Source organism: Vicia villosa, linkage group LG7, assembly GCF_029867415.1.
Source record: "Vicia villosa cultivar HV-30 ecotype Madison, WI linkage group LG7, Vvil1.0, whole genome shotgun sequence".
Classification (NCBI taxonomy): domain Eukaryota; kingdom Viridiplantae; phylum Streptophyta; class Magnoliopsida; order Fabales; family Fabaceae; genus Vicia; species Vicia villosa.
Window position 1 is genome coordinate 70,407,632 of NC_081186.1, and position 72,089 is coordinate 70,479,720.

A 72,089-nucleotide genomic window follows, 5' to 3' on the forward strand; every position below is an offset into this window, starting at 1 on the left:
TGCACACAAACTTCAAAGAAACAGGCACAATAAACAAAGGCGTTAAAAATAAAGTACTTGCAAATTAAAACGGACACTCCCTACCCTCTCTAGCCGACGCAGGCTTGGTCTCCCTTCCCTGTCTGATGCGTGCTGGTTGGTTGTCTGACATGTTCCTGTAAACAATTGAAATCGATTAATATGCGAGACAAAATAAAAAACAAAAAAATTTGAACTTCTGATACATTTCGGAAGTTCATTTCCGAAAACTGGGATGAAGGTGTTTTCGGAAATGAACTTCCGAAACACCCCTGCGATGCAGTTTTCTGCAACTTCCATGGCAGACCCCTAAACCAAACTTCAAACCAAATCAAAATGCTTCTAAACAACCTAAATACTACTAACAACCTAACCATATATCATTTATGCAATTAAAACCCTAAATAACATGCATTTGAATAATGAATCTAAAAATTTCAAAACTTACAAAGTGTTAGGATTGAGGGCTTTTGAATGTTGTTTAGCAGTGTGATTGGAGCCTTGATGCAGCCTTGGAATTCTGTTTGCACAAATTTTCGCCTTTGCTTGTTTTTGATTTGAGTTAGGGTAAATGAATAGGGGAGGGGGAGTGTTTTAATAAATCTGCAGAACGCGCAGTATTTCGGAAGTGAACTTCCGAAATGCTGTTTTCGGAAATGAACTTCCGAAATAAGACAATTTTTTCAAAAAAAAAGACGCTTTCGGAGATGCATCTCCGAAAACGCCTTTTTCTTGCATTTCGGAAATGAACTTCCGAAGTCAGGGGTAGTTTGGGTTTTTCACCAGAGGTGGACTAGAAGGTTGGGAGGTCTATAGAGAAATTTCTTAATTTATATCTTAAGCAATAACTACTCGGGTATGTATAGTGATATTTCAATTATTTAATTCAACCATCCTATATTTAATAGTTATTTTATAAATAAAATTTTTTGATGATAAATTATTTTTTAATTAATAGTATTGTAATTAATTTTTCTTATTTGCACATCTATTATGTGGTGAAGATTTTTAATGTATTTATTTGATTTATAAATAATATTTAGTGTTGATAATATATTAGTTATATTAATATATTAATAATTATACGAAACTATTAGTATTATAATGTCTATGTTTTAAATAAAAAATAATTTAATTATGAGTATGTTAGATAAACAAGTAAATGTGTATAATTATTGGACCATGTGTTAGAGATAAATTTTGGATGCAAAATAGTAAAAAGATGGCCTAACCTGTGTGTGAATTAGCAAAAAGGTCATTTCTTTATCCACTCTTATTGGGAACGGGTGAAAACCCTACTGGAAACTCCAAAATATTTTTCGGAGATTTATCTTTAAAAAATTAAAATTTTGATTAATTTGAAGATGTATCTCCGAAAATACCTAAAAGAATTTAGGATTTTGATTAATTCGGATGTAAAAAACCTCAAAAAATGGCCAGAGTTTCTTTTCAGATATGCATATCCGAAAAAATTCTAAAAAATTAAAAATTTTAGGATATTGATTAATTGAGATATCATAAATTTGATATAATTTATAAGTTATGAATAATAATAATAATTATACCGTTGATATTTCTATTCTAATTCCAATTATAAATTAAAAAATAAAACTCATTAAAAATTTAATTATTTTTTGATAAATTTCATATTAATAATTACTAAAATTATAACTAATACACAACAATTATGATTATACAAAAAATTAAATATATTAATAATTATTCAACAAAAATTTAAAATAAAAGTGATCAAATAAGAATAAAATTATTTACTATTTTATTTATATTTTAATATAAATTTCGAATTACATAGTTTTTCAAAATAATAAATAAAAATCATAAATATAAAAATTATTTAATAATTAATTATGATGAAAAAATAATTTTTCATTTAGTTTAAAAAAATTACATGAAGATTTTGTCTTAATTTTATTTAGTGAATAAATTATATATTTAGTTTTATATAATTCAAAATCTATTTATGAAATATAATAAGAATATTATTACTTATGAAATAATAATAATATATTTAATAGTATATTTTAATTAATACAATTAATTATACTATTAATTATATTGATTCACCTTGATTTTAATTTTTTAATAATTATTAAATTTTTTCGGATAAAAAAATTATCTTAGCAAAATAACAAAAATAGAAAAGATAAATTAATAAAAATAAGAACAATGCCCACTACATTTACAAGAATGGAGAAGTTATGAAGAGAAATAGAAAAAAAATGACACGCTCCTCGAAAACAAGGAAAATTCATTTCTAACCTAATAGTTGGTCAAAAAAATTTATTTCATCTCAAATTTTAGTATGTTATTATCATCTTATTATCATCAACAAATTAATTTTATTTGTATGTTTATTTAACTTTTCAGATATTTTTTTAAGATTAATTAGAATACACTATATATAAATCGTTCCAATTAATCAGATAACTTTTCAGATATTGTTCCAATTAATCACTATTCTTTTACCTCTGTATATAATTCGTTTTCTTCATTTAATTAACCTCACAATTTTTTATTATCTTCATCATCGTGTCTCCTATTTGTGCAAAACGAACTTCAAAATGATTGGTTGAATATTTCTTGTATTTTTAACTAATTTAGTTTTTGTGTAGGGGCGACTTTATTTAACTACTTTTGAATTTAACATTTTAAGTGTATTTTAATATTTATCCATAAAGTATCAAAATCGACAACACGAAGGACGTCAATTCAAGAGAGTTTAGTCACTTGCACGTGGATTCAAATTTTTATTAAAAATTATTTATTTATTTTATAAATAGCATATAGTCTTTTACTACTAAAATTTTCCGGATTTATTATTTAATCAATAACTTATAATTGTTGTATAATCTTTTTTTTAATTATTTATCATCATATTTTTATAATTTAAAAAAAATTATTTAGAGAATTAATAGTATTGTGATTAACTTTTCCTTATTTTTGCATTTGTCATATGTTGATGATTTGATAAATATTTATTTGAGTTAAAAATAATATTAAGTGTCAATACATAGTACATTAATTATATTATTATTCTAATAATTCTAAGAATATGAATTATTCTAATATGATATTTAAAATAAAAATCAATTTTGTTATGAGTAATTAAATTAATTAAATAAGTAGGTATTTTTGTTAATAGATCATGTCTTAGAAATAAATTGAGAGTGCAAAACAAGAAATCGGTAGCCCTTGTCCACGTGTGAATTAGCAAAACAACAAAAATAGAAAAGAAACATTTAGGAAAAGATGAGTGCTAGCAACGCTCTCTTTTCAACACTCACTTTATTATTGATCAAATCATGTGTGAGTCCTTCATTTTGGAAATAGATCCCACATAAAATGGTAGGACTCGCATATGTTTCGGCTAAGAAACATTTAGGAAAAGAACAACAAAGCTATAGTAACATGAAGAAGAAGTTATACGAGAGAAATTGAATAGATTTGACAAGCTTGTGAGAAAGGAGGAAAATTCAATTTTGATGCCAAAGTGTTATGAAAGAAAAAAAGTTTCTCTATTTTATCTTAAACTTCGATATTCTTTTTTCTTCATTAATTTAGTTTAATTTTTATGTTTATTTATTTTTCAGACATTCTTTTAGCTCCTTTTAAAAACCTTTTTTTTATCAACTCCACCATTTTTTTATCCTCATTATCGTAACTTTAATTTGCGTGAAGCCAACTTCAAAATGTTTGTGATAATGTGTCCATTTCCAGCTAATGTAATTATAGTTTATGAGTGGTTTTATTTTAATAAACTTTTAAATTAAAATTTTAAGTGTATTTTAAGATTTTATATTTAATATTTGTTCATTGAATATTAAAATTTATACAATTGGATGACGAGGATTCAAGATTGCGAAATCATTTGCATGAAGATTCAATTTTGTATAAAAATCATTGATTTATTTTATAAATTATATACATTCTTTTAGTAAAATTTTCATAATTATATCTTAAGCAATAACTACTCGTGTGTGTATAGTGATATTTCAATTGTTTAATTCAATCATCCTATATTTAATAATTATTTTATAAATAATTTTTTTTAATTTTGTTTTGATAATAAATTATTTTTTTAATTAATAGTATTGTGATTAATTTTTCTTATTTGCACATCCATTATGTGGTGAAGATTTGAAATATATTTATTTGATTTTTAAATAATATTAAGTGTTGATAATATATTAGTTATATTAATATACTAATAATTATACGAATCTACTAGTCAGGGCCGGCCCAAACAAGCCGGGGGCCCTGTTATAAATTTTAAAAAAGGCCCAAAAAAATAAAAATTTATACCTAAATTGTGAAAATAAAAATTATTTTACACCTACCTTTAAAAATTCGGTGTAAAATGTTTTCAAAAGAATAATTATTTAATACCTATATTAAAAAAAACAGGTGTAAAAGGTATTGTTTTAATAAAAAAATAAATAAATGGGGCCCCCAAAATTTTGGGGCCCAGCGCTGCAGCCCTTGCTGCTCCTGCTAAAGGCCGGCACTGCTACTAGTATTATAATGTCAATTTTTTAAATAAAAAAATAATTTTAGTATGAGTATGTTAGATAAACAAGTAAATGTGTATAAGCATTATTGGAACATGTGTTAGTAGGGGTTGCAAAACTAGCGGTGGCATGTCATGTCGGTCCGTACATCTGTCAAAAATTTGTGGATTGGGTTGAAACCATGTACAAAACAGACGGCCCAAAGCCAACAAAAAAACAATATTACAACCAATTACAACTACGACATAAAAGATAATGGGTCTTTGTAAAAATCGTAAAAACAACAATTGGAATGATATTCGTTAAGCTCGTTTCGCCATAAGCCCGTTATTTTTTTAGTTAATTTTAATAGTTCAAATTCTTGATGATTTTATTTTATACATTTATTTGTTAATATATGCAAAAAAAAATTAGGTAAAATTTGTTTAAAAGATACTTTATAAAAAATTATTCTAAAAAATAAGTGAAAAATTTAATTGAAAGGTAAAAAAAAGACTACTAATCTATTAAAAAAAGAAATAAAAATAAATAAAAAATAGGCATGCAAGCCCGCCGCCCGCTAATCCGCCACTTTGGCGGGGCGGACATAATTTTTATACTTATTTTACTTGGCGAGTTTGTCCGTCCTCGCTCGCTTTTTGACGGGCTTAAGGCGGGTAGGGCGCGAGATGGAAAACAAGCGTGAATTAGCAAAACAACAAAAATAGAAAGAAAAAAAATATTTAGGAAAAGAACAACAAAACTATAGTAACATGAAAGAAGTTGCACGAGAGAAATTGAAGAAATTTGACAAGCTTGTGAAAAATGAGGAAAAATCAATGTTGATGCCAAAGTGTTGTGAGAAATTTTTTTTCTTTTCTATTTCATCTTAAATTTCAGTATTCTATTTTCTCTATTGATTTAATTTAAATTTTATGCTTATTTATTTTTCACACATTCTTTTACCTCCCTTTTAAAATCTTTTTTTTTATTGATCCCCAATTTTTCATTATCTTCATCACCAAAATGTTGATTTGCATGAAACTAATGTCAAAACATGATATTGCATCTATTTTCGTTTGTTCCTAACTAATCGAAGGCCTAGTGTACACTTGCTTGCATCGACTATTCGTCTTCTACAAAGATAATCTTTCAATAAACTATTTTTGGATTAATGAAGGAATAGGAAAATGTACATGTGTTTGTACTTTGAGTACCAGAGGCTTAGTGTATACTTTGCACGCACCGATTATTCATCTTTCACCTTAAAATCAATCTCAACCAATCAAATCTATCTTTTTTCCGCCCCACGCATCGAAAAAATTTCACAAACGAAAGATGATATATCCCTTTTACCGCAAATCAAAGAAACGCTTAAGCCTCCCACACGCGAGCATACAAGTAACATTTAACCGCTAGAATGCGACCTAAACGTCGTTAACTAAATTCAACAAATGCACAATTACTTTCTATTAAGAACTACGTAGTCTTGAGTTCCTCCTCGTACCATAGGATATGTAGGAGTGAGTGATAAGTACCCATTGTAGTTATTATTAGTAGTATTTTGTGGCACTTATTGCTTGATTCTTTGTATTAATAAGTCAAAACCTCAACTTTATTGTAAATATTATCTTTATGGTTTTATCATGTAAATATTGTATAGATTAATGATTTTTGGTTCAATTTGTAGGATTTATCGCATTGTTGAAGCATTGGGCATCATAGGGCAAATAAAGCTTCAAGATGTAATTTTTGGATGGAAATAAAGAGTCCCAGGTTGGGCTAAGCGCAATGCAATGCACCAGGAGGTTGCCATGCAAGGGGAAGTGCGCTAAGCCCCAAATTGGGCGCTTAGTGCGGTTTATATCGGTTTAAGTGTTTTAAGTGAATTCGCGCTTAGCAGACTCTGACGAGGCTAAGTGTGGTCTGTAATTTTTCAATTGTATAAATAGGTTCTAATCATATTTTTTAGTGTGTGGCCCATTTTTTAGAGTAGGGTTTCACCAATTTTTAGTGGGGGTTCCAATTTTTGAGTGAACACCACAATTTTGAAGGTGAGAAGTTTAGAAATCAACAAGTGAGGGTGCATCTTGAATATTGAAAGTTGGATTCATGTCGATTGTTGAGACATCAATGTTGGGGCTGGTTCATCTTCACTTTTCTCTTTGTATTGAACAATTTCTTGTTGGGATTTGGGTGATTTCACCATAGTTGTATGTATTTTAAGCTTTGTATTGTGAACTTTATTTTGATTCAATATAGATGTTAATCTTCTTTCATAGCATGTTTGATTTGTGTTGTGAAATATATATATATATATATATCAAAATACTGATATAAGATTTTTCATCTCTATAAGATTTGGGAGTTGATATTCACTTTGTATCAGATCTTAATGTTTGTGTGTTGTTTAATATGTTGAGACATCTTCTATTAATCAACTGGTATAATCCCGCAACGCTGCTCTAGACATAGACGGTGTTGACGAGAGATACGTGATTATAAAGATGATTAACTTTGTTCACATGCTAAGATTAAGAGAATGCATATTGTTATAGGTTTTTATTGATTATGGTGTTATTTGTAATCTTTTCCCGATTAATATTAAGGACATCTTTACATCTGTTAGATTCTAAATGCTAGACATAGCTTTATGTTTAACATTCATAAGAGTATCGGTTCTTAATGATGTCGTATTGTTTGATAGGTCGAGACATCATCGATTAAACAAGAGTATGGATTCCATCACTTTGAGGTTATTTTAATTCCAAATTAATTTCCATTTTTGTTCAGTTCTTTCTATGAATTCGTTTGCTTAATTCAATTGCTTTTGTTTTCTTAATTCAATTGTTGCTCATAGGATATAGTTGATTAAATTCGATTGTATGCATGATCCTAATTTTAATCGCGTGTTAACCTAGCTTCTTCTAATATTTAAACTGTCATGCTTAATACGATAAACAGGAACATAATTCACATGATATTGATAGCGTTTGTCCAACTGGCTTCATAATCAAATAGGATTGAAGCGGCTTAGGATATTGGAGTTACAATAGCCAGTGATAAGCCGAAACCCCAATCAATAGGATCAGCCGTTTTAACTTATTTGTAATCACTTGTTTTAATCGCATTCTTAATCGAAACCGAAAACTCCCATTGTTATAATCAATTGGGTAAATCATTCAAGAGTCATTGCGATACAACTCGAGTGTCACTTCCTTAAACTACAATTTATTTGCTCGTTTTTGACCCATGTGCGACAACAAATCAAATTGGAGCTGTTGTTGGGGACTCTTGTTGTTATTAACTGGTATTAGAGTATTAGGTGTTGCATTCTTGAACTCAGGCCCCTTCGTTCCTTCAAATTCACAATTATACGTCAACTAGGTCAAAAACCCAATTTTCATGAAAATTATCCCGGAATCAAATTTTTTCCGTGCCATCTTAACAGAAAATTCATCATTTTTTATTTTTAATGATTTTTTCCGTCATACAAATACAGCTATCAGTTTTCTTTGTCAAGCTATTTTCAATGAATTTTTCTCATTGTCAAGCTACCACCACTATGAGTTTTCTTTTGAAGGTGATTGAATGCTTCAGAAGCCATATAAATACAACCCCTAATGCTCATACCCTTAATGAATCTTTTTCGCTCCTTTAAAGCTAGATTATGCATAATCATAGCTAGCCTCAAAGACAAAATTTTAGTAATAATATTGAATTTGAAATTAGTAAGAGCTATAGGTCCGGAGTTCTCAACGGTGTCTGCATCATTGAATTTTAGGATGAGAATGATTATGTTAGAGTTGTAGTTGGGCATTATCCAACCTATCTTGAAGAATTGAAGAATGACACTACAAACATCTTTCTATATGATTTCTCAATAAATTTGAAAGAAAACACCCCCAAAACCACCAGGGCCTAGAGCACTGTTATTATTGAGGCTAAAGACTTTTTTTCTCCCAATTTCCTCCTTGGAAGGAATCATAGTGAGAAGGTTATGCATGTTGGTTTCCACCGGCTCAAGGATAACTTCCTCTAGAACATTAGAGCTTTGACAATTATCTGTAAAATAGAAAATGTTAGTAAAGTAATTGACAACATGATTAACCATCTCAATGAAATCTTGGATGATGTATGTGTCATTCCTCAAGTAAGAGATCACATTCTGGAACCTTTAACTTTAGCCATTATATGTAAGAATGCAGTGTTTCTATCTCCCTCCAGATACCACTTCACTTTTAATTTTTGATGCCAAGAAGCCTCCTCTATTGCCAAAGATTTCTTTAAACCAAGTTGAGCCATTTTTTCTCGATTTTTGAAAGATTCAGTGATACACACATGAATTCATTTAGGCTATGTTTGGGAGTTTGGAGGGGAGGGGAGGGGAAGGCTTCCGAAAACAATTTTTTTTAAAAATATAGAAAAATATTTGACATTTTTTGAAAAAATGATTTTGTTTAGAATGATAAAAAAGTCATTATCATTACAAAATTCTTAATTTTCAAAATAGTATAACAACCTAAAAGATATTTGGATAATTTATATAAGCCCTCCAAAACCTTCCAAAACCCTCATTCAATACAATTTTTGAGTTCCCCCATTTTATGGGGTTTTTGGTGTTATGAATAAAACCAAACCCTCCAAAACCCTCCTACCCAAAATCCTTTTCTTATTTTCACTCAATTCTTCTTATTTTCCAAAGCCCTCCCCTCCCTTCCCCTCCAAACTCCCAAACATAGCCTTAAACTTCTATGACGAATTTGAATTTTTTTATTATTTATAATTTTTTGATTAATTGTCTCTAACCATTAATTGTTAGTGGATCTTGACTAAAAAATTTCTCTAAATTTCAAGTCAATAATGATGACTAAAAAATTTCTCTAATTTTCAAATCAAGAGTAATAGAGAACAAATGATATTTAAAGTTTGTTGAAACTCTTAGGGTGTGTTTGGTAGAGAGAAGAAGTTGAAAAGAGAAAAAGATGTGAGAAAGAATGTGAAAAGAGAGAAAAAAAAAGAGAAATAGAATAGATTTGATGTATTGTTTGATATAAAAGAAATAAAAGAGAAAGAGATGTATATAATTTTTGAAAAGACACAAATACCCTTAGATAAAAGATATACTATTATATATAAAATTTATTCACATAAATAATTAATTAAGTTAGTTTAATTTAATAAATGCATTAATTTTAACTTTATAAATTTTTAAACAAGTACAAATAAATTATTCAATTAATTTATGATATTACTAATTTTATTATTACAAAACAAAAGCAATGCTACAAATATATATCTCAATTAAGTGTAAAGTTTCTTATATAAAATAAATAAGATAATGCATTCAATGTAACAAGTGATGCAGGGACAAAAGTAGGAAAGAGAAATGTTTTGAGGCATTCTCTCCTCTTTCTTCGCATTATTGGTGAGAAGAGAAATTATGTGGACCCTACATAAATTTAGTCTCTCTTCTTAATTAATTTGCTGTGCCAAACAGATAAACTTTAGACTTTCTTTGTTTACTCTCTCCGCTATTTCTCTCGTCTATATTTCATTGATTCCAAGCAGACTCTTAGAATGAAATTTGTAATCATACTATTAGTTAATAAATAAAATTAGGGTATTTCCCAATAAAGCTAGTAGGGTAAATATGTCATTTGACATTTAATAACATACCGTGTGACGTGTACCATTCAAAGCCAAAAGAAAAATAAGCGGTGAAATCACACCCATTCATTCAGTTCCCCTGTTTGTCTTCACACTCCTCTTGTTCCAACTCCCAAGTTTCCAACCCTTTTTGTCTTCGTGCGCCTTTCAATTTTCCCGCAAAAGGGTTCGTTCGTTTTTCAACTTTATGGCACCGATCACTCGTAGAACCTCTTTCCCCAAAGTCCTCATTGAGAAAGACTCTGACTCGGAACAGAGTTCCTCTGATGAAGAACAAGATGAAGAAGAAGAAGAAATACTCGTAGAAGAAGATAATGGGGTTGCTGAAAATGCCAAGATTAAGAAACTGGAACTGGGTTTTGTCGGTAATAGTAAAGGGAAAACACCCATTACTCTATCTCTCCAAAAAGTTTGCAAGGTTACTCATTTTTTCTTTTTTTTTTGAAAAAATTTAATTTTTGCTGCGAAGTTGTTTCTTTTTTCCTAATGGGTATTGAGATTCTGTTTTAGTTTTGGTGGTTGATTTTGTGTATTGTTGTTGATGGTGTTGTTATAGGTGTGTAAGAAGCCTGGACATGAAGCGGGTTTTAAGGGTGCTACTTATATTGATTGCCCAATGAAACCTTGTTTTCTGTGTAAAACTCCCGGTAAGTGAAGAAAACTATTATCTTCTGCATGCTGTTTGTATTTAACATGCGTTGGATTGATTTCTCTCTATATATTTAATGTTTTATATGATACGTGTTTTTGATCGGTTGAGGGTATTTTATGGCTTGTTTGTGGAAGTGATGATGAGTTCTAATTCTAAACATGAATTAATATGGAGCAAAAAATGTTTTTGTTTTGGTTGTCTAGCTTAGTTTGTCATAGTTGATTAGAGAAAATGCCTCGAGGTAATGTACCTTCTCCGGGCCGTGAAGCACAGGCATAACGCAGACACTAATGTGATGGCATTGTTAATAGTTTAGGAAAAGGATATTGATTGAATGTTATTACATGTGTCAGTGTTGTGTCGGTGTCTGATATAATAGTCATGCTTTTAGTATGTGTGGAGTCAGTGGTTCATACGCACTGGGTCTAAGAGCCGACTAATCTGGGGGACCAGTCCTTATATCTACTTGTGGAGTCAGCTATATGGTTTTGTTATGTTTTGTTGCAAAGCTATACGTGACCAATCTGAAATTCAGATTAAATTGTTTTGTTTCGTCAAATAAACGTCACTATAGTGCTATACCATGATGGATCTTGATCCGCTTTGAAAACTGCGACATACCTTTAGATTTTCTTTTTGGGGAATAGTGGCATTCAGCCTCAATTGCAATTTCTGTTACCTGATGTACCAGCAATGGTGGGGAAAAAAATAGAATTTTAGGGTTTTAATAATAGTTACACTGAAGAATCTGCTTGTAGCCTAAACTTGACATATTTTTATAATAAAAAAGTGAAGATTCAATGAGTAATACTCCTATATTCACCATTATATGTAAACCTTTCAATATATAAACTATTGTTTGCATCGATTTCCTTTTTTATATGTATGCAGCATGTCTTTGAATACATATAATTGAGTTATTTCAAAAGCGGTGTTTTTGCTATTTGTCCAAAATGCTACCTGCTATTTTACATAGTGAATTTCTAGAGTTCCACTATTTTTCCTTAGTATGCTATTGATGATATAGAACCAGCATAAAGATCATATTTCATCATAAACGCTTACCTATACACACACTCTTTATTTCCTCAACTAGAACGGTTATCATTTGTGACACTGTCTCGAATACGTCTCTCTGGTTTGATAGTAACTTGTTCAGCTCTTGAATGTATTTTTGTTTTTATCTTTGCCATCTTTTGATATTCTCAATTGAAGGGCATACTACTTTGAATTGTCCGCATCGGGTCTCTACTGAGCACGGTGTTGTTCCGGCACCCCGCAAGAAAACAACTAAACCTTTGGAGTATGTGTTTGAACGCCAGCTAAGACATGCCATTCCTCTGGTTAGTTTAACTTTTTTTAAACTAATATTCTATCTTACTTTATTTGTGAAGAATTTGACGATCTCTCATTTCTACCGTGTCATTAATTTGCAGTTGTGATTCTGTTACTGTTTATTTATTTCAATGTGGTATCATTAGAATTTAGTTCAAACATTACTATATGTTTCTACTGCAAAACACAGTATAAACTTTTTTTAGCCTTTTTTTAGCCATATACTTATCTTGCAAGTTATATACTGAATGATGTATGCTTAAAGATCAGTGATAATATTGTAAATCTGCTTTTAAGTTTAAGGCATATGTAAATTTTTTGCATGTGCTTAGGGTTCTTTCTATCTCTTCATCGTGGAAAGAAATAACTGGATTTTTCTTAATTATTTTGCGCAGCAGAGTCTTGAATTTGAAACCATATTTTCCTCATATGATTACATAATGTTTATGTACTACCTTGTTCCTAGCTATTCATTATAGAACCTAATGTTATGTGATTCTTATTTTGAAATTCACGTTTTCCCGTTTTATGCTATAGATCAAGCCAAAATGTGTGATCCCAGACCAAGTGCACTGCGCTGTTATCAGATATCATAGTAGACGAGTAACAAGTTTGGAGTTCCACCCGACAAAGAATAACATCCTGTTATCAGGGGATAAGGTTACTCATTACAATGAAGTACAATAGTTGGGAATAATTTATAGGTTGCCATTTTTTAGCCACTGATTCTTTTTTTCCTCTGCTTTAATTGTACTAGAAAGGACAAATCGGAGTCTGGGATTTTGAAAAAGTATACGAGAAAGTAGTCTATGGGAGCATACATTCTTGTTTAGTGAATACCATGAAGTAAGTTGCTTAACAAAACCACGACCTTCGTGTAGTTGTCCTGTTGCTTTTATCATTTCGTTTACTTGCATGTTTTAGTTCAAATGTTATACTCTAAATGGCTAAATGGGAAACTTTTTAGGTTTAATCCTAGAAATGATTGCATGGTCTATTCCGCATCTTCAGATGGAACCATTAGTTGTACTGACTTGGAGACTGGAATATCATCCTCTCCAATGAACCTGAATCCGGACGGATGGCAGGTAACATTTTCTCTAAATGTTTGTTTCTTAACTTATTTCCTACTGATGTCAGTCTTGTCATTTTGCAACAAAAAGTTTATTTGTATGTGTTGTTTTTATTAGGGTCCGAACACTTGGAAAATGCTCTATGGCATGGATGTTAACTGTGAGAAAGGTCTCGTGCTTGTTGCCGATAACTTTGGTTTTCTTCACTTGTAAGTAAATTCCTTTGGCTCACCCGCACTTGGCTCTAGTTTTTACTTTCTCCACATGTCCATTTTCCAACATGTTAGCTTGGCAAAAGTATATAACCCCCTTTGCCATTGATAGGGTTGACATGCGGTCCAACAACAAAAATGGTGATGCAATTCTGATTCATAAAAAAGGTAGTAAAGTTGTTGGTATCCATTGCAATCCTCTTCAACCGGATATCCTTTTGACTTGTGGAAATGATCATTACGTGAGTTCTTCTCGTTTATTCATATATTGATTGATATTGAAGTTAGTTTAAAAAATTGTACATTTGTTTTATGTTAGAAATACCAGCCCGTGAAACAATGATTTCTGTTTTTTAGGCTCGTATATGGGATCTGCGTCGCTTAGAAGCTGGATCATCACTTTGTAACCTTGAGCACAAGCGTGTTGTTAACTCTGCGTATTTCTCTCCAATATCTGGAAACAAAATTCTTACTACATCACAAGACAATCGTCTTCGTATATGGGATTCTATCTTTGGTAACATGGAATCTCCTAGCCGAGAAATTGTGCATAGCCATGATTTCAATCGCCATTTGACACCCTTCAAAGCTGAATGGGATCCAAAGGTGGCCTTTTTTTTCGTAACTTTTACACCGTTCTTTATGATGTTTCTTTTATTCTTATTTTATGAACAGTATTGCTTATGTAATTGCAGGATTCATCTGAGTCACTTGCTGTTGTTGGCCGATATATAAGTGAAAATTTCAACGGTGCAGCCCTGCATCCTATTGATTTTATAGATACCGGTACAGGGCAGTTGGTAGCGGAAGTCATGGACCCAAACATCACGACCATCAGTCCAGTGAATAAGCTGCATCCACGCGATGATATCCTAGCTACCGGAAGTTCTAGGTATGATTCGCCACACATTAACTTACGAATAAGGAAATGACTTAATAGATTTATGAATTTGTTAGTTAGATATAGGGTTTTGCCTTTAACCATAAGTTATATTATTAATCTTAATGATCCTAAGTTACCTGTTATAATTTTTCAGATCTCTATTCATTTGGAAGCCCAGGGAAAGATCCGAGCCCGTCGAGGAGAAAGATGAAAGGAAAATTATTGTATATGGAAACACAGAGAAGAAGCGCGGTAAGAAAAAAGGTGATGATAGCGATGAATCCGATGATGATGGATTTTCCAAGCTCAAGAAGCCCAAGTCCAAGCAAACTGAGTGGAAATTGACTCGCTGCTCGAAAAAAGGATAACGCTAAAATGTTCAGTTTTTCAGTTTTTTTGGGTTTGAAGGTTTTTTAATCCAACTGCTAACCCTGTATAGGTTACATAACACCTTTCATAGTTTTGTTTTTTGGGGTTGGAACAGTAATTTTGTGTAAGAATGCAGGCCTGGCTGGCTTTAAAGTGTCTCTTTTTTGGTACTAAACTTTTGAATTCTTTAAGTATAGAAGCCAGTTCCTTGCAGAACTACTGCAGCTATATGACAGCCACCTAGAGAAAATATCTAGATATGTAATGTGATGTCTTGTTGAATATAATTAGATCGTTTTTTGTTTACTTTGTGAAAATATTTTATATTTTCATTTTCTAAAGTATGTCATTAAAAGCTTACTGGTAAAAGTTATCAACTATCTACCCAATACTAAAATGTAGCCCAAAATTACTAATTAGCCCTTACAACAAATATTTTTTACACTACCAAAAGGTCTTTCATGTAATTAACAAATTCAATATTCATCCATGCCATTTGTTCACCTTCAATTGGTCAACTTATTCAAATTTTTGTACTTTGCCAAAACACTTTTCAGAAAATATAGCTTCCTCCTCACTTTCCATTGGTCTATTAAAAATAATCACTTTTCCCTCCTCCCAATAAACTCATTTTTTTCTATCTCTCTCCGTTTTCTCTCTCTTTCTTTTCTCCAACCCTAATATTCACTCACTGTCTCTTTCTCTCTCAGATTTGATTTCATTTTCCTTCAAACCCTAACGCTTCCTCACAAACCCTGCAAAAAATCCACCAGCACTACTCCTCGATGCACCACGAACCGTCCCCATACTACTGCTACCCGAAATCGGACATTGAAAAAACGAATCTGATGAGTGATGTTCCCTATCCATCTTTCAAATCCACCAAACTTAATCTGATGAACTACCAAGCTCCTTTAATTCATCTTTATCAAAAGTCGACCCCAATGAACATGCTTCACCGCCACCGAAGACGAAAACAAACACGAAAACCCACCAATCATAGGCCTTGCCGACGTTGATTTTGTGGTCGTCGATGTCGGAGACGGAGATCTAGATCCAAAATTGAAATCATAGGATGTGTGAGGACTAATCTGATGTGGTGCGTCGGTGTAAGCTTTTTTCGTAGAACTGTTAATTCTGATTTTTTTTATTTTTCCAATTTAACCCCTTACACGATGTAAGCTTTTTTAGTTTGACATGAACGATGCGATCCCGGAAGTTACAATGGCTTCTCCTTTTTTCTTTTTTGTTTTCGATTTCTTTTTGTTTTCCAAAGGATGCTGTTTGGTTTTTCTGGTTTTGAATTTGATTAGATGTGTTTTGTGTGTGCAGTTGTTAGGGATGGTAGAAATGATTTGCAGGTTAAATGGTCTTGGTAATTATTTGTAATTTTTAACATATTTTGATGCATTTCATGTGTAGTTATTTTCAGATCTGGCAATATATGATGCATCAAAGATGGAACGCATTCGACAGGTAAGATTTTTCTTTCCATATTCGTAGAGAATTGCTGGTTGTTAACGAAATTAGAACTAAAATATACTCATAGATGATTTTGTTGTAGTGGATACCATAAGATGTTCTGCCTGCTCCCATATCATATGCGGCATATTCCTGCAACAGTCAGTTAAGATGGAACACATTCGGCAGGTAAGATGGCTCCCAGGATTCTTTGAATTATTCTGGAGCCCATTTGTATTCTTTTTGGATTAGTAATACATGTGACTTGTGCTTCTGTACTGATTCACAACCTTAAGCCATCTTTTTACTTCAATCTCATAATTGTAATCTTCATATATCAGGTTATACTTATCTAATATTGTGTGTGAAAAATATTAGTCTTGGGACAAGTTAGTTTCCTAGAATGTTACGACTGCAGCAATTGTTCTTATATGTATGTCAGCATGTAATTTTTTTTTTGCAAAGAGTTGTCGTGTGCCTATATTTGAACAGGTAGTCACTGAATGAACGACTGGTATTTTTTGCAATTGTGAAGGTTTGATTCTTTGTCATTGTTTCTGAGTATAAAAAACGTTTAGATATAACACCTCGAGACAGGTTTTATTTATGGGATTATGATATGGTCACTGGCTGTAGTTTTTATATTATAATAATATGTATTTAACTGCGTCTATACCATTGTTTCATTGGCTACTGTTTTCAGATTTCTTCAACTCATACCATTTTATGGATTCTAACTATTCAAGGGTTTCAAAAACTTTTATATTTTAGAGAACGAGCATGACTTATACTATATATGACTTGAAGTTGTTTACATTCATCCATCATCATGTACTAAATAGATGACTTCAACTATATATCAGTTGAAGTTGTTTACAAATAGTGTATGATTTCTATAACGTTTTAATGGTATTATCAAGCTATTGCATTCATTGATTTGTATAACATTTATGCTCCATTATGAAAAAATGAGAATCTCACTTCCAAGCACAAAAAGAACATTGTAAGCTTCAAATTTCAATATTGTTAATGTTTTTAATCCTGATAAATAGAAATTTAATGTGGCTTAATTTGTTTTTGTAGATTGTGAGTGAGACATGCAGTGAAAGTTATGTGTCTGCTTATCTTAATAGACCAGATGTTCGAGAGGCTATTCATGATAATATCATAAAACTCAAATATGAATGGAGTCCCTGCAGTGGTCTCATTAGAAAATGGGTTGATAGCGCTCCAACAACCCTTCCTCTTTTACATGAGTTTCTTAACAATGGCCTCAAAGTTTGGATTTTTAGGTTAAATATTCATTCTCACTTTTCTTTTCGTTATTGGATACAAAAATCGACGTCATCAAATTAACACCGATTACTTTTTGTTTATATTATCAACGGTCATACAGATGGAAGGGTTCCTGTTACTTCGACTAAGTATTCGATTAAGAAGATGTACCTTCCGGTTAATTCTGTTTGGCACCCTTGATTAGCCTATGGAGATGTTGGTGGCTATACTGAAGTATAGAAGGGAGGGCCTAACATTTGTTACAGTGAGAGATGCAGGACATCAAGTGCCAATAGTATGATTTCTTTCTCTATTTAACTTTGTCTACCTTCCATTTTCTATATATTTTATGTTTTTGTCTGTCTTATGCTATAATAATTTTTCATTGAAAATTTGAGTCAAGGGTTTTTAACTGTTCAAGGGTTTCAAAATCTTATATATTTCAGAGAACAAGCATGACTTTTACTATATATGACTTGAAGTTGTTTACATTCATCTACAGGAAGGGCAGCGCACGTTTGTCAATGCCAGCACCTTACCGGTGAAGACTTCGATAGATGTGTCGACTGAATCAAATAAGTAGCAAGCTACAAGGTGAATCCAACAATACCATGTTGCAAATGTCCATTATATTGTTCTAAATTTCTAATGGAATTTTATGTTGATTCATCAGATTATCCGACGGTGGAAATAGTGATGCCATGTATTTTGAAGATCCGAAGTGTGCATGGCTGATTGTTATAGGCATGGCTGATTGTTATAGCTTGATTAAGTGGAGCCAATTTGGTGCTTCACACTTTTTCTCAACGTTCTATTTAACATATATCACTCTCACTTGTGCTACTCCACCTAACAGGTAAAAGGAAGCCATACATCTACTTCTGAATCAAGGCCAGAAGCTGAAGATATAGCTTCTCCAAAAGTAAAGAAGGGTTATTCAATAAAGGACATGCTTTTAGTTGATTAAGAATAGAGAGTCAGCAGCAAGATCTAGATCTACTTATATCAAAGGGCTATTCAATAAAGAATAGAGAGTCAGCAGCAAGAATATTGTGATGTTGTTTCTGCTTCAGCTTCTAGATGAGCAAGATGGTACTGAGTAGGAGTACTTTTTAGTTGCTCTATAACTCTTTGAACTTTTTGAATATTTTTAAAAAGGTCCTTGAACTAAAAAATATATAATTTCTCTATTCAATGATTTGTTTGCTAGAATTTCTGGCCTTTTCCACCTAGAGCTACTACTTCCCATCACATGATCAAAATTTTCAAAGATAAAGTGTGGATATATAAGCAGAATTATATATTTTTAATTGCTCTATTTAATATATTTTTTAAAAGGGGACATAAGATTAAGGGCCAGTTTGTTTCAGCTTTAAAAAAATGGATTTTTTCTTTGTATTTTTGAAAATAGATTTTCTTAAACCGTTTTTCAAAATATTACAAATTTTTTTATATTCGTTTTTTCTAAAACGAAACATTAATTTTGACATCTTATAACATAAACATACATAATTGAAGACCAAAACTTTGTCAAAATCATAATTTTTTCAAAAAGTCGTATTTCAAAAATGATTTTTATGAAAATCTATTTGAAATAGCTTCAAAATTAAGTGATTTTTTAAAATTTTGATATCCAATTTTTTTTTCATAAATAGATGAAGTACCTAAAATCACATTTTAAGAATAACTTTTCAAACAAAATTTTCATTTGAAGCTTTTATAAAAAGTTTCTTTGTAAAATAAATTTTCGCAAAATTTGTTTACACTATAAAAATCATTTTTAAAAAAAGCCAAAACAAACGGGCCCTAATGAACTAACTACATTACTTATGTGTACTATATCTTTGTAAAATAAATTTTCGCAAAATTTGTTTACACTATAAAAATCATTTTTAAAAAAAGCCAAAACAAACGGGCCCTAATGAACTAACTACATTACTTATGTGTACTATATTGTTTTCTCTTTTGACCAAAATTAAAGCACTCTAACAAAAACAAACCAAAAAAAATTCTCTAGACACATTCTTACTTTTCTATATAATGATTAAGTTTAAATATTAAATTAATAATTTATGTATTAATTCAAAACGATTAAATTAATTTTAAAAAATTAAATTTAAATTAAATTAAACCATTCAAATAGACTATATTTTGATAATATTATTTAATTACACTTAAATCTATATGATTATTGTTCAATTTATAATTAACTAAATTATTTTATATTTTGCATTTATATTTAAAATTTTACATTTGTATTTGTTAAAATTTTATTTTTTTCTCCAACTCACATGTCCTTTTTTTTTTTATATAGTTCTTCAATACAATGAATTTTTATGATTATTTACTATCAAGCAATTATTATTTAATTGACCAAACTACCTATTACACACAAAATTAGCACATGAATTCAATAATAAAATGTTTAAACTTACGGGTCACTTTTAATACAATGTCTATTTTATTTTAATCAACATTGACTTTTATTTGAAAACTGAAGTCTTTATTTTTAAATTTCAAAACGATTCCTATGCATATTCAGTTTTCAAAGAATTGAGAGTATAACAGAGCAATCGATGAAAATCCTAACGTCTATTTGAGTAAAACGATTTCTTTTTATTATACCCATTGCTCATAGTTCTTTTTATTTATATTATTCATATCATTCAAAAAATATTTTACCAGGAAAAAATTTACCCGTGCGGGAGCACGGGTCTCTGACTAGTGAAACTTTTAAAATCAACAATTGTGATGGGGAGAAGAGCTAATACTAGTTAGAAATGATTTATATCTGAAAATGTTGAAAACATGTGAGCATTGTCATTGTTTTTAAAAATTTAACAAAATGTGTTACACAGAAAACTAGAAAATGATTTCTGAAGAATTCTTTTTTATGAAGTACTATTAATGTTATATTGTTTTTGCCAGACTCGACTATTAACAAAGCTCACTAATTACTCAAATTAGAAAAACTGGTCTTTTTTATATGTAATAATAAACAAATTTCATTCTCTAAATTTATTAAAAACAAGTCACACCTCTATTATCTCTATTTCTGTATACAAACCCAATATATTTTAATTGTATGATTTGTGGTACGATATGATATCCAATTTTCACCTCTAGGATAGAAACACTTCTTTTTGTTGAATTTACATTTTATATACTTCGTCTTACTTTTTTTAGGCGAAAGCCATATATTTCTATGGCTCATCTGAAAGTCTCAAACCTCGTTATAATCCTCATTCAAATCTCCAAGTAGGACTATATAATCGGTAAAAAAAAAAAACATATATCTCAGTGCTAATTCTTGGATGCACTTTGTGAATACATCCAAAATTAAAGTAAAAGTGTAGGATCTCAGAGTTGAACCTTGGTGTAATCCTATTGTAATGGAAAAATCGTCCGTCTCTCCACCATGTGACCGCACACAACACACTAGTCGATACCCCTTCATACATATCTTGGGTAACTTGAATATAGACAATCATAACTCCTTTATGGATTTCCACAAAATCTCTATAGACATTTTATCACACGCATTATTCAAGTCAATAAAAATTAAATGCAAATCTTTTTTGTCCATTTGATACTGCTCCATCACACGTCATAATAGATTGATAACTTTCATGTTTGACCTCCCATGCATAAAATCAAATTGATTTTTAGAAACTTAGTATCTTTTTTTAGTCTCCGTTCGATCATCATTTCTCATAACTTCATGGTATGATTCGTAAGTTTAATCCCCTTATAATTTACACAATTTTGTATATCTTTATTGTTCTTATAGAATGGAACTAAAGTGCTTTTTCTCTATTCGTCTGACATATGCTTTGACATCATAATTTTGTTAAATGTTTTTGGTGAGCCATTCAATGCATTTATCTCCAAGAAATTTTCACTCTTCAATAGGTAGTTTGTTTGACCCAACCGATTTACTGTTACTCATCATTTTCAATGCAACTTTTACCGTTTGTTTTTAAATTCGACGATAATAATTATTGTTTCGATCCTCTTCTTTGCTATTGAGCTTGTTATAGTCTGGTGAGATATCATATACTTCATTAAATAAATTATAGAAATACATCTTTCATATACCTTTTTTATAATTTTCCAGAACCAAGACTTCTGTCTTCTTCATCTTTAACACACTACACTTGATCTGAACCTTTTGTCTTTCTTATATCTTATTTATTTTTCTCCCTCGTTAGATCCTAAAAATTGATATAATTCGTTAAAAGTTTGGGTTCTTTCTCCACTCATCACCTTCTTTCTCTTTCTTAACTTTCTTATGCTTTTTCAAAATTTCAGCATTTTTAGACCTAAACCATTCTTTTAAATACTCTTTTTGTACTCTAACTTTCATTTGAACATTTTTATTCCACTACAATGATTCTATACCCATAGGACAACAATTTCTTGATTCTCCTAACATCTCTTTAGCTACTTTTCAAAAATCTTGGGCCATTTTGATCCACATATAATTTGCACTTCCTTGTGGTTGTCTGAACCCTAACTCTAAGATCTTATGTTCGAAACTCATTTGTTTTCCACCTTTCAAGTTCTACTATTTGATCGTGGAACTCCCATGTAACTTATTCTTCTGTTTTCCTCTTGAACCTTACATCCATAACCAACACTCTATGTTGGGTAGTCAATCTCTCTCCAAATATAATTGTATAGTCCAAGCAAATCTTCCTATCTAGTTTCCTAATAAGAAAGAAATCTGTATGAGTACATCTCACCCCACTATTATATGTGACAAGATACTCATCTCTTTTCTTAAAGCATATATTAGCTATAGTAAGATTCAAAACCGACAAAACTCTAGGATGAATTTACTTTCCATATTTATCTCGCTGATACCATACCACAAATGCACCCTCAAAACCTCTTGCTACGCTCCCTGTGTGTCCATTTAGAGTTCTATACACCCTTAAAACCTCTTGCTACGCTCCGTGAAGGCTGTTGAGGAGGTTGTGTCTATGTATTCCACTGCATGGTATCTAGTGTAACCCTGATTGTCCCAAGTAAGGTATTTTCTTGGAAAAACATTATGGGTTTGGTCTCCTCACCAGGTGTATCCTATGGTGACAGGATGTGTGCAAGACTGTTTTCAACATACCGTGTAAAGTTGCCAACAATACTTGAATTTTATTTCTCAAGCCCACTAAAAAAGGCACTTTAGTGTGTGGTTGATGTATTTTTCAAGAAGCTTGACTTGTATTCGACAGACTGTTGTTGGTGTAACTGGAGCTTGGATTTTTGTGGACCTTGAAGGGGATCAAGGGTTGTTGTGTTTTTCTGTAAGTAAGGAAGGCTTCAGAACCAAGCTCAGTTTTTGTGTTCCATGAGAAGGGAACTAATGTCCTACCGGATGTTGGGACATTATGTCAGTAGGTGTGCGGATTCCTGCTGCATAAAAATGCTCTGGGTGCTGAACAAATGTGTGATGATCACATATGTTTAGAACCTACTCTTGATTTGAAATAGGAGGTATCTGGGTTGTGTATCTAAAATGTTTATCCAGAAAACATGTCTTAGATTGGTTGGTTGAATGATGGTCAACCAAATTGTCTACTTCTTGGTTCAGTTTATTTCTGATTCAAGTAAGTAGGAAATGCAAAGGCTGAACTTCAGTGTCCAAGAGAAATGTGTTATGAAAGTCAAGTTCATATGTCAAGGACATTCTCTCTAATATATGGAAGATCCTTCTAATCAAAGGTGTAACACCCTTCTAACCCACATATGTTTTCGCATATAATTTTAACGAAAAACAAACACACCACCACAAGGGTGTCACATCTTCATAATAAGTTTCATATAAAAAATAGCCCTACTCCGTAACACGGGTTGCAAAACACTTAAATATAAATAACGTCTTTAAATTCATTAGTTAAACTAATTCAAACTTCGCAGCGAAATAAACAATTCTTACAACTTCTTCGTAAATCAATTAACACCATGAAGAGTAGTTCAACATTAATAGATTCATCATACTTCATGTGTTATAACACCATGGAATAAAACGCGAATTCATGAAAGAAATACGGAATCCTTAAAATAACAAAAGTACTAAGATTTGCAATCAAACGATCCCAACCCAGATGTTACGTATCATAGAAATACCCTCTTTGTTCAAAACAACTCGCTAACGGACTCCACAAAGCTATCCTCTAAGCTTCAACAGACTATTCTTGATTACTTGCACATTACCCATGTGGAGGTAACATTCAAACAGAAAGGGTGAGTAAATCACAATTATTATAAAAAGCATAAGTAAAAGATATAGTAGTCATAACACAGGGACAACAACACAACATCATCTATTACGTCCACAACATAATAAACAATTACTTACTTTTCACATCAAACCACCCCAACTCAGGAATAAAATCAAATCGTTATAATTCAAGAATTGGAATCAAACACATCACTTAATTTCCAAATATTTTGCAATGTCCCGAATAATGAAGTGCAACTTCATAAGGCTCATGCATGTGGTACCAAGAACATCACTAATGACTTAGTCATCGTTATCTCTAAAGATCCCCACCAATAGGATCAATTCCCGCTTGGAACCGGAGTACATCACAAGTCGCACTCAATCCATATTATGGGATTATGGCCATCACTGGACCAAACGTCCTAACATCATCGAATAATATCCTGGAACTTCACTGGACAAAATTCCTACAAATGCTATGAATACATGATGCACAACACAATATAAAATACGAGCACTACTAGTCAAAACGCATAATCATTCATCATGTTTGTCACATTTCTTCACATTCATCATCACATACTTCATAACACACATATCATCACAACAACATCAAAACATCATAAATTACAAGCCAAGTAACAACAAGATATGATTAATTTAATTTCATAATAGAAAACATATTTAATATTATTCATCACAAGACATCATCATCTCATCATAAAATAATTACTAGAAAACTGTATCCTACAACTCATTTTATTCCAACACTGTATATATCATTTCATTAGCTCTCTTACGCTTCGAACAACGCGTCAAACAGAGTCTGGAAACTCAAGTTATGACCTTTATAAAAATTCCATTTCAAGCATCATTCTCCCGGCGAGCCTCCTCCTTCGCCCCGCGACTGAAGACACTAGCCAACCTCTCAAAATTTTCAAACCTTTCACCCGACGAGCCTCTTATTTTTCCCGGCGAAACAAGTTAGTAGCCAAAACTTACCCTCGCCTACACCATTCGCCCGACGAGATATAATTCAATCGAATCGCCCGACGACACGATCAATCCGTTCGACGAATCTGGGTGATCAGGGATTTCCTTATGCATTTTCCTTCATAAAATCAGTCCAAATTCTTGCGATTTCTTCATATTACAAGTCCTAAACCATCTTTTAAACTCAGTATTTCATCATATAATCACAACTCAATGTATTATACATTACGGGTATCATTATATTGCAAAATCACAACTCACACCTCTAAATCATCAATATCGTTCATATCATCAACAATCCATCATAACCCAAAACCAATCCTACGATTATCTAACACTTAGGCCAAATATAATAATTAGGATAGACTCCCATTATCTTTGATTGAAACTCGGTATCAAAATCCTCTCCGCGTTCTACAAAGCCTTCAAGTTCTCTCAAGCCTAGCTCTCCTCTCTCTCACGTTCTTCCAAACTTTTCACGATTGAATGAAAACCCTCTTCCTTCTTTTCTCTTTGTTTCACTTAACCCTCTTGAATTGACTATCTCGCCCTCATTATCTCTACCTCACTATTATTCTATTTTTTAACGAAAATAATCCCAACTAATTATTCTAATTACTACAAAATACTCCTAATTCTCAATAATTCTCATAACACCTATGCACCGCCAAAATCATTGAAACCTCATATATCATCATCAAACAAAAAATATCATCATTAGAACACCAAGACTTCATAAGGACTCATATATTCACGCTAGATCAATTAAATAACTAATCAAATAATTAATCTAGATTTTCGGGGTGTTAAGAAAGGAGCCAGATTTATGGAATCTTGTTTGTGGCCATGGAACACATTCTGTCGAGAGAGATTTGTGTTGGTGTGCACTAACCACATGTTGTGCTGCTATTAAGGAGGAGAATGTTTGATTCTCAAGGAGTTCATAGTAGTTGATGATGAAGAATCCCAAATCTGGAGTTGGAGATTCTTGAGATGTCAGATATAATGTCTTGACATCTTTGTATTGAGAATTTATTTTTCTTAATATGTACTACTGATGTTTCTCTCAAACAAGATAGATGTTATTTACTTAAACTCGATATCACTTGTCAAGTCTATGAGAACATGAAACTCTTGTTATGATAAATTAAGAGAGACATACAAGGGATTGTATGCAATGGAGATGCATCAACCTAAGTTAAGTTAATATTATGAAAAATTAACTTACAGTCATGGTGTGATTCAGCCAATGATCTAATGGTATCATCCAAGTTACTTGTGATGAATTGTTCGATACTGAATAATGGGAGAAGCAGACTTGTCTGGACAGTTTGTTCATGGTATGATACTGGTTATTGTGGTCTTCTTGAAGAGGGAATCTCCTCTTTTGGTGCAGAAGGATGACACCTTACATCTCAAAGTCAGACAGGTGGTCTAAAACTTGATTATGAAGAAGTGTTTTGATTTATGGTGACAACTGCTGATGTTTCTGCATAAAAGGTCAGCTGCTGAAGTGTGATGCTCTTGTGTTCTTCCTCAATAGTTTTTTTGTGTGTATGGAGTTGCTATGGGTGTTATCTCCAGAACCATAGTAATTGGTGGACTCCATATAATTGAGTTCTTTTTCTAGTTGATCTTTCCAATTACTTTTCTTGCACAACCACTTGTATTTGATTTTCTTGCTGTATAGTTCTTATGTTATCATACTTTTCACCAGTTTGCATTGAATTGCCCGAAGCTTTTTTGCCACTCCCTACTTTTACTTCCATCAAACTGCACGTCTCTACTTATTTCTATCTTATTCTCATTTAGTGAGAATAGTATGTACGTATCTATTAATTAAAGGTATATGAAAATCATGGATTGACTCTTGTCACCAAATTTTCTTCTTATAATTGTTCAAGCACTTGCCTGAAGCAAAGTGAAACAAATATTTTGAAATGGTCCACAGTTGGCTTTAATCCAATTCAAGCTTCATAAATTATATTGTTCATTTGCTTCTTTATTGAACACCTATTGATAATAAACACAACAGATGAAGTTGCTTCACTCCAAAATTTATTTGACATCCGTCTTGCTTTAAGCATACGACTTGCCATATTTAGTATGCTTATGTTCTTCCTTTCAACAACACCCTTGTGCTGAGGTGTATTTGAGATATAACTTAATGCTCAATACCTTCTTTGTCACATAATTGTGCAAATACATCTGAAACCACCAAGAGTACGAGCATGCGTTCACCTCTGATCTACTTAGAAATTATTTTTCAGGCAAAATCACAATATGCATGAAAACATTCTAGAATGAGTCATCACTCATATTTATAAGTATATTTGCATGCATACAAGCACATGAGTCATGAGTCCTCGAAACCGGTACGCAATCAATTAAAATAGGCCAATTCGCGAGAATAGGTCAAACGCATCCAATAGGTTAATTAACTTGGACATTCGCAACACTACAATTAATTTCCATGCACACAGTCACACAAACGAACCCCAATTGAAAAAACAAGTGCCAGCTTCTTTCATTCCCGAAAATATAACGAACTTCACCGAGAACTTCGGAGGGCATTTACGTCATCTCACACCACCCTTCCCTTAGACGGATCAAAACTCAAGCAAACACACTCACTCTCTCATTTCATTCTTCTTAGATGCAAAACCAAAAACCGTTATAGAGAGAGAAAACAGTTGTAGAGAGAGAAATGGCAGCTTCCGATGGAAGCGAGTTCTTCGAAATTGGATCCAACGGTAGCGAGAGTTTTGCGAGAGCATCCAACGCGGAGGCCGTGGAGGAGGACGAGGCGGAGCTTCAGTGGGCGGCGCTTTCTCGTTTACCGTCTCAGAAGCGAATCAACTACGCTGTCCTCCGCGCTTCCTCTTCCAATCGTCAACCTTCGCCGGTGAAAACCAGCACCGATGATTTAGTTGATGTGAGGAAACTGAATCGCAATACGCGTGAACTCGTAGTTAAGAAGGCGTTTGCTACCAATGCTCAGGACAATTACGCTCTCCTCTCCGCCATCAAAGAACGCATCGAGAGGTTTTTTTTTCCGGTTTCTATTATCGCTATTTAATTTATTTTTTTTCGTTTTTTTTGTTATTGTTCAAAATTATGGATCTGTTTGTTATTTCTGGTTCTGATAGGGTTGGAATTGAGATACCGAAGATTGAAGTTAGGTATTCGAATTTGACTGTTAGTGCTAATGTTTTAATCGGTTCACGAGCTATTCCAACTCTGCTCAATTACACTCGTGATGCGTTAGAGGTTATTTTTTGTATTTACTTCATTTCATATTTGTTTTGTTGATGCGTGCATGTGATTCTGAATATGTTATGTGATTTCACGTAGGGTATCCTAACGAAGTTGGGGTGTTTTCGACCTAAACGGCATTCCCTTACTATTTTAGATAATGTGAGCGGCGTTATAAAACCTGGAAGGTAGTTAAATATTCCTCCTTCTTCCTAGTTGTAATATTTCCTTCAATGGTTAGTTATAGTTATTGTGATTGTTACGCAACTATAAACTCATGTTTTTTTTATGTTTTCTTTTTCATCTTCTCTTTTTGGTCACTTTAGTAGAATAAAGTTACTTTTTATGGTTGATATACATTTGGTATTGAATTGAAACAGCGTGATAGTAATGATATTATCACGGGTGAAGAGGTTATGCATTTGACAGGTTAAGAACTTGATGTGTGCTACGTGGTGATTAATCGGGTAGCTTACTTTTTGTTACGCAGGATGACTTTGCTACTTGGACCTCCAGGTTCTGGCAAGTCCTCTTTACTAATGGCTCTAGCGGGCAAGCTTGACTCTAATCTGAAGGTGCACTCAGTATTCCCTTTAGACTGCTCTTGAATTGAATAGTTGTCCATTAAATTTTCACCCTTTCATGTCACATTATAAGTACCTAGTTAAGAAATGAAATTCAATCGGGTAGTTGTGTATTGACACTACAGGGTTGCGGTGCGGGTGACTTATTCAATTTATTTTAATTTTTTTTAAATAGTGAATAAAAATTTATAATAAATAATAAAAAAATATTTTATTAGATTTTTAAAATGACTAACAATTTAATACAATTTATTTGTGAAGCAGCTCTTAAATTGAAATAAATACAGTTTAATGTACATTCACAATACTGAGATTGTCTCCTTTTTACCTAATTAAAAAATTCACTTTTTTATTACATTCAATTATAAGCAAAGAAAAAATTGTTCTTATTTTGTTGGACCGAAGTTCTTACTCATTCAAGAGTATCTCAAGTGTCTTAAAACAATTCAGATAAATATTAAAAGTTGTTAGAGGTGTAGGACTCAGTAAAAGTGTAAATATATATTGTAATAAGTAATTGTTAATAAACTGTTATTAAAAAAATTATGATGCCAAATAAATATAAAAAATTGTAGTTTAGAGAATGCAATTGTTTTCTAATTACATCACAAAAATTAACTGAAATTGATTTCTATTTTTAATCTGTTTGTAATTAGTTAATTTTATTTATAATTGAGTTTTAAAGTTAGGAAAATAATGATACTACTATGAGATTTACTCATCAACATTTATCAAGCTTAAAATTCTATTTATTTCAAGTGTAAAATTTATATGATCTTTAAAATTAGATGTCTCAGTCTCACTACCGACTTTGATATCTCCCATAATTGATCTATAGAGTCAAGCCACAGGAGGCTTTGGAGCAGTCACTGGAGGTCAAGTTGAACATAATCATCGCGGATTAAAGAAAATACACTTCTCATCGTAAAATAATTGTCATACTTGCTTATTTTACACAATTCAAATAAATTTATAAGTGAAGAAAAAATAATACTATTCATTATTCTCATTAAAGTAATTACAATACATTTAACCGAGAATCATACATGTAATATTAATAAGAATTATACTTAAAAAAATAATTAATATTATTTTAAAATTGAATTTGACATTTATTCAAAATGTTTTTGTGTGGGTGAATACGAATGTTCGTATATGAAGTATTGAGTATATACTTTAGTTCAATGGAAAATAATAATCAATTTCTTATAATTGAAAAACTTACGGATTAAAATTAAAAACAATTGACAAGATAATTTGAACTGATTGATAATATTAAAATTTAAATTTTATTATATTTTTATATCATTCTATTTAAATAAAATACATTTTTTTAAAATATTTATCATTTTCAATTTAATATTTCAAATTATTTATCATATATATTTAAAACTGCAATATTATTTTTATTATTGAGACAATAATATAAAAATAAAATCACATAATTTAAATTTTCATATACATTTTAATTTTCAGTTTGAATTCAAGGATTTGGTTGGTTTGAGGAAATAAAATCACATAATTTAAATCTCCTTTCATCTATATTGTTCCAGCGCAGCCTAACACACTTTTCTTTATCATTTATGGATCGATTTAACAACATAGATTATATTTTTAAATTTATTTAATGTGATTTAATAATATTTATTGTGTTCCAGCACGGCCTAAAATATTTTTTTTTTGTGTTCAATTAAATTATATGAGAAATACATATTTTTCGAGATAGTTTTAGAACAATCTAAAAGAAAGCAGTATCACAAATAATTTTATTTGATATATGTGTAAAAAAAATTTACATTATTATTATTAATATAGAATGTTAATATAATATTATATTAGTATAACTAAAGAAAAAAAATTAATAATGGTTATTTAAGTTAGAAATACCATTAATATGATATTATAATGGTATAAGTGTATCTTCCATTTAATTTTTGGAAGACTCAAAAGTAATTTTAAAATTGTTGAATTGATTTAAAATTATTTTAACGTATTTGATTCTCTTAAATTAAAATTATTTTTACCTTCAAAATTAATTCTACCGATATAATTTATCTTTGATACATATTATTGGACAAATATATAAATAAATCAAGTCTTAACGTCTAAACTATTCCTACACAACCCAATTATATATGTGCACATTTCAAAACTTTTATCCTAGCCTAGATATCTCTCTCAATATTGTTCGAGGTGGTGAAGTTAGAAGTGCAGGAAGGATCTTAACCAACAAAAAGTCGGTTTGTTGTCCGTCTCCCGTGGTCGCGTAGGATTCCAAGTATGTCTTTTTTATAGAGATCGGACAACTAGTTCCCGAAGCCGTGCCCTTACAACTCATTTATGGTTAGATGGTCGAATATCCTAGTTGGTAACCTAACGTAACAGTTTGGAGACACTCTCAAGGTCGCATGAAGGTTACGAAATTTATGGAGGAGCCTTACAAAACTTATTTGACGACAATTATGGTGACGACGAACATTATCCCAAACATTTAAGCATGTGAGTCAAAGGAGTAGCTCATTATAATCAAGAGAGTTAAAATTTATAGTATATAAAGCCCCGCAAGGCAAATAAGAAGGTATTTAAAAAATAGAGTAAAAATTACGCTGATAATAAATGAATAAGCAACACATTTCCATACATTTGTGACCTCACCTAACTAGCTTCAGGAAGGTAGACCAAAAAATATTTTATCAGAAACAGAACCTCGGTAAAACTTTCTCAAGCCACTCAAAATCATAAAATTTTTTTTATCTCATATTAATTGGATATTTGAATCATCTTCCAACAAGAGTGAACCTCGCACTCTGCCAGACATGATATAGTTATTGTCAATCGTTGAGACTCTGCGTTAGTAGAATAAGTCACTACAGGAGAGCGTTCACACACTTCAGCAAACTCAAAGCTTCTGGGAGGTTGACAAAAAAGTGTTTTTATCAGGAACAAATATCACATTAAATTTTAATAAAATATATGAAAAATATAATATAATTAAGAAATAAATAGAATAAAAAATATTAATAAAAAAGAAAATGAAATATTAAATTAAATTAAGAGAGATAATTTAAATTTAAAATGAGAAATCGAAAAATTGATAAAAAAAAAGAAAGTTAAAAGATTAAAAATAATAGAGAGAATGAAAAGATAAAAAAAAAATAAGAAAGAGAATAGATTTTAAGAAAAATAAAACTTAGATACAATTATTGTGGTTTATACTATTTTCCAATAAAAATATGACAAATATATTTAAATATCTTTTAAAAAATAAAAGAAAGAAATTGTATAAGTTTTCTCCTTAAAAACATAATAATAAAGAATGAAAATGTAAAATATTACAAAGACTTATTTGCTTCTAAAAAAATTGATTTTAATTATTTTAGTGAAAGTAAAGAATATAGTTATCTATAAAATTAGCATTATTATAATTAATTAATAATAGCCATAAAAATATCATTTTCAAACATTAATTAGTTTATCTAGTATTTTGACATAGAAAATTGATTTTGACTCTAATAGTGACAAAAGAGAATAAATTGGTTCGAGTTAAGTTTTAGAAGGTTGAAATTGAAACATACTTAGTGAGAGAATAGGTTGGATCAATTTCGGTTTTTGCAAGGACCAACCATGATTCAGTCAAAAACTTCAAGCTTTATGTATATTAAAAAAAAAAACTATAAATAAATTGATTCAAATACAAAAAACCATAAATTAGTAAGAAAAACTTGTTTACAAACATAGTATTTCATTTGATCAAGCAAGCAGATACACTAGTTAAATAAACTAAAAATTGGTTTATTTGTATGACCAAACAGAATCCATTTCTCTGTGTGTTTTTTTTTTTTTTTGGGTGAGTGATTGTGCAAATCCCTATTCTCTACGTATGATCAAACAAATGAAAAAGATTTGCCCTTCTAAATCTGAATACCCAGATATATATGATTCTGGGATGGGATTTGGGAGTGTATATGAAGCAATAGTTTCTTGGTGTTCGGATGTGTTACCCAACATTTCGGGTTTTTGTTGTTTGTTTGTAATTCCGGTACTTCTCTCAGATAACACTTTCACAATTCATAAGTCATTATGGAATGCAGACCATCTCCGAAAACCCATGTTGACATGTGTATCTCTCACTCAGTTTCTTTTCACTATTTTCCCCCTCACAGAAAACTGGTAGTATAACATACAACGGCCATGAGATAGATGAGTTTTATGTTAGAAGGACTGCTGCATATATTAGTCAAACAGATAATCACATTCCAGAACTGACAGTGAGAGAAACTATGGACTTTGGTGCTAGATGTCAAGGTGCACAAGAAGGTTTTGCAGGTATACTTCCTTTGTTATTCTAAAAATGGATTTTACATATTTTTTTATAATAGATTTTCTACCAAAATGCATTTAAGAACTTTAATTTACTACTGCTTAATATATTTTTTATAACAGATTCCCTTTCCTTTTAATCTTTCAACTTTTTCTACAGCATATACAAAAGATCTGGGCCGTCTAGAGAATGAAATGAATATCCGGCCAAGTCCAGAAATTGACGCATTTATGAAGGTTATCTTCTTAAATTTGTAATATTGTATGTATGATAGTATTCATTCCCCTCTATATTCAGGGCTTCCCTAATATTGTCTTGTGTGAAACTATTGACTCTGCAGGCATCCTCTGTAGGGGGTAAAAAGCACAGTGTGAACACTGATTACATTTTGAAGGTTCTTGGTCTCGATATATGTTCAGATACAATAGTTGGTAACGACATGGTCAGGGGAGTCTCCGGGGGCCAAAGAAAGAGAGTTACAACAGGTTTGTTGCCCTTCTTCTGCAATTACGTTTATTTGTTTTTAACATCTAATGCTTGTCCCTATCGGATATACTCCTATTTTCCCCCTTCGAGAACCCTTTAAAGGCTTAGTGAACATATCAATCAATTGGTCTTCATACTTGACGAAATCCGTGGTTATTTCTCCCTGTTCATGGAAAACCTAATTGTGCGCTTTGATACCATGTTAAATAATGTGGTTTTAGGCCTAACTCGATCATATAAAACTTGCTTATAGGATGAGGATTGCCCCCACTTATAAATACATGTTCAGGCCATATATTGTTCAATGTGAGACTCTTAACATACCCCTCACGGCCAAGACTAGACAAGGACAATTGGAGCATGAAAATAAATGGTGGGTGGCTCGATAGCGGAAACCTGATAGCAGGGGACCCATTGGATCTTAAACCTAGCTCTGATACCATATTGAAATCCTATTTTCTGTATATTATTGTGTCTAATGAAATCAGACCGAGTGTATATTTATAATCATATAAACTGTGCACAATAGGTAATGTCATCAATATAACTTATACAATATTAATGTTAATCAATTCCAATTGATTCTAACGGATTCTTAACATTTTTAATCAACAAATGTATAATAAATATTTGGTGAGACTTGTCAAAAAAAGAAGTGCTTGGTTATCATTTATAATTTTTTTTACATTGGTTAGAAGTATAGAAATAGGGGAAGATGCATTTCCCTTTAAAGGTTAATGCATTGTTGCTCTTACTGAGACATGTTTCTGGGGAAGGTGCTATTATATTACTTTCGGATTTGTAAGGCATAGCTGAAGACAAAAATCAGTATATTTTATAATCTTGTTAACGTCATCTGAACTAGAAGACCTGAAATACTGTGATGAGTGATGACTCTGATTTAAGTCGTGTGGTTGCAGCAACCAATGACATCTCATATTGTATCTTTTAGGAGAAATGATCGTTGGTCCTAGAAAAACACTATTTATGGACGAAATATCAACTGGGCTTGATAGCTCTACTACATTCCAGATTGTGAAATGCATAAAGAATTTTGTTCATCAGATGGAGGCAACAGTACTCATGGCTCTCCTTCAGCCTGCTCCTGAAACATTTGAGCTCTTTGATGACCTGGTGCTTCTGTCGGAAGGGCATGTAATATATGAAGGCCCTCGAGAAGATGTGCTTGAATTTTTTGAGTCAATAGGTTTTCAACTTCCACCACGTAAGGGGATTGCAGACTTCCTTCAGGAGGTATATGTATAAATAATATTGTCTAAACATACTCTTAGGGTCAAGAGCTTCATATGAATCTTGTTTAACTTCTTATCTTTTGTCAGGTCACCTCTAAAAAGGATCAGGCACAGTACTGGGCTGATCCTTCTAAACCATATGAATTTATCTCAGTTCATGAGATTGCAGAAGCCTTTAGAAAATCTAGATTTGGAAGGTATATTGACTCCTTACAGGCACATCCATACGATAAATCAAAGTGCCACCCTTCAGCTTTGGCTCAAAAAAAATATGCTGTGTCAAAATTGGAGGTCACAAAAGCTTGCTTTAATCGAGAAGTCCTTTTGATCAAAAGACATAGTTTCCTTTATGTTTTTAGAACCTTCCAGGTATTTTTTATTAGATACTGTATTTAAACTTGCTCTTTGGACTATTTTTTATTTATTTCAAAATTGAAAAGATCCTATTATTATTATCTTTATGAAGTCTATATTATCAAGTATCAACTTATTTTGTAAGTTGTTGACTTATTTATATATTTTATCATGTTGCCCCAGGTTGCTTTTGTTGGATTCGTTACATGTACAGTATTCCTACGAACAAGGCTGCATCCCACAGATGAGGTTTTTGGGAATCTTTATCTTTCTGCTCTATTTTTTGGGCTTGTTCACATGATGTTTAATGGGTTCTCTGAGTTGCCTTTGATGATAAGCCGGCTCCCAATATTTTACAAGCAAAGAGATAATTTATTCTATCCTGCATGGGCATGGTCTCTTACCAGTTGGATTCTCCGTGTACCTTACTCCGTTATTGAGGCTTTTATATGGAGTGCTGTTGTATATTACACTGTTGGATTTGCCCCTGCTGCGGGAAGGTATCTTAAATTTATTGCATCTTTCTATTAAAAAAATTATTTTTACCTTCTTAGTCATTGAATTTTTAAATGTTTCAGGTTTTTTCGCTACATGTTTATACTTTTTATAGTGCACCAAATGGCATTAGGTCTTTTCGGGATGATGGCTGCTATTGCAAGAGATATGGTTCTTGCCAATACATTTGGCTCAGCTGCACTGCTGACTATATTTTTGCTTGGAGGATTTATTGTACCTAAAGGTAGGCACTGACCCACATACTGCTAGAGAATTGCAAACCATATTGTTGTTAGTTATTTGGTTGTTATTTCTTCAGGAATGATTAAGCCATGGTGGATTTGGGGCTACTATTTGTCACCTCTTACCTATGGACAAACTGCAATTACAGTTAATGAATTTACTGCTACCCGATGGATGAAGGTATTATATTTGGCATGTGTAACTTATTAATTTTCTGCCAATGAATTCATGTGTTAATATACTGTCAAGGACTAACTCCACGGAGAAAATTTTGTGAGTAATTTCCAATACCTTTTCACCTGATTTCCCTTTGGTCATTAAGCATGGTCAAAGTTTAGTAGGCCCGTTATAATTTGGGCTAAAACCTGATTTTGTATTATAAAGAATATAAATTTTGACATGGACTAGAATTTTGACCATCTGATTATGTAGACTCTATTGCCATGCAAACAATCAACTAATCAAAATCTTAAGACGAAAAAATGAATATTATACGTGATTTTTATTTTAAATGGTTTTGTAGCATATTTATGAATTATAATATTAATTATTGTCTGCAGAAATCAGCAATTGGGAACAACACAGTTGGTTACAACATCCTCATTTCACACAACATACCAGTTGATGATTACTGGTATTGGGTTGGTGCTGGAATTTTAATGCTCTATGCAGTTTTTTTCCATAGTATGGTCACTTTGTCCTTGGCCTATCTGAATCGTAAGTTTTGAATATTATTTTCCCCAGTTTTTCCATTTAAGAGCCTGCACTCCTTCCATTTATGTCATTCATTATGATATCCGGTTTTTTTTCTTACTTTTAATACAGCACTTCAAAAGGCTCGCACAGTTATTCCTCAGGATGATGGCTCAGGAAAGAATTCTTCTGGAGATGGTAGTGAGCTTGATATTATTTTGCTTGAATAAATATCTATTATCTACTTCACTTTGATGGACCGTACATATTTAAAGATAGATAATGTATTGACCTAAAATGTCGCACAATACTTGAATTGGCTATGCAGTTAGTAATCAGGTCCATGAAATGAGTACCGATTCCAGGACTACGAAAGATAAAAGTGATATGAAGGGAATGATTCTTCCATTTCAACCATTGACAATGACATTCCATAATGTCAATTATTATGTTGATATGCCAAAGGTAAGGGCATTTGTAATTTCTGATTCCATAAAATACTGTCTATATATGTAATGATATAAGCACCATAAAAATTAGCAGATGTATTTTTCATTAACTAGTTCAGAAGGACGTTTTTACAGGAAATAAGAAAGCAAGGCATACCTGAAACAAGGTTGCAACTCTTAACAGATGTGAGCGGAGTTTTCTCACCGGGTGTCCTTACAGCATTAGTGGGGTCTAGTGGAGCTGGAAAGACCACATTGATGGATGTACTTGCTGGCAGGAAAACTGGAGGATATATCGAAGGGAACATCAAAATATCAGGTTACCCAAAAGAGCAACGGACATTTGCTAGAATATCCGGATATGTTGAACAAAATGATATACATTCTCCTCAAGTTACAATTGAGGAGTCTCTGTGGTTTTCTGCATCTCTTCGTCTTCCCAAGGAAATCAGCATTGATAAAAGACGTGTAATTTGTTTTCGTAACACATTGTATCATCTGATTTGAGCATTGAAATTTACAGACTTTAACTAGCTGAAATATTTTACAGGAATTTGTTGAACAAGTGATGAAACTAGTTGAGCTTGATTCTTTGAGACATGCTTTGGTTGGTATGCCAGGTAGTTCAGGCTTATCAACAGAGCAGAGAAAGAGATTAACTATTGCAGTGGAGCTTGTTGCAAACCCTTCTATTATTTTTATGGACGAGCCTACATCTGGACTTGATGCGCGTGCTGCAGCTATTGTTATGCGAACTGTTCGCAACACTGTTGATACTGGAAGGACAGTGGTTTGCACAATACATCAACCAAGTATTGATATTTTTGAAGCATTTGATGATGTTAGTTCAATCATGTCTTCTGTCAGTTTATTGTTTTGATATCTAATAGTGCACTTATTTCTGCATTTGCTTTTGCTGCCCAGTTACTTCTTATGAAACGCGGGGGACAAGTTATTTATGGAGGAAAGATTGGTGAGCATTCACGGATATTGATAGACTATTTTCAGGTGATGACTTTAGAACTTATTACTATTAGTGTTAGTACTACTACTATTCCTATTATTGTTACCACTACATCTGTGGTTTTTACTCATCGATCGTGATTATCAGTACACCCAGGTGCAAACTTGACCAATGAAACTTAAGATCCCACAATCTTTTTTTCAGCTTACAATGAAAATGGCACCATTCAGTGCTGCATGCTACGAATAATTTACTCCTTATCCTTAGACTTTGTTTGCGAGTTTTGAGGGAAGAAAAATGTGAGCTTTGGAGGAAGGGGAGTAGACGGAAAAAAAGAGAAATTTTCCATAGTTTTTGAAAGAATGCTTTTGTAGAGAGTGATAAATGTATGTTTACCATTAATATATTTTTAATTTTATGAGTATCATAATAATATAGATCGAATTTGAAGAATTTACTAAAACCTTCAAAAACTCTACAAAATCCTCTTTCGATACAATTTTTCAGCTCCCCATTTTAAGGGGATTTTATAATATAAAGAAAAACAAACCCCCCAAATCCCTCCTCTCCCAATTCTTTCCACTTCTCCTTCCTTTATTTCAAAATGCTCCCTTTCCCTCTCCTCCTAAACTCTCAAACAACGCGTTAGTGTCTCTCCTAAGTGTCTATCTTGTGCACACAACTTGTCTGCTTTCTACAACTGCATGAAAACATCCTGTTTTTCTTTATATCTAGTTTTGTTCTCCGACTTCTTTCTATTCTGTGAAATATTAGGCTTGAATAATGATTATCCTTTTCTAGAAGTTAGATATTTATAAGCTTAGATCTGATCACAAGAAGATCGATGAGGTTCACAAATGAGGTGATGAACCAGGATCCTATAGCGTACTCCGGTGTAGTTTGGTGTCACGGTGCTCTGGTCTAGCGGCCGAGATACTTGCAAATACTCCGACACCCAAATAGAAGACGGTCGAAGGTGAGAGGTATTCAGGATTAGAATAGTGTGTACCTAAATATGAGGCCTTCATTAGGCAGGCCTTATAGTGAGGCCGGGGTTTAGTCTCTAGAACCTTTTCCCGAGGGGCATCTGTCCCAGGAGACAGGTGTCCTCATTGCTTTGTGGAGCATTGAGCTCTTTACCACCTGGATCGGTCCCTGTTTTGAGCCTTTCTGGAACAGGCATCGGCTTAGATTGGAACAGGAGCTATGAGCAGAGTAGTTCAGAATATACATAGTGGAATTAGGTCTTTCTTTTATCGATACATGATTTGGAGTTGTGTGGGAAAGTAGAGAATACTTACAACAGAACAAAGAGTGAGAAAGGGAATAGAAAGAGAATTAAGACAGTGGAGAACGAAGGAGGAGTGCATCGTTTATTAAAGAAAACATACTTTTATAGTCTAGATTTATATTCTCATCTTCTATTTGTTTTTTCTAACAAGTATGACCCAGAAATGCCCCTGCTTCATCGTCTTTCAGTTTTTTTGTTGTGGATTTCTTTTTCTAAAACTAATGTCAGAATACATGTGCGAGTTCCTGAGTTTATATTTCTGGTTGTTTTTTCCTATCTGCTCGACAGGGAATCGGTGGTATCCCCCCTATTCCAAGTGGCTACAATCCAGCTACCTGGGTTCTTGAGGTCACTACACCTGCTATTGAAGAGAAAATTGGTTCAGATTTTGCAGCAATTTACAAGAATTCAGCGCAATTCAGGTGTTTCTATTGTGATGTTTATCAGCTGCTACTGCTACTGCTACTGCCAGAGTCTTTTTGTTCTTATTTTTTTAGTTAATGTTGGAGTGATATGATATGAATGAAAGGCCCCTGTTCTAGAAATTGAAAAAAAAACTAATAATCCAAGATGATACAGCCCTTAAGCTACAGGTGGTAGAATAGAAATATTGTTTTTCAGATAAATTGCTAAACTGCTTAGTCAATGTTTTTATCAGAGGGGTGGAGTCTTCTATTTTGGAATTTGAGCATCCTCCTGCTGGATCCGAACCACTGAAGTTTGACACAATGTTTTCACAAAATTCGTTGTCCCAATTTTTTCTGTGCTTATGGAAACAAAATCTTGTGTACTGGAGAAGCCCAGCATATAATGCAATGAGGCTATATTTCACCACAATCAGTGCTTTAATATTTGGAAGTGTATTTTGGGATGTTGGTTCAAAAAGGTAATATTTCCTTGTTTTCATTTATTGTAAAGGAGTTATTTCATGTATGTAACTTTAAATCAAATAAGAAAAGGCAAGAAGCTTTATTCAGTTTGACTGACACCGTAACTATCAATAATATTATGTAGAGCAACAACTCAAGAGCTGTTTGTCCTTATGGGAGCTCTTTATTCTGCGTGCTTGTTTCTTGGGGTAAACAATGCTTCTTCTGTACAGCCGATTGTTTCAATAGAAAGGACAGTATTTTATAGAGAGAAAGCAGCAGGAATGTACTCTCCATTACCATATGCAGCAGCCCAGGTAGGTCTCATCACAACACTGAAAATTATTACATGGCTAATTTTTCGGCTTAATTATTTACTTATAATGATTGTTTAATCTGACTTTCAGGGACTTATAGAGATCCCATACATTGCTGTTCAGACATTGGTGTTTGGCTTGATAACATATTTTATGGTCAATTTTGAGAAGACACCGGGTAACATATCAACTTTCATGTATATTCATATATTGGTTGTTTTATATATGTTTGGATTCCACTTTTAATATGTAATTGTATTTATTGCAGGGAAGTTTTTTCTCTATCTATTGTTCATGTTCCTAACCTTTACCTACTTCACCTTTTACGGAATGATGGCGGTTGGTTTTACAGCTTCACAACAGTTGGCTGCTGTTATTTCTTCAGCTTTTTACTCCCTGTGGAATCTTCTTTCCGGTTTTCTTATCCCAAAAGCGGTGAGTAATGTTATACTTAGAAATTTTTGAACCAAAAGTCAATTTTCTATCGGCTTCTAAAAACTAATAATGTGACAATGATTATGGATGTCTCAGAGTATTCCGGATTGGTGGATTTGGTTCTATTATATCTGCCCTGTTCAATGGACTTTACGCGGTATTATAACATCTCAGCTTGGTGATGTGGAAACAACAATTGAGGGACCAGGATTCAAAGGCACTGTGAAAGAGTATATATCTGCAACTCTTGGATATGATCAGAAAATCAACGGAATATCGTCTGTGGGTCTTTCAGTGATAGTCCTTCTTGCATTTAATATCCTATTCTTCGGTAGTTTTGCTACATCTGTTAAACTTTTTAATTTCCAGAAGAGATAAAAGATATACATTTTTAGGTTTCCACATCATAATAGTAGTAGATGATTTACTCATTGGATAAGATTTTGTATGCCACGCAGTTCATGAGGAAGGTGCTCGATAGAATTGTCACTGTACTAGGTCTGTTTATTGTAGATGATGTGAGACCCGGTTGTTTATGTTTTGTTTTTGGGTCCTGCCGATTACAAAAGGCATTCATTCCAATTTAAAAGCCAAAAAGAATTCCTTTTGATATTTCATATCTTAATAGTTGAAACTATCATAGATCCCACCACTCTGAATGAATTCTCAAGTATAATAACTTCAGTTTCTACTCACAAAAAGTTGATGATCAAACACCTTTTTTTTATTCTACAACTTTATCTGGTATAAATTAGCTGTTTGGCCTTCTTAAAAACAACAGTCTTAATAATTACACACATAACCTCTTAATTATATGTAGATTCAGTAGACAAGATAACTTATGAATCTTTACAATATTTTTAAAGTGAACAAAAACTATAAAGAAAGATTAATATCCATAATTTTTCATCCTTTATTGAAATTCTTTTATTTAATTAAACATCTGACACAATAGAAAATACTGTAATGCTAAACACTGGAACATGGAATTGGGGTATACATGAATTAAGTCCATTGATAATGATAACTATATATAGAGCAATAACCAAAAAGACATTGTTACGCCTTATTATTGAGAAAGAGCACAAGCATTGAAATATCTACTTCGGACTTATGATTGATTTTCACAGCCTCATGTTCCACAGGCAGAAATCCGACTTGGTATCTGGAGTGAAGAATTTCAGTCATGTGTAGGGTCAGGTTGTTTTAATCACCACGGAAAACAAAGTCATTCTATAGGAGATGGCTTCACAGGGGTGTTTGCTCCGAAATCGATTATACCATATTGATCTGTAACAAGTAAAAAAGTTGAATGTTTAATCAAACACATATGAACAAATTAAAGTTTTACTGTTCGTGATAGGAAGCTAGGTATACTTACTGATTTGTGGAGCTTTGAGAACAAAAAAACATGCAGAAATGATAACGTAACAGAAAGTAAGAATGACTCCTTTCATATAGTGTGAAGTTCCATCCTACAGAAGATTCAATAGAATCACATAATTAGTAACTTTAAAGATAAGAAAATTAAAGAATAAATGCCGAATATGCAGACCTGCAAAGTGAAGGCTGTAACAATAATTGCGAAACCAAGACATCCAGTTTCAAGAAGATTGAAGTCTAGATCCATTCGTATACCCATTATCCACGCAACAATCACACTAAATGGAACCTGAAATAGATTATTGTATAATCCAGATTTCTCGGTGTTAAGCCAACATTGAAAAATAATAATTGCTTGACAAAATAGTTATCACAGCCTTACCACAAACATAGAAATTTGAGTAGCAGATCCCATAGCAACACCTAATGATATATCCTGCAAGATAACAAACTTAAGCTTATAGTACTTGCAAAGAAATTGCAATGTCTAATATAAATATTAAAGGTGTTGGTTTATTAAAACCATACCAACTTGTTCTTGAAAGCAAATATGACTGATCCAGCATGTTCTGCAGCGTTCCCAACAATCGGTAGCAAAATTATGCTAATAAAGCTCACAGAAATTCCCCAAGAATCTGAAGCAGCCTAGTTATTGTGCATAAAAGTGTAGACAATTAATTAACCCATCATATCAAATTGTGTATTTAGTTTAAAAAACCAAAATCATCGAAAAGTACCTCAATGGTTCCCACAACATACTCAGAAAGAACAGATATGACCAATGTCATACCCACCAACCAACTGAATGCACTCCAAAATCCTATCACTGCTTTCTCTTCGTCCTCTTCATCTTCCACCTGAAAATCAAACCTCACATAATTTAAGTAGCTACGACGACTAAAATGTACTCATATAAGTTAAATAAATTACGCCAATTAGTATAAATCACCTCTTGTGCATCGAATATTTTTCGATGAGTTTTCAATTGGAAGAAAATATAAGCAACATATGCTATAAGCATAACAATGCTACTTGCTCTCGACAATTGAAGAGTACAATTGGCGATAGAATGATTTCCTCCCGCTAACGCATATTTGAACATTAATGGCAGCAAATGGCATAGAAATCCCAGCAACAAAAGCAATGAGTTCACATCCGCTTGTTTCTGTTCATTTAATAATTAAACAACATAAGAAATTGATTAGTAGCATGAATGCACAATGTGTGATGGAAAAAAGGACAATAATGTATATTTACTCTGTCATATCTTTGTTCCTTTTTGAGATTTGCTAAGCCACCACAAAGGAGTGAGCTTCCTAGAACCAAGAGAAGGTTTGAGAGAATGGAACCAAGCAAGGAGAATTTGACAACATGGATTTTGTTCTGATGAAGTGCAAATATTGCTATGATCATCTCAGTTGCATTGCCACAAGTTGCATTTAGAAGTCCTCCAACTGAAACATTCATACAAATTGGCTTACTTAAAGTAATTTATGGTAATCAATCTATTGAAATGTTTATCAGCTATCAGTGGTCAGTTATAAATAATTAGTTCTTAACTATAAACTATTGGCTATCAGTCATCGGCCATAAATCTGTCTAGTGTTTATTATATCCATAAAAGAGTAAATACCTGTTGGTCCAGTGAAATATGCGATTTGCCTTGAAGTTTATGCAGTTCAGGTAAACAATTTCAGTAACAAAAAATTATTAAATAGCAATGTTAAAAAATATGAAATTTGAATGATAGTATAATCATATTACAATGTGACATGCAAACTTACTCAGTGAGGAAGCTGACACGTTCAGCTAGGGGAGCAAGTCCAAGTAAACTCAAAGCAAAAATCCAAGGCTATATACATCACAGAAATTCAATTATATTATATCATATTCCTTACATAAATAATGATAATGGTTAAAAAAATATTTTCTTTTTAGAGGGGATGAGATTTTATAAATTAAAATTTTCAATTTTGACGTAAGACTTAAGTTCGTGATTCAAGTGTGACCTATGATCAAAATTTCTGATTTTGCTTAAAAATTTAAGTTTGTGATTCAGGTAAGTATGACTTATGTTATATACGTTTGATTTTTTAAAGATGAATGTTGAAACTTTTATTATTTCTTGTCATCAATTTGTTTTAAAATATATATTTTTGTCTTCATGATTATACGATTTGGATATATAAAAAACACTCTGTTTACAATTTTGAATTGGGTAATATGGAAAAGATATATTTTTGAAAAATAGTAAGATGGTTTTTATATATGAATAAAATAAGAAAATACTAGGATGATATACTATCAAAAACATTTTTTTCTTATTATAAAACATGAAATAAAAAAATACATACTTTGTATCATTCACAAATATCCTTTATAACAAACTATACTTTTTAAATATATGCTTATAAAATAAAAAATAATTTATTATATTTTAGAAAGATGAGAAGCATAGCTGTTAAGTAGTTTAAGATTGGCTAATGTAAGAAATATATATATTCCTATTTAAGTATATTTTGTTTAATTAACCTCGTCATCTAACATTAGCAACCTTAAACCACTTAACCAACTAAAAATTAATTATTAGTAATTCATTAACCATACAACAAAGAGCTGTAAATCTCTTGGGAGTTAGTGTAATTTGTGTTTTAGAAAAATATAATAGGGGTTTAAATGCATTTTTGTGAATTATTGAATTTAGTTCTCTCATTTATAAATTCGAGATTTTAGCCCTCTTATAAAATATTTAGAACTTTTTTTCACACAACTCATTTTGAACATGTTTTTCTTAAGTGTATCATTTTCGTTAACAAATAAAATTATATTTGACAATGTAACAATGTTGTTTTGAAAGAAAAAAAATAGTTCTAAAAAATAAATAAAATGTTCATACATTATGAATCACCAAAAGTGCTAATTACTTACCCTTCCAAGGCTATAAAAATCCGCAGCAACAGCCAAAGGAACCGCAGGAAAAAGCACAACAAGCTTAGTCCCCAACATCACCTCTTTCACATTTCTCATCACATTTCTAACTATCTGAAACCGACCATTATTCGTCACCAAAACAATATCCGACTTCTTCCTCACAATCGAACTCGATGAAATATTCTCAACCGAATCAACCTTATTCTCCAAATCTTCATTCACATTCATGCTAGGAAATATCGGTCGCGAAGTAGCCTCAGAGAAGAAACTCATTCTACCAAAACTAATTAACACTTCCAGATGGTGAAGAATATTTATAATAGTGTAACGAGATTTATAAATATTTGAGATAAAAGAAAACACATTGAAATGAAACTAGAATGAGGTTGTGAAAAAAATTGGGTGGTTGCATTGTATAGATTACCATTGTGCTATTGTGGCAATTTCCAAACTAAGTACTATGAAGCTTCGTGGAATTTTCCAAACTCATGTTTGCGTAACCCTCGTACATGTTTTTATTGTTTTGGATGGATATATTGTTGGGTGAAAATTTGGAATAGGTGAAGTATAAATTTTGCATGCTCGAGCTCATACGAATTTGTTTCTATGAGGTATTATAGATGATAAAACATGAATCTTCCTATACGTTTGTACGTAATATATTCACTATAGTTTTTACTTTTTGGGTGGTTTGTTTCATTGTTTTGTCATTTTCATTTTCCATTTTCGTGTTTATAAAGTATAGAGAGAGATAATGTTTGGTTGAAAATTAAATAAAGATAAAAAGTTTAAAGATTGTGTAATTATATTAAATAAAATAATGTTAGAATCCACTTATTGTTATAAATAGTATGGGTATTTAAATAATACTAGATTGTGGCCCGCACGATGTGCGGATATATATATATATATATATATATATATATATATATATATATATATATATATATATATATATATATATATATATATATATATATATATATATATATATATATATATATATATATATATATTAAAAATTATGTACTAAAATTAATAAATAAAAATTTAATAATATTTTTTATTAAAAATAAAATTATCTAAAATCTCATAAATTTTAGTTGTTAATATATTATAATATTAAAATACAATTATTTATATTTAGTTGATAATATATAAAAGTTAAAATATAGAAATTTATATTATATTTATTTATATTGGCAGTTGACAATTTATATAAACCTCTTTTTATAATTAATTTTAATTTTCTTATCAGTTTATGTTGTATTTTACACCGTTGGTGAATCACAACTATACATATGTGATATATTTAATAAAAATAAAATACTACAAAAAATGTAATGACTATCATTAAATTTAAAATAATGCATATCAATTAAATTCATTAAGTTTAAAATAATGCACATCAATTAGATTCAGTTTGACATATAGAACTTTTATTAAGATATTGTATTTTCCTTTTTTTTTTTATCTATTGTAAAATTTAGTTTGATATAATTTTGTTTTTTGTTTTAGACAATAATTAATAATTTATTATAAAACTATTTTTTGTTTTGATATTATTTTATATATTTATATTAATTTTATCATCCATTCACAAATTTAATAAAATATAAATAATATTATTTTTGTGTTCAATATTGTATGAAATTCAAATTCTTCAATAAATAAATGATATCAGGCTTATACTGATTATAAATTATAATAGAGAAAGTTAAAAGTTTTACTTTCACCTAAACTAAATTTAGGTATAAATGTCAATTTAATAGTTATAAATATATTTTCTTTTACAAACATAAAATATTATTATACATATTTATATCACCATATTATTTAAATTCAATAAAAATTAATTGATTAAATAAGAATATGCGGTTAAATTTATGAAACAATCCGGCCCTATAATTGATTATGGGGATACAAACAATGCATCTTTTGTAGAATTACATTCAATATAAATTATAATTAATTATTTTAAAATTTAAATATTTATTAATAAAATTAATAAATTAATTAGTATAATTTATTTATTTTATAAATTGAATGATCATAGTTTAAAAAAAAAAAGAGAGATGCGTTGTTTGATGATCATAATTTATTTATTTTATAAATTGAATGATCATAATTTATTTATTTTATAAATTGAATGATCATAGTTTTAAAAAAAAAAAGAGATGCGTTGTTTGATGATCATAATTTATTTATTTTATAAATTGAATGATCATAATTTATTTATTTTATAAAATTTAAATATTTAGTAAAATATGAACGATATTATCATCTTTAATATTATTCATAACTTATAATTCAGTTAAGAGACATAGAATTATTAATAAGAATAATCATAATAATAATAATAATAAAGATATTATAATTATATCAATTTTATTAATAATTTTAATTTGAAAAAATGTGAGATTGACACATAAGTTTTTTTTGCTAGGATTTTGTCTAAGATTGTCATGATGACAAAAGTTTATTTTTATTTTCTTAATATAATATGAAAATTAATTTGACATAATTTTGTATTCATCCTAATAAGTAGTAAATAATTTATTATATAAGTATTTTTGTTTTCATTTACATTATAAATTTAAATTTATTTTATCATCATATCACCTATTTCTTGAAAGATAGAGAATATCATTTTATACACATAAAATAATCGATGTTCTTTCTTTTATAAATTTTTATTCATTAAGACTAACAATATATAATTGTAATTTGTTGTAAAATTTATTTGTGAATTTTAATCTATATAAAAACAAATTTGGCACAAAACTGTTTTTTGCCAAATTAATTTTTGGGACGACACCAATTTATTTTAGAAATTAAGATAAAATAAGCACAAAATATACAAAATTAAAATATAATTACAAACACTACAACACGGAACAGCTACAAGAGCGTTTTTTTTGGGCTTTAACAGCGCTTTAAAGCGCTGCCAAAGCCAGCGCTGGCATAGGCTACGAAAGCGCTTTTAAAAGCGCTCTGGTAGGCCTCCCTATAAGAGCGCTTTTCTGGAAAAAGCGCTCTTGTAGGCCCCCCTTTAAGAGCGCTTTTCAGGAAAAAGCGCTCTGGTAGGCCCCCCTTTAAGTGCGCTTTTTCCAGAAAAGCGCTGTGATAGGCCCACCTGTGAGAGTAAAAAATAAAAAAAAAACGCAACATACTAAAGCGCTTTTATAAAAGCGCTCTTATAGGGTGGGCTTTAAGAGCGCTTTTTCCAGAAAAAGCGCTCTGATAGCCCCCCTATAAGAGCGCTTTTACAAAAGCGCTTTAGTATGTTGTTTTTTTTTTTTGCTTTTTTAGTAATCTTTGGCAGCGCTTTTAAAAAGAAGCGCTTTAGTATGTGGGCCTTTAAGAGCGCTTTTTTAAAAAGCGCTTTAGTAGCTAAATGAGGTATTTTAATGTGCAGCCTGTAATTTAATCCTCCCAGTCGACCTGTAATATTTTCGACCTGTAATATGTTTTCAGCCTGTAATATTTTCGACCTGTAATTTATTTTCGACGATATTATTTCAGCCATCAGTAAGACAATATATATATATACTAATATAATACCATTATAATATCCAAAATTATATATATACATCATTACAACATCAATAATATTATAGTACTTCAATTCGACACAAATCCTACATGAAAAAGCGCTTAATATAAAAATGACACAAATCCTCTTTTATTTCTTCCAACTTAAGTCTCGGGTATCCAGCGGCACGGAATTCGTCAAGGTACTACAAAACAAAAACAAAATATGAATGATACATTTAGTTAAATGTAATAAATTATATGAAATTATCTTAAGTTATAAATTCATACCGTGAGCGGAATCTCTAATTGATTTGCCTGAAGGATTTCTTTCATAAACCTCAATACAAAGTATCCGCAATCGTAACTGTTTTTCTGTTGCGGACACTACATAGAAAAACAAATAAGATTCTATAGTTGTGCATTGTTTTATCAAGTAGCATAAATATATTATAAGCAACATTGTGAAAAATAATGTACCTGCACTTGGATCCAAGTAATGTTGCTAGATTTAGTTCGGGATACCTGTGCGTCCCGTTGACTTCGGAACACTTGTATTGATCTAATTAACAAATATATAAAAGCATATGTTTAGATCAATCCCACAAATAAGTAAATATATATATATATATATATAAATATACACGAATATATATTTAGAACGATCCCACTTACAAATCAACGATGTCCTTCATGGCCGGATAATTGGTCCATTCACCATTTACCGAATTCAGATAATACACGACTTCCCTTATAGGGTTGATAGCAAGCAGCAACCAGTGTGCTCTATAAATAAAAACAATAGATTATATGAAAATTTTGCTATACACAAAAGAAACAGAGATTAGATGAAGAAAGAATGAGAAACTAACCCTACTGGTCGGGTATTATACGCCCAAAGATGCAGACATTCTGTATTGCCGGTGGACATGAATCTATCTACTAAGCGTTGTCTAACTGATTCCGGTTCCGAATCAATTGCCATTCCGCTGCAGTGGGCGGAAGACACGAAACGGAATCTGTTAGACAACGGAGTCCCGCGCAACACTCTGTCATACAACAACCTTAAATAAAAACATAATAAACATTAGATTATTTTCATTGAAATGTGTAAATAAATTATATTGTGGGACTAATTAAATAATATATCGGATGAGGGAATATTACCGAATGTATGAGTGCATGTTATTGACGCCTAGTTGATCATGCTTAAAAATCTCCTCCAAGTCATCAAGTGTAATAAGTGACTTGAATTCAATACCGAAGACACTCTCATCCATAACGATTTCACGTAAAGCACCATCCTTCAAATCGGACATATCAACCATTGTTGCGAGCGTCGACCGGTACCGAGGCACAAAAGCACCGCCTTTTTTTCCCGCTGGCTTCGGAGGACCAGTGGGTGGTACGGTACGAACTTGCTGCGTCACTTGTTGTGACTCTCGAGCGGATGCCTAAAAATCATATAAGTTATGTAAAATATAAAATCATGCAGATTTAGATTCAGATTAATTATTAACACTTTAAATGTACCTCTTTTAGTGATGCAACGGACTCCTCCTCCTGTAAAATCCCTTTACCCTTAACTGTGGGTTTTATAGGAGCAGTCTAAAATTAAAATGTAAAAAATAATTAATAAACGGTTTAGAATTGACATTCGAAAACTAAATGATTCATAATCGTTTTCAATATACCTCATCACTAATGGTAATGAGCTCCGAGGGCCATGCAACAAATGATCCTATTGCATCTCACAGCAATGTCGTCTCTGAGACCATGTCAGGTACCGGTAGCATCGCATCATGATCTACTACAACATCCACCGATACTTTCAGGTGTCCATCCGGGAGCGGTCTATGGTGAAGTAAATCTCCCAAAGTGTTGTGCACTTTTCCCTTGCCAACTAGTCGATAACTCGGTTCCGATAAGTATAGTTGGCAAGATGAAATGCCCTAAACCAATAGTAAATATAAAGTCATTATCATTAATAAAATAGAACAATTTAAAAGGAAAAAAAATTATAATTACCTCGGGAAATTTCCTTTGATAGTTGATACTAGCCTTATCACTAGTGTCTTTCACCGATGAAGTGTTGCACTTTTCTCTCATATACGCCTCTTTATCTCTTTGCAATTCAGAAACTTGTGCTTGCAATTCCGCCAACTTTTGCAACACTTCTTCATTTGAAGGATTTCTTCTCCTAGGACTCTTGTAAAAAGAGGTTGGAGTCACACCATGACCCTTACCCCTCACCCGACCGGGATACTCAGGAGCATCTAGTGCTCTACTAAGTACGCTCCCCTCACCGGTGGATGCCGATTGCGACAAGGTCTCCTGTAATTCATTTACATTAAAAAATCATTTATATATTAAAAAACATTTGATTTAATTAAAGACACAGTATTATACTTACACATTCAGTAAAAACTCTCTGAACTTCGGGATCGACAGCATGATCCTTGCCCACACGAGCTTCATACATAGCCACGGAGGTAGGTTATAGATCATAAGAATCACAGGCCATGTGCTATGCGAGATACTTTGAATACCATGCGGGTTCATTCCATCAGTAGACAATGACAACCGAAGGTTTCTTGCTTCTTTTCCAAATTCAGGATATTCAGTATCAACTTTCATCCATTGTGGTGAGTCTGTCGGATGTCGCAACTTTCCATCAATAATTCTTTCATCTGCATGCCAAGTCAAGTGTCTTGAATCGGTCTCACTACGATACATGCGTCTAAATCTCGGAATTATAGGAAAATACCATAAGACTTTAGCAGGAGACAACTTTTTCTTATATCGAGGGGCACCACATTTAGGACACTCATTCAACGCTGCATACTCGTTTCGAAACAAAACGCAATCGTTTGGACATGCATGTATCTTATCATAGCTCATGCCAATAGAGGACAACATCTTTTTGGCTTCATACGTTCGATTGGGAAGAACATTATCCTCTGGTAGCATATCTTTCATAAGGGCTAATAACTCTGTGAAACTTTTATCCGACCATCCATTGTCCGCCTTTAAGTTGTACAACTTTAACACCGCAGACAATCTTGTGAATTTTGAACAACCATCATACAACGGTTTCTCTGCATCGCTTACCAACCTCTCAAACATTTTGGGACAATCCGCAAGATCTTCTTCAAGCGCTTCTGCAATCTCTTCGACTCGATCGCAATCGTATGTGTCTGTGCAATCGTCGTTTGAAGCATACTTCCTATTACAACTCGACCCAGCATTCCCGTTACTTTTCTCACCATGCATTGTCCAACATGTATAACTTCTATCAATTCCAAACCGTAGTAAATGGGATCCCAACTGTTTCCCGTCAACCTTATCCCCATAACAGCAACCCAAGCAAGGACACGGCATTCGAAGCGGGTCTTCGGAGTGCTTAACCGCAAACTCAACGAATTCCCATACCCCTTTCTCGTACTCTTTCGACAATCGGTTTGATCTCATCCATGTCTTATCCATGACTTAATTAAGCTAAACAAATGCTTCTTGGTTTCTCTATCAGGTACTAAGGAATTCTGTCAAGATAATAAATAACTATCATCATAATAGAATACCTAATCAGAATACCCGATTTCTTAAAGAAGACATTACCTTATTTCAAGGTAATATAAGTCCACAAACCAAAAAACTGGTTGAGAGACACTAAATTGATATTAAATAGAACTATAAACAAATAAGTATATTAATTTTTTTTAAATAGTAAAATTCAAGAGATAGTTTTTCTTTTTTGCACCAACTACTTAACATCTTAAAAACAAATAAGTATATTAATTTTTTTTAAATATAACTATTTCTACGATTTTAATGCTATGAAATAGCTACAATGAATCATTTTTCGTCTTTATGTAATTTGAACATTTTTAGAACATAAATAGAATATTATCTCATCATTTTAAATTTTAAGATTATCAACAATGTTTGTACTATTTGTTTAGATTCATGTTTCACTTGCCAAAATTAAGATTACCAACAATGTTTGTTCATCATAAAAAAAAAATCCACTCATAAAAACAAATAGTCTACGTTTCAAAATACCATGCCCATCAAATTATAAACAGACACAAAGGAAAAATTGATGAAGATGAAACCAAAAACAATATATCAAAAGCTAAAATATTTTTTTTTATAAACAATGGATTAAATTATCACCACCAGAAGTGCACCAGAGATTGATTAAGATGAAACTAAAAACAATACATCCAAAGCTAAAATAATTGAATTTGCAGTGTATGGATGAAAGGGTCATTGTGGTTGGAGTTGTTTGCATAAACCAAGATATATTTACTAAAGAATCTGCTCATAACCAAACCAGAAATTTCATTTGCAATTACAAGTTCTACTAAATAGTGGGAAGATTTTACCTGAACAGAAGCAGCAAGAAGATGTTGATTTTGACCAAGAAAACCCTAAAATCCCACCCACAGAACGGCGGCGGCAGCGGCGGCGGCGGCGGTGGCCTGAAGGTGAGAAGACGACGGAGAGTGGTTGAGACGGACGGTGAGTGGTTCAGACGTGAGGGTGAGTGGTTTAGAGGGTGAGTGGTTTAGACGGAAGAACAGTAATAGCGTGAGAGGAAGAAGAAGAACTTTCAGAATGTTTCTGGAAATTAAAATAAAAGAGCGTGTTTTAGTTTTAAAAATATTTAATGAGGGCTACAAGAGCGCTTTTCAGAAGCGCTTTCATAGGCCACTCTATACCAGCGCTTTCTCTTTAAAAGCGCTTTCGTAACCCCCCCCCCCCCCCCCCTTTAAGAGCGCTTTCAAAAGCGCTTTCATATCCACCCCCTATAAGACCCCTATAAGAGCGCTTTTGAAAAGCGCTGTCATACCCCACCCTTTAAGAGCGCTTTTGGAAAGCGCTTTCATACCCACCTCCTATAAGAGCGCTTTTGAAAAGCGCTTTCATTGCCCCCCCTTTAAGAGCGCTTTTCTAGCGTGTTTTTTTATTTTGTTTTTAACCAAACCTACGAAAGCGCTTTTGTGAATAAGCGCTGTTGTAGGTGCGCTTTTAAAAGCCAATTTTGGCGTAGTGAAACATTTAAAGTTACGTAATAACAAAAAAATAAATTCAAATGACTTTAAAATTATTATAATGTCATTAATATTGTTGATCAACATATATGATCAACTCTTAGACAAAAAAAAAACTATAACACTATTAATTTTATAATTTATACATTAAAATTCATATGAAGGTACAACTAAGAATTATAACAAAAATTACATCAATACAAAAGAAAAGTTTTATTTGATGCACATATTAGGACTAAACTATGTATTTATTTGAACGATCATTTCAAAGTCTTTCCCAGCCGTAATGATCCAACAAAATTCATCATCTTCTTTCTGATTCACATAGAAAAAAACTATATCAATAAATTCGAATGAAAAAGCTATATCAATAAAAAGAAGAGTTTAAATATTTGTAATGGAACAATTCGGTTTCTATTATGACAAACCAAGACATATATGTAAAAGAAAAGAAAAAAACTATTACAAAAAATTGAAGATAACCAAAAAGATTAGATGTACAAACGATGATAAATCAATATCTTCATCCTCTTCTTTCTGATTCACATAGAAAAAACTATATCAATAAAAAGAAGATTTTAAATATTTGTAATGGAACAATTCAGTCTCTATTATATCATACAAACCAAGACATATATGTAAAAGAGAAGATAAAAAATATTACAAAAAATTGAAGATCACCAAAAAAATTAGATGTACAAATGATGATAAACCAATATCAGATATTTATATACATGGTAATTGTGCATATAGATAGAACATGACAAATAAAATAATAATAACTTATTAATTAAAATTTATATATACAATAAATGGGAATGATTATAATTAAACAAAAGGAGTTACAAAATAGCAACAACAAAAAAACAGTTCAAAAATTTATATTATATATTTATTTCATTAATACCGTTTTAATATTAATGACATATTTATTTGACAATTTTTTGTAATCAAAATTTATTTGAGACTTACCTTTGAAAGAAATGTAAAATTTTATAAAATATTTTAAAAAATTGAAAAGTTTGGCTTAAATTGAGAAGCTTTGTAAGAATGTCACATAAGCATCAAATTATATGAGAATGCCACATCAAAAGTTTTGTCTAGGGTTGTCATCATGACAACCTTAGATTTATATTAAGTAGATACCATTTTAATATTAATGACATATTTATTTGACAATTTTTTGTAAGCAAAATTTATTTGAGACTTACCTTTGAAAGAAATGTAAAATTTTATAAAATATTTTAAAAAATTGAAAAGTTTGGCTTAAATTGAGAAGCTTTGTAAGAACTAGATCGCCGACCCGTGCTTCGCACGGATACATTAAAAATAAAACTATGAAAATTTAAAATGTATAAATTTAAAGAAATAAATATTATTAACTAAAGAATATTTTTAATTGTTAATAAATAGTTGTTTTAATATTTACTTATAAAATAATTAAGTTTTAAAATTTATGATATAATTGTATTAAATATTATATTTTGTAAACAAACTTAAAAATTATTTAAAATGTGAGTTTATATAATTTTAGAGTGTAAATATGATAAATATTTTGAAGATAATTAACTTTTTTGTCAATTATAAAATTTTCAATACATCTTAGATATATTAAATTTGTCTATTTTCACAAATAAGAACTTGAAATATATTTTTAAGTTATGAATAAAGTTATTCCACTATATGTTCATCATTATATATATATATATATATATATATATATATATATATATATATATATATATATATATATTTATTTTTTTAATATTTTATTCCATTGTTTTATATATATATTTTTTTAGAAATTTTTTCAATGTCATTTTTTATATATTCTCAGCTGATATTAATTTATGACTCTTCAAATATTTTAATAGTATTTAAAGTTACAAAATTTAATGATTGTGTAAAAAACACACATTAATAACAATAATAAAATATAATAGTAACTTAAAGTTACAAATATTAATATAGTGTTGAAGAGTCAATAAATTTCATTTATAAATTAAATTATTGAATAACATGAATTGATTAAATATTTGGTTATCGCATAAAACTAAAGTAAAATATTTAAGTTATAACATTTATCTAAAAGGGAAAATATCAATATTGAATATAGTTTTAAAAAGTAATTTATAATGATATGAGTAATAGTAAAAATATTAGGATTGTAATATATTACTTTATTAGTATAAAAAATATATACATTCATATTCAAATTCTAGATATAAAGTTTTAATATTTGCCTAACTATTTTAATTTTTATATTAAGGGTTGCACAAATTAAACAATTCTTTAAGATAAGTTATATCCTTAAAATAGAAAGGGATCATCTATTTGAGTTATTCGCATATAATACATTTACTTTCACTTGTAAGAAAGTAAAAATAAGTTTTACAAAATTCATATACACTTATAAAATCAATCAATACTGCAATAACAATTCTATATAAAATAACAATAATAAAAATTATAAATGTGTTTTTTAACAATTGATAGTTTCATAAATAATATATCCACATACATCCGATCAATAGTTAGCAAATCCTTATAGTAGCAAAGAGAAAGTTATAATCAATTGTGGCACTAATATGATGTAATTACAATGAGGAACGAAAAAAAACACAGAAAAATAAAATCCTTATAGTAGCAAAGAGAAAGTAATTAAACAGAAGTAATTTAGTAGGCAAATCTTCTCTTAGACTTTGTCTAGGGGTGTTCGCGGGTCGGTTTGGTTCGGTTTTGAGAGAATCCGATACCCAAACCGATTAAAATTAAATGGATTGGTTTGGATTGGATTTATAAATTTTTGCGATAAAGCCCAAACCGAACCTATCCGAGAAACAACGGATTGGTTTGGGTTGGATTGATCGGGTAGATAAAAATTGCAAAAATATTTTTAAAAAATAACTTATTTAAAAAAATTAATTTTTCATAATATTATAAAAAATATAATATTAATAGTGTTGAAATTTAAATATTATACTACAAATTTTTCTCTAATAGATTCAAAAATATCTCACAAAAATAATATCTAAGATTAAGACTTTTGAATCTATAACTAGTCACTTGAATTAATATAATAATGAATGTGTTTCATAATTTTATGTTCATTTATCATATTACACTATCAATTTTCTAATAACAAATTAAAATAGCATAACTTGTCCACACACAACATTTTATTTTTTTCTTATTGAAGTTGAATGCTTTGTAGTAATTTTCATGATAATTAATTATGGTTGGTTTGGGTTGGGCTTGCGGGTAGAAAGTTGAAAATCCGATGCCCGAACCGATTGTCATTGGATTTCATTGGTTTGGTTCGGTTCTTGCCCGAACTAAAAAAAATCCAACCCAAACACTATGGTTTGGTTCGGATTCTGGTTTGGTTCGGATTTACCCGAACCAATGAACACCCCTAACTTTGTCAATGCAAAATTCTATCTTATAATCAAATATTATTCAAACTTGAAAATAAAAAAAAAAACTAATAATAAAATAGTAATGGTTCAAATCACATATATGATATAATAAGAATGGAAAGTGAGAAAAAAGAACGAAAAAATCTTCAAAATTAAATACTTTTCTTATTCTTCCTTTTACTAAAGCAAGAGGAAATAAACTCCTTTAACTATATCAAGAAGAAAAAAAATCAATATATAAAATTTAAAAAAACTTAGAATTAAGATCTTATATATGCTTTTTTATTAAATGAATAAATATATTAAAAATGTTGAAAATAGAATGATGAAAATAAATATATAAAAAAGATAGTTATTATTAATATATTAATATAAATTAACTTTATAATATATAAATAATATTTATTTAATTATATATAATATTATTTTTTATATTTAAAATAGTCTCAAAATAAATTTCATATTTTTAAATTTAGTATGCAAATATAATGGCCAGTGATATACTTACATCAAATGTCATTTTTCACAAATTTCTTCAGTACTAAAGATGCAATAGAAACAACAAAACGAATCTCCATTATCTTTTCTCCTCAGTCACATAAAATTAGTTATATTCATATTAACTAACAAAAGAAAATAAAGAAAGTTAGAAAATATTATAAACAAATGTTATATAGATTATAGAATCAATGATCAAAAGATTGCTGCTAGAAAGTGATAACAAATCAAAATCAAAATTTCTATTAAACATAGTACATATGCACAACAATGATCATGATTGGATGGATCTTTCTTGAAAGAGAAAATTTGTAGTTTAAAAGAGAAATGAAAAAAAAAATAGACTTGAGACCATTTTGTAAGGTATTTATAATGAATGTATAGAATTCAAATAGAAGGTGATTATAATTTTTTTTTTACAACACCTTTAATGTATTGTTAAATGGATAAAATAACTGAAAAATTAATGAATAGAAGGTTATGAAATATAAATAAATAATTATAATTAGAATTAAAATTAAGATTTAAGGTTATAGAATATTAAGAAATGGTTATAAATTTATAATAATTCAAACCAACATACAATTAATGAGTTGATATTTTTGTTTATTTTATTAAAAAAAAAGGAAAAAAAGTCATTGTTAGAAATAAGATAAGTAATATAAAAAAATAATAACATTACATATATTGATATCACCAAGTTAAACTCAATAAAAAAACAATTGATTTAGTGTAAATATTATAATATATTTAAAGAAAAATATTATTATATTTAAAAAACTACACAAATATTTTTTTATAACACTTATGCACAAATATCAGTTATAAAAATATAACATAGTTAAAGATGTAACGCTTAACTACTTAAAGATTGGCTTAATGTAAAAATGAATTACACTGATAAGTTAACAAAAAAATATATGTTAACAAATTGAATTATAAAAATAATAATTTAAAAATAAAACTAATTATTAAGTTATATGATAGTTTAAAGTTTATAAGCATTTTTTAATACTTTAATAATATAAAATCAAACTATTATTTTAAAAAAAATTATATTAATTTTTTTTGAAATAAAGATTTACTTTCTATTAAATCAATTTTTTTATATTTTAAATTTATTCATGATAAATTATAAAATATTTCTACATATATATTTTTTATTTTTTTATGAGTAGTAACTTTTAACACATTTATTTTATTTTTTAATGTTTATATATTAGCATCAATATAGTGTATTAGTTACAATTTCAGTATTTATTAAAATAAAAATTAAATTAAATATGATTTAAAAAGTAAGAATTTAATTTAATTTTTTTTAATAAATATTTTCATTTGAAGTTGAATATTAATTATTATTATTTATTTTTAATATAGGGGCAAATTAGTAAAAATATTATTAGGGTTTTTAGCTTAGAGTTGCTACCAAGGTGACATGTGGCTAGGGTTGCCATCATAACAACCTTGGATTTATATTAAGTAGATGCCACATAAGGATCAAATTATATGAGAATGCCACATCAAAGGTTTTGTCTAGGATTGTCATCATGACAACCTTAGATTTATATTAAGTAGACTAGAACATTAGTGATAAAATTATCTAAATCTAGTACTTGTATTTCCATAGAGAATTTTAATTTAATATATGTTTCTTAAATATATTTAATTAAAGGTTAGAGATGAAGTTTCCTCTATGCAAGGCCGGTCCTTTGAATTTGGGTGCCTTGGACGAATCAAAAGAGTAGTGCCCCTATAATTTTTTCTTAACAATAAATACATAAGGATAAAAGGAATAATTGGATAAAAAACACACTCTCATTTGACATTGTGCAAAAAGAATAAAGTATGGATCTTTGAATCAATGTTTATACTACATCAAAACATAAACCACTATAAAGAGAGTTATTCTTCTTCTTATTTTTCTTCTTCGTTTTCTTCTTCTTCTTGATCTGATCTTTTTTACTAAAAAAAATTCGATGAAACTTTTAAAATGATTTAAATATCATCCTTTTAACATTTTTTGTTGCAAAATCATTAATACAAGACTATTTTATCTATTTTGTGACATAATAGATCTCAAATAAAATTTTAATAATTTTAATTTAAAAAAACTTATTTCAGCAGATGCAACACTGATAGGAATAGTCAATATTATTCTATAAGCTATGCATGCATTAGGAAAACAATTAAAAGTCTTTAAAGAACTCAATATCATATAGCTTGATTTTGATTCAACTGTTAAAACTTCTCTAATAACTTTCAATTCTTCAAACAAAATTTCACCATCAAGATCAACAACTTAATCCAAATTTGACATGGTCTAAAGATTTCTAACCTATCAAATAACATTATCAATAATATAAAATATTCTCTATACCATTATTTTAATTTTAGCATCTCAATTAAATTCTTTAGTTGCTAAAATTATGAATTTATTAATTGATTTTATTTTAGGGGAATTAATTGATGTTATTCTACTCTATATTTTATTAATGAGAAATTACATTCTTTTATTAATTTTGACTTTGTAGTGCCCCTATAATTTTGTTAGCTAATATTTTTTTTTTTTAAATTATAACAAGTTTTTTTTAATAAAAAATTTTCTTTTAATATATATAAGAGTAAAAAAAATTATGGTGCCCCTAAAATTATGGGATCATGGGCTCCCGCCCCGCGACCCCATGCTCAGGGCCACCCGTGCCTCTATGGTATGTTGTATTTGTTGTGTGTGTACGGTATGAGGTGAAGAATTGCCCTTCTAAGTGTGTAGAGAAGGGAAATGAATTCTCTCAATAAAATCATCTAAGTGAAATCCCAACCTTTTTTTTTTCTCGTGTGCATAAATAAAATTAATTAAAAAATAATTGAAGAGTTAGGATTTTCACATAATTCTCTCAAGTGAAAATTTAACTAGAGACAATCCTTATCCGTATCAACCACCTATTTTATTCATAAATTTCTCTTCAATTTCGTATTTCAATAATAATTTTTAATCTTTTTACAACTAATCAAGATAGTCTATGAATCGCCGATCGTTAATTGATATAGTAGAAATTGACACTGAATTCGGTAAATGGTAAGAAAGACTATGGTTCCATCGAATTCTGCAACAGTGATCGATAGGAGACTGAAACCACTTAATACTATAAATGACTCCAAATCAAATTAATCGATCCATTAAAACTTCATCGTGATAGAGATCACATGTTCTATTCTTGCAGGCCTGAAAAATCTCACCTTATGAAGAGCCTCTTATGGAATATAAGGGGCATTGCTAATCCCCCATCAAGATTAGCTCTTAAGCGATTATTGTGTCGTAACAGTCCGCATTTTCTTTTTATTGCTGAGCCGAAAACTGACTTCGACAAAATTCCTAATAACTGGTTTCAAAGATAATGTTACAAGTTCTTTGCATTTAATATTGCTCATTTGCCCTCTCTTTAGTGTTTTTGTAAGGTGGACATTAACAGCCACTGCTGCAGTATATGCCTCCACTAACTTATTCAAAAGGAAGGAGTTGTGGGAGGATCTAGGTAATCTTCAGGCTAGGCACTCTCTTCCGTGGTCGTTCTTAGGTGACTTCAATGCTATAATTGGAGCTCACGAGCACAGCGGGAGGCTGGCTCCGGCAATCATCCCTATTAGAGATTTTCAACAGAGGACTGATTCTTTCCAGCTTCTTCATGTTCCTACTAAGGGTGCATTTTTTACTTGGTCCAATAAGAGGGAATTTCCTTTTTTCATCTAGAGAAGGTTAGACCATGTCATCGTTAATCATGATTGGATGAGCCTTTGTACTAACATTTCTGTTTGCACTCTTTCTAAAGTATGTTCTGACCATCATCCTATCATGTTCGAGTTCTCCATCAACACCATCAGGGTTGTTTCGCAGTTTCGATTTCTTAAAGCTTGGACTTTACATAAAGATTGCAGCACTTTGGTTGAATCGTGCTGGAAGCAAAAAGTATGGGGCTGTCCGCTAGTAGTGCTTGGTAAAAAAAATTAGATGTTGAAAAAAGAGCTTAAAGTCTGGAACTATACTTGCTTTGGGAATGTCACGCACGATGTAATGAAGGTTGAAGTGACTCTTAACAGAATTCAGGAGAATTGTTCGAGAGTTGATGGTGACTTTAGCAGGTTTGAGAAAGAAGCACAAGACAATTTATCTTTGGCTTTGGATATTGAAGAAAGCTTTTGGAAAGAAAAATCAAGAATAAAGTGGCATCTTGAGGGAGATCGGAATACGGAGTTCTTTCATCATATTTCCAAAATTCGCAATTCCTTCAAGCCTATTTCGCTTCTTAGAAATGGGTCTGAAATTTTGTCGAATCCTGAGCAAATCGCTTCGCACACGGTGGACTATTTTAAAAATTTGTTTTCTACTAATATTTCTTTGGTGCAGGACCTTTCATTGGTGGAAGTTGTGATTCCTTGTCTGGTGAATGAAGAAATGAATATTCTGCTCACTTTGCTCCTTTCCTTGGATGAAATACAAGTTGCTGTTTTTTCTCTCAACAATGATAGTGCTCCCAGTCCTGACGGTTTCGGTGCTTCCTTTTTTCAAACGTACTGGGAGATTATTAAAACAGAGGTCTCGGACGCGGTCATCCATTTCTTCAACATATGGTGGCTTCCTTAAGGCTTTAACTCCAATGTTTTGGTCCTTATTCCAAAGACGGACAGTGCAGACTCGTTGGATCTGTTTCGGCCTATTGCGTTATCTAATTTTAAATTCAAGATCATCTCTAAAATTATTGCTACTAGACTTGCGGCGAGCATGCCTCAACTTATCTCTACCGAGCAACGTGGTTTCATTCAAGGGAGGAAGATTAAAGATTGTATCGTGTTAGCTTCGGAAGCGTTTAATATGTTGGATTCTAAAGTTTGGTGCAGTAACGTAGCTCTTAAAATTGATATAATAAAGGCTTTTGATACCATAAATTGGCGTTTTCTCCTCAAAGTTTTGAAACAGTTTGAATTCAATGAGAAATTCTGTAAGTGGATTCATATTATTTTACACTCAGCCTGGATTTCAATCTCTGTCAATGGTTCTCTCACAGGTTTCTTCAATTGTATGAGAGGGGTTCGACAAGGAGATCCTTTTTCTCCTCTGCTTTTTTGTTTGGCCGAAGATGTGCTCAGCAGACACATTAGCCATTTAGTAGCTCCTGGTTCTCTTTCTTTGATCAAAGGCCCTAATTCAATTCAGGTTCCTTCTCACATCTTCTATGCGGACGATGTTCTTATTTTTTTAAAGGGAGTTTGGCCAATTTGCGTAGTCTGGTTGCTGCCTTCGAATCTTATACGAATATTTCAGGCCAATTCGTGAATTGTGGGAAGTCTTTTATTTATGGTGGGGCCATGTCTCAATCTCGGTTGAACCTCATTTCCTCCTTGATTGGGTTCACAGTTAGGACCTCTCCGTTTGTTTATCTCGGTGTTCCAATTTTTAAAGGCAAGCCCAGTGTGAAATTTCTTCTTCCTATTGCTGACAAAATAATTCTTAAGCTTGCTTCTTGTAAGGGATCTCTTTTATCTTTTGCGGGTATAATGGAACTTATCAAATCTTCAATACAGAGTATGCTAATTCATTCTATGGGTGTTTATTCTTGGCCGGTTTTGTTATTAAGACGCATTGAGAGAGCTGCCCGAAATTTTATTTGGAGCGGGGACGTCTCGAAGAGTAAAACTATTATGGTGGCTTGGAAAAGTATTTGTAAGCCTCTCTCGGAAGGAGGTCTTGCAATTAGATCTCTTTTGGACCTTAATGCGGCGAAAAATTTGAAGCTTTCTTGGGAATTTGTCACTTCTGAAGATCCTTGGGTCGTTCTCCTTAGGAAATGTGTTATGAGGAAAAACAAATTTATAAAGTACCACATTCACTCATCGATATGGTCTAGTGTTAAAGCTGAAATTCCTACTATATTTGATAATTCTTCGTGGCTGCTTGGTAATGGCGCTTCTATTCAGTTCTAGTTTGACTCCTGGTGCGGGCAGCCGCTGTTTTTGGAGATGGGTAATACTGTCGTGCCCGAAGATCTTTTTATGAGTTCTTTTATTTCAGACTCCGGCTGGTCCTTTAATAGTAGTGATGTTGCTCCTCTTTCTATCCAAGTCAGAATATTAAACTGTCACATTCATTTTGAATTGAGGCCGGATAAGCGATTTTGGAATCACATGGTTTCGGGGGAATTGTCTCTCAAAGATGCTTATGAATTCAAGAGAAGTCCTGGAACTTGTGTTAATTGATGGAGGTGGATTTTGTCTAAATTCATTCCTCCATCAAAATCTTTCCTTCTTTGGAGAATCTTGCTAAATAAAATTTCTACTGACGAACAGCTTAAGCGGCGATCTTTCACTTTTCCCTCTAAATGCTGCCTCTGTAATGTGGATGAAGAGAGCTCTTAACACCTCTTCTTTGATTGTTCATATGCATTGAAGATTTGGAATTGGCTTAGCTCAGTTTTTAACTTCAGGTTGCGGATTTCGTCTTGGGACGACATTTGGAGTATCTGCACTGTAAGGTTATTCTTAACATGGCTAGTATTCATTTGTTTAATGCTATTTGGCTAGCGCGCAATAGTGTGAGATTTAAGGATCATAACATTTCTCCCGCCTCTTCGATCGCGAGTATTGTTTCGGTTTGTAGTTTAGCCGGTAATATTTTTAAAATTCCTTCCTTCATCAATATTCATGAGTTTGAGGTGTTGAAGAAGTTTAAGGTCAATATCCAGCCTCCTCCCGCTCCAAAGATTGTGGAAGTCATTTGGAAGCCGCCCCTGTGGGATTGGATTAAAATCAATTGTGATGGTGCCTCTCTAGGCAATCCGGGTCCCTCGGCTTGTGGAGGTATTGCTAAAGACTATGATGGTAGGTTCCTTGGAGCCTTTGCTAGTTTTATTAGTGATTCTAACTCTCTCATTGCCGAACTCACCGGAGCTATGTTAGCTATTGAGTTCGCCCATGAGAGGGGTTGGAGAAAGATTTGGCTGGAATCAGATTCTTTAGAAGTGGTGCGTGCTTTCTCCCCTCCTTTTTGTGTTCCTTGGCATCTTCGCACAAGATGGGTTAATTGTGTTAATATTACAGAAACTATTTCTTTTTTGGTGTCTCATATTTTCCGCGAAGGAAACCGTTGTGCGGATTCTCTGGCTAACCGTTGTGGGCAAATTTTGTAAAGAATATGCTTGGTTTACCTTTCTTTAAGTTTATCTCTTCTTGAGAGGGTATTGGTTTATGTCCCCCTCTTTTTTTATCAGTTTTTTTTTTTTATGATATGTAACCTTATTTAAAAAAAAAATCTTGCAAAATGCAAAAAATATATGAATTTAACAATTTTTTTATTAACTTTGATAAATATTACTTTCATAAAATTTGTAGAATATATTATTTCTATTTTTCTTGCGGTAAATAAATTGTTTTGATATATATTTTCAATTTAATGTGTCTCTAAAATAACTTTAAATTGTTTATATTCTCTATTCTTTATATCATGTCAGCAAAGTATAATAAAGATAAATTACAATATTTTTTATTTCTCACGTATCAGGAGAGTTTGTTAAAATTGATTTATAGTTTGCTCAATTTTTTTCTTATAGTAATCATAAGAAAAATATAATGAAAAAGTATTTTATTTAATATCAATAATAAAATCACATAAATTTTTATAAAATCATTAATAATAAATTAAGATGTCTTTTTTTTTTAAAAAATAACATAAAAATATATTAACCTAACAAATACTTACAAACTTTGATATATAAATTATTTTCATAAAATTTATAAAAAATTCTATTTTCTTGCAATTATTTTTAAATTATAAAAATTCTAGAAATTTGATGTGTTATTTTAATATAATGTTTCTAAAATAATTTTAGATTCTTTCTATTTTACATTATTCGTATTATGTCAAACAAATAAACTAAAAACTAACACAATAGTTCTTGATTTTTCACATATAAAAATATAGATTTTACCATTTGTTCAATTTTTTATTTATAAAATGATCATAGTAAGTATAATAAAAAAACATAGATAGTATTTTCTAAAGAGCTCTCATATTTTAACTAATATTAACGACAAAATCACATAAATATTTTACAATACCATTTCTAACAAATTAAAATAATTATTTTTCTTATATAAAAATGAAGTTTATAAAGTAATTAGCATTTAAAACAATTGTATTCATCATATAACTAATATTTGATAATAAAGACATAAATTTGAAAAACTTTTGAAAGTTTTATTTGATAATAAATACAATTAAAAATAAATACATATTTTTAATAGGATGGAAATGGATATTCATGAAAACAGATATTATGATATTTGTGTCCGCCCCGTTGAATAATTGTGATATCCATATCCGTCACATATTCAGGTGGGTATCCGCTAAGCGGGTAATCCGTGAGTTTTAAGATACCTGCGAATATTTACTGATATCCATTAATAACATTTTTTTTCTAAAATTATTTTTTGAGAAAAAAAATTTTAGTTTCTTTTAAAGACACAAAAAGTTATTATCACATAGCATCCATGCAATTCGCTTTCAATTTAACAACAAAATTTCAACACGTTAGTTTCCTTCTTTTTCACCAAAACATAATATTATTCCAACAAAACAAAACATGATATAACAAAAAACTTCCAGTCTTCATGCATCATTTCCTTTACCCTTGTCCTCCTTCAAGTTACCTAAAATAAACATGAATGAGGGGATATATTACATCTAAGTAGAGTTTCCCTATCTTATGGGTCCACTCAGCTCTAAAGGGTTTCCCGTCCAAAATCTTATTCCACTAGCACTACACTCGCGTGCTATGATAGAAATAAAGGACTCGAAGCTTAATCCTGCTTCACACATCATGTGAACCTTGATTACCTATGTACACTTTTCATGTAGAATAATATAGGCTACGAATTTTGGCCACGTTGAATCGAATTGAAGAACAACTAAAGCTGTTGCCCACACAGGTAAAATTTTATGGATGTTTATGCCCCATTCTCTTAGGACCAAGTTTAATAAGGAAGTATCTTGAGTTTTCCTACCTTCCTCTTATCGGGTCTTACTCTTATACATTTTGAACTACAAATTAGGCAAGCCATAGGAATCAAACTTTCACTTATTAGATCCCCTCTTAATTGGAATCACAATATCAGTATGTACCAAGGGTTAAAGTCTCACCACACTTTCGAGAATTTATCACTGGCATATACTATCTCAAACCTAGGGTATTCTCACTTGCCAAGTAATTTTCATTAGGTAAACGCACACATGAATTGATAGGATTCCTATGATAACACATCCTAACTGATTAACCAACGAGACATTCGTATTTAATCCTCCTTACTTTCTTATCGTACATTATTATCAAGAGTTTCTAGTTTCATTAAACAACACTTGATCACTCATGACACAACAAGACGAGGATACTTCAACTACACCAACTAGGGTTCACCTAACTTACTTAGACCCTGTGAGTTTTCGATTTTTTTACGTCATTCTCTAAGACTACGTGTAAATGATTACACACAGAGTGTAATTGATAACAGTATGCTTGTTCTCCAAAAATTCATGCTTAAACCCAATTTTCTGCAGTCTAACACACAATCAAACAATTCAAAACATTATCTAACATGTTAATAGGATCAAAACACAACATAATCAGCTTATGCAAGTTACCAACATATGATCACACCATATTCAACATGCATTCACAAAACACACATGCTTCATTTATCCTAATCAAAAGTTCAATCATCCTACATGAATCCTAATAGGCAATTGGGTTAAAATCTAACTAGAAACCCCACCTTTAAGACAAAACCTGATTTTGATGTTTGGAGGTTAGATGATGATCATCATTGCTTCAATACAAGTCTTCATACGACATTATCCCGATACTTGAGTGATGACTATTTTTGTTGGAGAATTATATCAATGGTGAATGGTCCTTCCAATTTCTGCAACGTATCTCAAAGTTTTGGATGGTTCATTCCGTCTGACCATTTGATTGAGGGTGATTTGATGTTCTAAGTTTCAAATACGTCCCTATCTCATGATGTAAAGCTCTCCAAAACCTCAACGTAAACTTCGGGTCCTAGTCAAATACGATACTAGCTAGAATGAACACCATGCAATCGGACAATCACCGCAATGAACAACCTTACTAGGTGGATGACCTTATGCATAATATTGATTGGTAAGTGTACAAAGTAACCCTATGATGAAATCCATCAAAAAGCTTTCCCACTTCCACTAGGAAGTTTCCAACAGTTGCAGCATACCACCCAGTATTTGATGTTAAATATTCAACTATTGACAAATTAAACATCTGGTTACATATTGTATGATGTCTTTCTTCATTCCAGACCATCAATAGTTAATCTCATGTCACTTATACATCAATTTATCACTTGAAGAGCTAGAACAAGAACAAGATAGTGAAGTAGCGTGAGTTAGTTGTCCTTTAAGATTTTTAATTTCAAGTTTTAAAGTTAGACACGTAACAAATTCTACTTTTTCTACGTTTTCAACTAAAGTATCAAAAACATTATAACACTCCTCAACAAGAGATATATGCGCTTCTTTAAAAGAATATAAACATACCTAAGATGATTTATCTCCTTTTAAGTTCTATAACTCCCGAAAATTCGATTATTTGCTTAATCTAGACGTTTGGAGTGTTTAGTGAAATTTTTGTATTTTGGGACGCTTTAGTCGGTATTTGTTCGGGATAGAGGATCTATAAGTAATTGAGTTTTTTAATATTTTTAGTATTAGAAATATTATTAGAGTGTCGTGTATTATTTTGGGAATTTTCAGAGCAAATTAAATTAGACCGTAAAATATGAGGTGATAAGTAAATAGGGAGTTTTAATAAAATAAAATTATATGGGCTTACTGTAAGAGTGTTGCACATGTGATAGAGTTATGGCCCAGGTGTGGATTTAGTGAGGTAATACTATAGGGATGAGAAACATTCAGTGCATAACACAAAATTGAGAGAGAGCAAACTAGCAGAAGAGGAAAATTAGGAGAACGTAGCACTACGTGAGGAATTCATAGCAGAAGGTTTTGGGGATTTCGATTGGAATGATTTAGAGCAACCTTCGATCCAAAGGTAAGGATGGGGTTCTTGCTCTATAAATAGGGACATGATCGATTGTATGTGGGTTTGGGGAATTTTATAGTCTCTATGTGTCGATTGAATTTTCTGTTATATGTATACGCATTGTGTAATACTGTGCTGAAACCTTGTTGTGAAATTTGTTGTGTGGTGTTGTGAATCCTAATTCCAACTCTGTGATGATTTTGTAGAATTTAATCTGGGATTGACGATTTCTGAAATTAATTATATGATGGTGATGAATGTTGTTGGAATGAAACTGAGACCGAAACGTAAATCTGGATATTGGAAGTAGAAGGAACCGTAGAGACGAGGGCCACACAAGAGGGACGGACGTCCCTTAATTTTAATAAAGTGAGGGAGACCCACTTAACAGTGGAGACGGGCGGCCCTGTGAATGGGGGCGGGCGCCTAGCTCATTGAAGGGGAAGTCCTTTATGGGGACGGGTGACCAGGGGTGGGAACGGGTGTCCCTGTGCCTCTATATTTATTTTCTTTTATCCGTTCAGCCAGTAGTTAATAATTACCCCTATAACCTCTAATTAACATTAGGTGCATGTTGAATTAATTAAGAGTTTAACTTAATCAATCTAGTAATAGGAAGTAAATTAACAAGTGGTAGTTATATAACAGTATAATATAAAACTGATGCTGAACAAAAGTTAATGGCAGTAGAACATGTTGTGGTAGCAGGACAACTTGTGATAGTAAGTTAAGTGTTTAATAGAAGAATAATTATGCAGTAGCCGATTGAAAATACTTAGCAGTAGCAGAGTCATAATTTTGACAGTAACAGAGTAATAATTGGTTAGCATAACAGTGATAGAAAATAGTTAATAACAGACCCGAAAATTAATTAACTGAGTAGTATAATGTAGGTGAGTCTGGAATTGTTTCGGTATCCGTAATTGGCGATGTTGTGACGTAATGTGTATATTGTACTATTGCTAATTTTGTGATGTTGCAGGAAATTAAAGTGACGAGTAATTATCAATATTGATTGATATATTTTGGCGATGTGGGCGAATGCCTTATGCGACGTTGTTTTGTGATTGATTGTGGTTGTTGCATGTCATAGTGTCTCATGAATTGCATGTTGTAGCGGCGGCCTGGATTGGCAAAACAGTGACGAAGGCTTATGCCTGTTTTTTATGCCTCTATTATCTGGCAATTGGCGATGGGGGCTGAAGCCCTGGGTACCACATGCATGATGCATTTGTCGTGTCTCATTCATATGTTTGGTTGCGATGTTGTGTGTGATTATATGATTTTGAATTTGAATCGTTTATGTTTGAAATCGAGACTTGAGAATATATATTATTACTTGAACCGTAATATACTTTTTATCATGACTTTATTTATATTGTTTGCTATGTCACCCTTTGTTTGTTTTCGTCGTTGCCTTTATATTGGTAACGTGCAGGTGATGCTAGTGAGTGAAGATTTAGCCGCCGTGAGTTGAGTCGGTTGTCGCTCACTCGGGGGGGATAAAACTATTGTTTTAATTATTATTTATTTTGCTGAATTTTTATATGGTTTTGGTTTAAATTGTAACTTAAAGTTACCATGCAAGGATGCTACGACTTTATTTGAATATTTATGAAGTTTGATGATTCTGCTGCGAGTATTATTGAATTTGAACGAAGTGATTTTTAGTAATGATTTGATTATCGTTTTAAATTTCTGGGCTATGTATCTATATGAAGGCAAATAAGTCGTAATTGTTTTTGAATGACGAAAATGTGATACCTCAAATGAACGTGTTTGGAATTTATACTCTGATTTCTCCGTATAATTTATCGGGTAGATTTGGGGTATTACATTAGTGGTATCAGAGCAGATCGGTCCGTCTGGCCAGTTGTCGAGTCATAGTTAGTTAACAATCGAGTATTGTTAATTACTTTTATTTGATTGTTGTTTATGTTGTAGTGCTTAGTTGAGATGGCTGGTAGAAATGATGATGCGATTGATGCTGCTTTTGAGGCTATGGCTCAGGCTTTGGCAAATCAGCCAAATGCCGATGAGAATGCTGGATCTAACAATTTAGCAACCTTCCAGAGAGAGAATCCGCCGGTATTCAAAGGCAAGCATGACCCTTATGGCGCGTTGGAATGGTTGAAGGAAATTGAGAAAATCTTCTACGTGATGGACTGCACTCAAGCGCAGAAGGTTCAGTATGGAACTCATATGCTGGCAGTCGAAGCTGATGACTGGTGGCTAGAGACTCGCCAGAGATTGGAAGTTGCTGGTAAAGAGATCACTTGGATTGTTTTCCGTAGGGAGTTTCTGAGGAAGTATTATCCTGAAGATGTTCGGGTAAGAAGGAGATTGAGTTCATTGAGCTGAAACAGGGGAATATGTCAGTGACAGAGTATGCCGCAAAGTTCACTGAGTTGGCTAAGTTTTATCTGCATTATGATGGAACAGGTGCTGAGTTTTCAAAGTGCATCAAGTTTGAGAACATATTGCACTCTGAGATCAAGAAAGTTGTTGGGTATCAGAAGATTCGTATCCTTCCTGATTTAGTTGATAGTTGCAGGATTTATGAAGAAGATCATAATGCACATTACAAAATTGTCAAGGATAGGAGAGGCAAGCAGAACCGTAACACACCTTATGATGCCCCAATTGAAAAAGGAAAAGCAGAAGTGGCTAATGGCAAGAGAACTAGTGGAGGAGGAGTTCTCGTTAGCGTGGTTTGTAACACCCCATATTTTCTAAATTTAATTTAATTGGAAATTAAATTACTATTTGGAATTATTCGGTATTTTGGTGGAATTATTTGGAAAGAATTATGAGATGGGCTATTGGGCCAAGTGTGGTGTTAGTAAAGAGGGGGGTGCTATGTTGGTAAATCCCTTTACTAATTAAAATGTTATTTTCATAAAACATTTTGGAATTTGGGAAAAGAAAGAAGAAAGAACGTGAAAGAACAGAGGTTCTGGGGAACACGAAGAACCGAAGGAGAGCTGAAGATGGAGAGACCAAAGATTGAGCACTCTTGGCTAAGGTAAGGGGGGACTCTCCGGTTACCATCTATTATTGTGTTATTGGATAATGATGTTGATTAGGGATGTTGTTGAGTCAATTGGGTCGTATGATAGATTTAGGGATTGGGATAGAATTGTATGATGTTTGATCCCTATGTTTGAATCCATGATATCTATGTTGTTATGATCTCAATTGATGTGTAATTGATGTATTACGAAGTGGTTTTTGTGTTGTTTGTGCATTCTAATTCTCCATGTTCGCACCGGTATGTGTTGGGGTGTTTGGGATATATGGAATGCTGTTTTTCTGCAGATTGGGGTTTTTTTTTAGAATCGCGGTTCGCGCCGCGTACAAAGAGGAGGCGCCGCGAACCTGAAGGTAGAGTTCAGTACGCGCCGCGAACAGGTGACCGCGCCGCGAAGGCGTTGTTCCGATTCGTCCCGCGCCGCGAATGTGTGAT

The 72,089-nt window shown here is 31.6% G+C and overlaps 4 protein-coding genes across 18 annotated transcripts; 2 read left to right on the top strand and 2 right to left on the bottom strand.

Annotated features, from left to right (window-relative positions):
• The first annotated feature begins 10,253 nt into the window (after nt 1-10,253).
• LOC131620725 (protein DAMAGED DNA-BINDING 2-like) lies at nt 10,254-18,651 on the top strand. 14 transcript variants are annotated; one of them, XM_058891891.1, is made up of 17 exons: nt 10,254-10,614; nt 10,753-10,843; nt 12,064-12,191; nt 12,721-12,843; nt 12,941-13,029; nt 13,151-13,271; nt 13,374-13,465; nt 13,581-13,710; nt 13,826-14,074; nt 14,164-14,360; nt 14,506-15,829; nt 16,143-16,196; nt 16,270-16,370; nt 17,265-17,473; nt 17,578-17,751; nt 17,959-18,050; nt 18,130-18,651. In XM_058891891.1, exons 1-11 carry the CDS (start codon nt 10,384-10,386, stop codon nt 14,717-14,719), a joined length of 1,665 nt encoding a protein of 554 aa, XP_058747874.1. In that variant the 5' UTR covers nt 10,254-10,383; the 3' UTR covers nt 14,720-15,829; nt 16,143-16,196; nt 16,270-16,370; nt 17,265-17,473; nt 17,578-17,751; nt 17,959-18,050; nt 18,130-18,651. The 14 variants fall into 14 exon arrangements, with proteins under 14 accessions (XP_058747874.1, XP_058747869.1, XP_058747875.1 ...); XM_058891886.1 differs by having other exon boundaries at nt 16,285-16,370; XM_058891892.1 differs by having other exon boundaries at nt 16,153-16,196.
• Nucleotides 18,652-27,100: 8,449 nt separating this feature from the next.
• On the top strand, nt 27,101-41,296 carry LOC131620727 (ABC transporter G family member 31-like). 2 transcript variants are annotated; one of them, XM_058891893.1, is made up of 24 exons: nt 27,101-27,720; nt 27,825-27,945; nt 28,030-28,118; nt 28,421-28,505; nt 32,678-32,840; nt 32,995-33,071; nt 33,176-33,320; nt 34,274-34,575; nt 34,662-34,943; nt 35,112-35,428; nt 35,507-35,667; nt 35,743-35,846; nt 36,227-36,383; nt 36,492-36,557; nt 36,688-36,824; nt 36,944-37,276; nt 37,359-37,649; nt 37,733-37,816; nt 39,352-39,485; nt 39,722-39,949; nt 40,078-40,249; nt 40,340-40,427; nt 40,518-40,684; nt 40,781-41,296. In XM_058891893.1, the coding sequence occupies exons 1-24, from the start codon at nt 27,383-27,385 to the stop codon at nt 41,060-41,062; spliced, it is 4,323 nt and encodes a 1,440-aa protein (XP_058747876.1). In that variant the 5' UTR covers nt 27,101-27,382; the 3' UTR covers nt 41,063-41,296. The 2 variants fall into 2 exon arrangements, with proteins under 2 accessions (XP_058747876.1, XP_058747877.1); XM_058891894.1 differs by lacking the exons at nt 27,101-27,720; nt 27,825-27,945; nt 28,030-28,118; nt 28,421-28,505 and adding an exon at nt 32,218-32,553.
• A 272-nt stretch (nt 41,297-41,568) lies between these two features.
• LOC131620729 (vacuolar cation/proton exchanger 3-like) lies at nt 41,569-45,356 on the bottom strand. The gene is made up of 11 exons (XM_058891895.1): nt 44,996-45,356; nt 43,852-43,919; nt 43,701-43,729; nt 43,325-43,521; nt 43,017-43,232; nt 42,805-42,924; nt 42,596-42,712; nt 42,450-42,503; nt 42,240-42,356; nt 42,066-42,159; nt 41,569-41,974 (listed from the first exon to the last, which is right to left on the bottom strand). The coding sequence occupies exons 1-11, from the start codon at nt 45,269-45,271 to the stop codon at nt 41,913-41,915; spliced, it is 1,350 nt and encodes a 449-aa protein (XP_058747878.1). The 5' UTR covers nt 45,272-45,356; the 3' UTR covers nt 41,569-41,912.
• Nucleotides 45,357-48,565: 3,209 nt separating this feature from the next.
• Nucleotides 48,566-49,532, bottom strand: LOC131617397 (uncharacterized). The gene is made up of 5 exons (XM_058888691.1): nt 49,405-49,532; nt 49,208-49,318; nt 49,013-49,094; nt 48,824-48,919; nt 48,566-48,738 (listed from the first exon to the last, which is right to left on the bottom strand). Exons 1-5 carry the CDS (start codon nt 49,515-49,517, stop codon nt 48,640-48,642), a joined length of 501 nt encoding a protein of 166 aa, XP_058744674.1. The 5' UTR covers nt 49,518-49,532; the 3' UTR covers nt 48,566-48,639.
• Between the last annotated feature and the right edge of the window lie 22,557 nt (nt 49,533-72,089).

Excerpts from the sequence above, each read along its gene's own strand:
- LOC131620725 (XM_058891878.1), top strand. The coding sequence starts at position 10,384 with ATGGCACCGATCACTCGTAGAACCTCTTTCCCCAAAGTCCTCATTGAG. Across the intron at positions 12,192-12,720 it reads TAAGACATGCCATTCCTCTG|ATCAAGCCAAAATGTGTGAT; the intron begins GTTAGTTTAACT and ends TTTATGCTATAG. Across the intron at positions 13,272-13,373 it reads TGAATCCGGACGGATGGCAG|GGTCCGAACACTTGGAAAAT; the intron begins GTAACATTTTCT and ends TGTTTTTATTAG.
- LOC131620727 (XM_058891893.1), top strand. The coding sequence starts at position 27,383 with ATGGCAGCTTCCGATGGAAGCGAGTTCTTCGAAATTGGATCCAACGGT. Across the intron at positions 27,946-28,029 it reads ACACTCGTGATGCGTTAGAG|GGTATCCTAACGAAGTTGGG; the intron begins GTTATTTTTTGT and ends GATTTCACGTAG. Across the intron at positions 36,558-36,687 it reads AAAGAATTCTTCTGGAGATG|TTAGTAATCAGGTCCATGAA; the intron begins GTAGTGAGCTTG and ends TTGGCTATGCAG.
- LOC131620729 (XM_058891895.1), bottom strand. The coding sequence starts at position 45,271 with ATGAGTTTCTTCTCTGAGGCTACTTCGCGACCGATATTTCCTAGCATG. Across the intron at positions 43,920-44,995 it reads ATTTTTATAGCCTTGGAAGG|CCTTGGATTTTTGCTTTGAG; the intron begins GTAAGTAATTAG and ends TGATGTATATAG. Across the intron at positions 42,357-42,449 it reads CTCAAATTTCTATGTTTGTG|GTTCCATTTAGTGTGATTGT; the intron begins GTAAGGCTGTGA and ends AATCTATTTCAG.
- LOC131617397 (XM_058888691.1), bottom strand. The coding sequence starts at position 49,517 with ATGGCAATTGATTCGGAACCGGAATCAGTTAGACAACGCTTAGTAGAT. Across the intron at positions 49,319-49,404 it reads TATAATACCCGACCAGTAGG|AGCACACTGGTTGCTGCTTG; the intron begins GTTAGTTTCTCA and ends TTTTATTTATAG. Across the intron at positions 49,095-49,207 it reads ATGAAGGACATCGTTGATTT|ATCAATACAAGTGTTCCGAA; the intron begins GTAAGTGGGATC and ends TTTGTTAATTAG.